This window comes from Tachysurus fulvidraco, chromosome 3 (genome assembly GCF_022655615.1).
Source record: "Tachysurus fulvidraco isolate hzauxx_2018 chromosome 3, HZAU_PFXX_2.0, whole genome shotgun sequence".
Classification (NCBI taxonomy): domain Eukaryota; kingdom Metazoa; phylum Chordata; class Actinopteri; order Siluriformes; family Bagridae; genus Tachysurus; species Tachysurus fulvidraco.
Window position 1 is genome coordinate 19,444,883 of NC_062520.1, and position 72,089 is coordinate 19,516,971.

A 72,089-nucleotide genomic window follows, 5' to 3' on the forward strand; every position below is an offset into this window, starting at 1 on the left:
ACATGCAGTTGGAAATTTTCACACTGATCCAGCACCCTTATTAAAGTTTTTAAGCCATCAAACCCAGCAAACCCAGTGATGCCTGGTCATATTAGATTAGACAACTAAATAGCAAATATCTATCAAAAATACACAGTTATTAGTGTCAGAGCAGATTTCACTGATCACACACACACATACACACGCACACACACACACACACACACACACACACACACACACACACACACACACACACACACACACACACACACACACACACACACACACACACACACACACATACACAAATAGAGCTGCATTCCCATGTCTGTAATGGGCCTGGTTTCTTTTGATATTTCTTTCAAATTCCAAAGATACTAAACTTAATAGGTGTAAAAACTTAGGGTTCTGTCATCTGTCTTTAGTGTAATTTATGTTTTAATTGAATGTGTGTTTAATTACCTAAAAGTACATTTTGTATGTATCTTTAGTTTAGTTCCACTAAAGGTTAATTCTACAGCATGCAAAGACATCTTATACAATTGTGTCCTTCCAACTTTGTTGCAACAGTATGGGAAAGAAAAAACACACATATATCTGTGTGAGGATCAGGAGGTCACATATGTTTGGCCTTCAGTCTTTGTGTTTTTCTTATGACCACTCGTGGTGCTGTTGCAGCTTGGTTTCAAATAATTTAAGTCCCAAATAATCCACTAAAACTTTTATTAGTATTAAATAATTTGATAATATCTGGATGTATATTTGGCAAAAACAATTCTTTATATCGAATTCTTTTTTAATCTTTGAAAGGCTTAGCCCTATTACTATCATTACTACCACTATTACTGCTACAAATATAATTAATAAAATCATAATACGATAAAATGATAAAATCAAATACACAGTACAAGTAAGTTGTATCTCTGGTTTGGTTGAACAGTGGAGGTCTGGACAGCTTCAACAGTCAGGCGGCTCACTATAAAGTCTAATTCCTATGGGGAAGAATGACGGCATTGGCATGATGGTCCTCAGTACAGCACAGCTGTATTAGTCTGCTGATGAGGATGCTTCTCCTTTTAATAATAATAATCTAATAGTTTGATGAGGATCCTTTGTTTACACACACACACACACACACACACACACACACACACACACACACACACACACACACACACACACACACACACACACACACACACACACACACACACACACACACACACATGCAGCATGACTTTTCTAACAGAGCTACAACTGAAACTCAACTTGCTGTGAGGGCATGTTGCTTTCAGAGATCAAACCTTTAAGGTTAGCTGTGTTTTATAAAGCAATTAAACTTAAATCAAATTAAATACAAATGAACGGCGATGACTGCGACAAGATGATGAGAAAATTGTTTAAATACACCTACGCAACTGCTTAATGCAGTAAATAATTCCGCTTAATGGACTTTGCTAATGAAAACTCTGAATGACTTTGAAAGTAAATCAGTGCTTCATCTGTGTACTAAAATGACAGATAAACTGAAAATCATCCTTTTGTGAATGTAATCAGGTTACCAGGGATGAAAATGGTTCAATAAAAATGTCGTTAGGCAACGACAGGAACAGAGAATTTTTAGTGAAGAACACAAGCCTCAGAACATTTTGAGTCAGTGAGTCAGAACTGTCAGTGTCAGTTGGCACTAATGCATTTTTATTAAAGATGTAAGTATCACATATAGTATAAAGCATATAACTGGATATAGATTCAATAATGTAAGGTTTGCACTCTTTTATATTCCTCCATATTTTACCTCATGCTAAGGGTTCCCACGGTAGGCTGATCTACTGCTACTCTGTCCCGGAGAAAGCAGCTAGTGGGGATGAATATTTTAAATAATATAATCTCAGCTGTTGCATTAAATCACATAATTTGAAGTGCCTTAAACATTTTTGCCATAAAGTGAAGCAACAGATAAAATAAATGTAAAAAAAATACAAAATGTGAAATGAAAAGTCTGACTTTTCATAAGATCATCTCTAAATATTAAAATTATGCTGCATTGGAAATGTCAATGCTTCTGCTAATCCTATCAGTATTGTGGATTAATAAGATAAAAGTGGACTGGGAACACATCAGTGTCTTTTTATAGCACATAAGCTGTTTACCCACCAATCAGCACCTCTATTAGTCATTTTTAAAATGGCTGCCAGGCAACGGTGCACTTGAAATGAGATTCTACTCCCCAAGCCCTGCACACATAGAGCTGTGCAATCACCCTATTTTGGTTTTGTGTTTGTGTTTGTAGCAGAACTCAGGGGAAGAATAGTTATGAAGATGCATTGTGTTGTGGATGTGCACATACAGTATTGGCACAACGCTGCTAATGTTCTCCTCTCTGTCCAAACTCTGACAAATTTGGGATATTTTGGCTTTACAAATGGCTCTGTGTTTATGTTTTTCTTTAGTTTCTCTTGCAGGATTTGCATCTGTTGTATTATTTAAAAAAATTGTCAAAATCACTGTTCATTCAGTTTCAGAAAATACACAACATTGCCAAAAGTTTGTGGACAACTGACCACACATATCTTAGTCTCCCTTTGCTGTCTATAGTAGTAGCTGAATGTGGATGTGTGTTGGTCCATTGAGTAACCATAAATGTCCATATTGCACAATTTAAGCAGGTGGGAACAAGCTAATGAGTGGCACCAGGGTGTTCGGTGCTCTGACAGGTTGGGAAAAAAGATGTTGCAGAATCTAGTGTGAGTCCTGATGCTGTAGAACCTCCAGTCTGATAAAAGAGGCTCGAACAGATTAATCAATGATACAGCATACAAAGTACATTTGTGTACTTCCAATTTTGAGGTAACTGTTTGGGAAAAAAACATAAATTTGTAAAAAAAAAACATATTTTTTGTCCAGCATTCTGTCTATTTTTCTTAAGACCATTTAAGACCATTTATGGTGCTAATGCAACTTGGTGACACAAAACCTGCTTCTGGACATTTATTAACAGTAAATATTTTGTGGCAACTGTTCAAGGAAGCCCTACATGTGGGTGATGGTCATATGTCCACATACTTCTGTTCCTGTAGTGTATTATATATACTGTATACATGAATTATATGTATTTTTTTGGATGTAACTGAATATGTTTAAAGCACATTGATTTGGTAGAAGAGTTTCTGTTTATTTAACTGACAATAGAAGAGGCAAAAGATAATACAATATGAATAACAAACCTTGACACTGTCATGTGTAGAGCTGATGAATATATTTGTTCAGCTGTTCCATTATTTATATTTTTCTACAACAAGCGACAAATGAATTATATCATTTATTATCTGGATAAATGTGAGAATGTACTCTCCAACATGGCATCCAGCCCAGATCGAAACTGTTCAGATAGTGCTACAAGGTAAACGTTCTGATTGTGAAATTGCTGAAATAGCCCAGTTGTGTTCACAATGACTCCATACAGTATATGTCATGATTACATAGGGATATTCTCTCTGGAATTGGAACATTTTGTCAGGCGGAAATCTTTTTTATTTTTTTGCTGTGTTCCAGCTTCCCTTACTCTAACATGGTAATATACATTTATTTTAACACTTCAGCAATCTCACATGTTACCTTCATTTTGGTCCTCCGATATTTTATACTTTAATAGTTTCAAATATACCTTGCTTTAGAGATATACTTATTTAAAATAGAGTGTGTAGTTTTCAAAAAAACAGGCAGAAAATTAGGCCTAGGATGGAAGGGGTTAACTAATGTTAATTGCATATAGACTTAAGGCTAATTAAGTGGAACATTCAATGTTAGATTTAATTTGTACTTTAATGATTTCGAAACATTGTCTATTTACCATGACAGAAAGCAAATTTGGGAAATTCAGTTAAAGGCAAGTGCACTAGCTGAAATAAAGGGGTAAATGGTGAGGTAGTTAATAACAGAGAATTAATGTGTTGATCTGTTTTTTATTTTATATATTTGTCTGATTTTTTTTATTCTCTGTCCTCAATATGATTGTTACTTTATTCACTAAAAAGATTAAATCATCAAGACATGCATGATTATTTTTAAGCTTCTGGTACTAGTTTGCTAAGTATACTACAGGTAAGATAAACAAACAATTCAACAAGCTAGAGCTTAATCCTCTGAAATAAATGCACTTGTATTCACTAATGGCTAATTAACTACAGCAGAGAGAAGAAAGAATCTTTCAAAGTAATATCAGAAATAAACACCAGCCTGTCTTGAGGAAGCAGATGTCCTGTCCAGCAGACAGAATAAAAGTAGCTGAAACTTAATGACAGATGTTGCAGATATCAATATTCATTCATTATGATAAATGAATTTATAACAAACGCTTTTGTGTGCTTTTATACATGGGACAATGTTTTCAGAGGAGAGAACCTCTTATTCACATTGTGTTACCACAATTAAAAGTGCCCTGAATGACCTGAGAAGCACTGAACAGTCATTGAGTTAAATAATAAATGCTGAAAAAACATGCATCTGAGAATAATTTTCATATTTTCAGCACTTTAGATAGAAAAGCTATTTTTTCTCTTTATAAGAGTTGAAAAGCTTAAATCAGTACAGAGTTTTAGCTTGTGCATAAGGCGGTATTAAATAAAATTTTGTCGCTTTCCTCTATAGCAGCCCTCTTTAAGCTATGTTCCTCATGATATACAGAGAGAAGCTGAAGATTGAAGTCGGAAATGAAGGAGGTAGTATTTAATCAAGGCCGAAAATAGTGAGGGCAGTAGCATGTAACAAATAGCCTTTCCGTGTCGTGCGGCGGTAAGTCACCCTGTAATGGGCTGAGACAGGGACTTCTGTGGGCCGACTGGTTCGCTTGGCTGCTCTGCCACAGCCCGCCTGTCTTTATCAAGGGCCAGACTTTACACATAATCCCCACCAATCAATTACTCTTCATGGAGAAAGTCAATCAGGTAGCTACCGGAGGCTATTCTAGACCAGCCAGAATGAAGGAGAGGCATTTAAGTGTGACTCGCCCTTAATGCTGTGTGGATTTTTAATGGGGCTTCAAAAGTACAAAGAAAGCTGAGTGCTATGAAGACGACTTGTGCAGAATCAGAATAATATCCAAAGGCTCAAAGAAATGCTGAAAATAGTCTTTACTGAAAGTTAACAGATGTGAAATTGAAAAATGATAAAATGGCAACATTTATGGGAGAATACAACAAAATTTAAATTATTATAATACATACTGATTATAGTGCACAGCGTTGCTGGGGTAGTTTATCCCAGGAGACTCAAGACGGCGTATACTATGGACTGGGTGCCAACTCATCACAGCACAATCATACGCACACTCACAAACTCATTCACGCACTACAGACAATTCAGCGATGGCAATTAGCATAAAGCACATATCTTTCAAAACTAGAGTTATATAAATGATAAATTTATAGAGAGAGACTTCTTCTTAAGTACAAGCTTACATAGGCCTATAGTCTCTTTATGTGTGGTTAAACAAAAATCTGCTGACCTTAGCACACTGTTGAATGCAGAGGTCAGCTAAAGCAGATTTGTCATTCTCAGTAGAATCTTTCTTGACTATAAATATGCAAATTGCCTTTATTTTGCCTTTAGATTAAAGTAATCTTTGGTGGTTTTTAGTGTTAGCATGTGCATCCAGCACAGCTCTTCCCTTAAGCTTTCCCTCACCACTGTCTTTGCTAGATATATGCTGCCTGTGGCTCAATGCATGTCTCCCATGGTTGGCTTAAGACAGGCAGATTAGTTTTAAATTTTTTTTTAGTCTCTCATGCCCACTCCGGAATCCTCCAGGAACTCCACTTCCAAGAACCCATTGCGGTCTACAAACATGGTTATAACGGACAACAATCCTCAAGCACTGGCATGTTCTCACTCCTCTGAATGCTTACTGTCACACCTGTTCCATTCCTTCAGATTATATTTACAATAACATTCACATTGACTCTTGCTGATCACCTGACTTGCCTGTTCCTGTATACAAAATCACTTCATGTTTTGGATTTTTTTAAACAGTTTTTAACTGCACCTGCCTCCGTCTCTAACTTAGAGACATCACACGAAACAGTCATTATTAAACAAAATAAAATGTTTGCACTTCTTTTTGTCAGACCTCTTACTCCCACCATCCTCTTCCTCTGACTCACCTCCCATATTTAAATTTTAAATTAAGTAAGCACATGCGTATTATTAAAGTTTAATTAAAGTTTAGTAAAGAAATTGTTCACAACTAGCCAAAGCATATACTGTAATGAATGAACATTGTAGAGGTAGTTATTAGAAAAGCAACTAAAGACAATATGAAAGTAAGTCCCAAGCTCATGGTCTGCTAGAACACTTCATTGGACCAGTGTTGCCTTTATTGCCATTGGCTACTAGGATTAGACTGCATGTATTAAAGTTATGAAATATTCTAGAAATGTTTAAAATATAGCTTTAAGGGACTATTCTGGGAAAACCGTGATGGTGGCAAACCTAATCAAGTTTCACCACAAACCTCATATGTATAAAGTGAAGAAAAAAAAATCATAAAAATACCACTAGAATTCTTTTCTAGTACATTTCTAAACATTTTGCACTATACAGGGTAATCTGTAATGTCTGAGTCTTTACTGACCAATTCTATGTTTGACTGAAATATCAATGTAACATTCTATTCTTAATTTATTTGTTTAAAAAAACTGCAGGTATTTTTCAGTGTGAACTTTCAAAGTCAGCAGATTATAAAAGTTATCCAAACACAAAAGTTGGGTTATATTACCCACCCACTCCGACCCTCTTTTCTGCTTTTAACCCGGCACAAAACTGTGGAGTTGATCATTGGACCCTCACTGTTGCTGACACCCTTTGGGAAAGGTGCCATATTCATTCTACTGACACTCTAAGTGCTAATCTAATGATGGCAGAGAGGGAAATTGCAGCTTGGTGGTTGTCACAGCAGCTTGAACCTGGAAGAGTTCCACCTTTGTAAAGGAAGTGTGAAAGTCAGAAACTAATTCTTGTTACATGTCATTAGGTAGAGTGAAAATAAGAACCAAGGCACAGAAGGTACAAGGAGATGGAGGCTGAAAGTGAAATGATCTGAGCACATTGCTACACCAAATAACACATTGAGGTTTTATTGTTTGATTGAACATTATGTGCTGCTCTTGAGACCAAAACAAGTCCAGAAATAAACTTTGATCAAGTTTTGTTTAGCATTATTTTAGTATATTGTGAAATAGAGCTACACAGGAGCTGAAGCATACAATTGCATTTCTTACCTTGTGTCACCCCACATACTGTACGTACAGGTACATGAATAATTGAAACGGCTGGAAAAAGGCACGCATTCTTATTTTGGGCTAGATACTAAGTGCTACATATTGGTCAAATAACCTGAAGCTGGTATTTTTCAAGAGTAAAAGAAGTCTATAGTAACTCGATTAGGCACTCTAATCTATCTTTTATTTAAAACAGTAAGCACCTCAGATTGAACAACACTTCCAACCATGAAGTGGATGATCTACAACAGCATCAGCTTCCATTTCTACCAGTCAAAAAAAGGAACCAGAGGCTCTCATGGGCACAACCTCACCCGAAATGAACAGATATTATTTTTCTAGTACTACTATTTTTCTTTAACTATAATTAATTATATACTGATCACTTCGTTTTGCTGAAGACTGACAATAAAGTGTTAAATAGATATTGTATATAACGATAAGTGTTATTGTATAAATTTAAAGTATACTAAGTTAAAGATGATGCATAAGAATGATTAATGACCATCACTTAACCCTTTAAAAACCTTAATCCCTGCTCTTTGTGAAGTATATTTTGCTTTTTTTGTATGGAAAGTAATATTCTCATATGTTAATCATGACTAGTATTAGTTTGTGATTATTCGACTTATTGTAATGTTTTATTAATTCTTAGTATTCTCAGAGTTAAATCATATTTATTGATGTACCTCTATTGATATTTAGGTAATGCTTAATTTGGCAATATAGACGATGTATAGAGTATAAAAATATGTTAGTTATCATTATTATCAATTATTTACTTTTTTTAATAACGCTCACTACTGTTTAGTGATGTTGATTTTTCTCAAGTCCCTTTCATCATTTCATTGTAATAACTGTCAGGAATTGCACTGAGGAGTAATTCTTTATTTAGAGTTAAAATGACCAATTTTAATGAGATTCGGAAGGTTTCAGTCAGGTGATACTTCAGAACTGTTCCTCATCCTGAGAGTTCAAGACAAGCAGTCATCTTTGTTACAGTATACCTTCCATCTCAGCTCTTGCTGGTTTCCCATGGTGCAGCACAATGTCCCTAATAGAAGCAGTGTGTCTCAAACTCAAACTCAGACAGCCATTGTGTGTCTCCTGATGATACGGGTGTCTCCTGATGATATGTCTGTCTCGTTCTAGTCTTTTTTTTTCTCCTCATTCCCTTCTCATTCACTTCTTTGCCCATTTCTCATCTTTCCGTGTGTTTATGTGTCCCTGGCTGCCTCATTTTCAGTCATATGTGTTCATTCTATCTGTCTTTTTCTCTCCTTTTCTCTCTTCTTCTCTCCAGGGTGGTCATATGGTTGACAGGCAGACAGAGGGGGCTGAGATTTCTCTCAAAGGGACCCAGAGACATGATGGACAGTGCACGACTAAAACCCTAGATCACAGCCAAGACAGAGACACACAGAGAATAAAGAAGAAGAGATGGAGAGAATGCAGATAGACAGTGATGGAGTGTGAGGCAAAATATGTGATTTTTTCTTGAGCTGCACTGACATGTTTATTTGTGGGTTCAGATAGTATTCAGTTTTTTCCCCAGTCAGCACTACCTAATGAACCTTGGGTGAAGTTGATCACAACATCCATTGTGAGGTGTGTAAATTAAAAATGGAATATAAGAAAGTCACAAAAATTGTGTGTTTAGTATTGGTACTGTGTGTAGTGCACATTATTTGTACATGATAGGACAGATAAGTTTTCTTTCTTTTCCTATTTAAAACTTAAATCAAATGATTTAAAAAACAGGCTTGCTCAGCTTCCATACCTTAAAACCAAGATCATTAGGTTTACTTCAGTGAAGAGATATTTGACTTGTTCTTACATTAAATATTAAGTTTTACTATTAAACAATTCAACAAATCTTTGTATAGCTTCCACAATGCTCAAACACATAATCATTTTTGTCTTAAAGAGCCTGTAGAGCCTGGTGATTAACATGGTATCTGATTTTATTTTATTTTTTTAAATCTATTTACTAAGACTGACAGTATCTCACGGTATTGAGTACACCCCTCTTATTTTTGCAAATATTTTATTATATCTTTTCAGGTGACAACACTGAAGAAATGACACTTTGCTATAATGTAATGTACAGTAGTGAGTTTACAGCTTGTATAACAGTGTAAATTTGTTTTCCTCTCAAAATAACTCGACACACAGCCATTAATGTCTAAACCACTGGCCACAAGAGTGAGTACACCCAAACACATCCTCTGGATATGACGCTGTCCAGAACTTCTTTGGTCGACCATAGCGCGGCCTGTTCTAAGTGGAATCTGTCCTGTTAAACAACTATATGGTCTTGGCTACCGTACTGCAGCTCAGTTTCATGGTCTTGGCAATCTTCTTATAGCCTACACCATCTTTATGTATAGCAACAATTCTTTTTTCAGATCCTCAGACAGTTCTTTGTCATAAGGTGCCATGTTGAACTTCCAGTGACCAGTATGAGAGAGATAACACCAAATTTAACACATCTGCTCCACACTCACACCTGAGACCTAACACTAACGAATCACATGACACCGGGGAGAGAAAATGGCTAATTGGGACATATTTGGACATTTTCACTTAGGGGTGTATTCACTTTTTTTTGTTTAGTGGCTGTGTGTTGAGTTATTTTGATGGTATAGCAAATTTACACTGTTATACAAGCTGTACACTCACTACTGTACATTACATTGTAGAAAAGTGTCATTTCTTTAGTGTCGTCACATGAAAAGATATAATAAAATATTTACAAAAAATGTGAGGGGTGTACTCACTTCTGTGAGGTACTGTATATGAACAGACTTTATAATGACACCCAGTTGTTGTTCTGATAAAGCTAAAGAATTCAATGTGTGGCAAAGTGGTCTAAAGATTAGTTGATGGATAAACATTAGTTGATGGATACTACATCTCTGGAGTATTTCATCAATTTAATGTTAAGTACTTTATCCTAGTCAGGCTGAACCTTGGGCCAATTTAACCTTATGACATTTTTTTTTGGAGGTGAAAGGAAATGACTCAGTCTAATGGAAAGTCACATGAATATGTGGAGAACATGCAACAAACCTGGAGCCAGGAGCAATGAGGTAGAAATGTTAGCTGCTGCTTTAATGTACAGCCTCAGTCCAATAAATGTATGAACTCCTAGTTTTCCAAACAAGCATATCGTGATGCTTTAGCAAACATAGGATTTTAACCAACACTGTTTGTCCTATAGGTCTGTTTGAGATAGCAACATTTCTAGGACCAGAGTATTGATGACCTGACAACCTTCTTATCCTAACAAATGCCATTCAGTAAAATTTCTGATCTCATAGCAGTTTAAGGTATAATCTGAGCCGTAAATGACCTGAACAAAGTCAAGAGGCTAAGGAGTGATCTGGCAGCTAATGAATGTCAGATTTGATTAAGCACATGACTGTGTCTTGGTTGAAGATTAACATAAATCAGAGCTGAAGCATTGGTAAAAAATCAACAGATTTTTAGAAACATCTGATTGGGCAATCTCTCGTACTGATTATGGGAAGCTCTGATTAACTTTTAGCCCAGAAGCTCAAACTGAGTGAACAAACTTATTTCATCTTTTCCTCTCTCTCTCTCTCTCTCTCTCTCTCTCTCTCTCTCTCTCTCTCTCTCTCTCTCTCTCTCTCTCTCTCTCTCTCTCTCTCTCTCTCTATTTTTCTTTCTTTCTTTCAATTTCAAAGTACTTTATTGGCATGATTGTAAGCATACACTATTAAAGCATCAATATAGAAAGGGAAAATTGAAAAAAAAATTAAATAAATAAAATTGAATTAAATAAAAACAGTGACAAATTTTGAGGTGTCAGGGTGGAGTACAATAAAATAAGGTTATGTGAGATTTTTCTCAAGTCCCAATTGGTCACCATAAATGTACATGAATATCGACAGGCATTCTGTACAAAATTACATTTAAGGCTTTAGTCTTGTCCATCATCTTTCTTTCTCTAATTTTAATTACAACATTTAGTTTGGTTATATTCATCCATCCCCTTTGTCTTCAACCACAGGACTTCAGCATGTAGAAAAAAATCATTTCTGGTAGCTTCATTTACATCAATATGCCTGCAGGCCTGACAAATGAGATGTGCTATTCGGCATTGATGTGCCATTAGTATCAAAGTCTGCTAGCGCCAGAGCTGCAATCATCCCTTCACAGGCTCCTAGATTTAAACATAAACCATAGCATTCAGTCAATATTCTTCTACATTCAACTAGAGATTATTTATGTGTTGGATCTGTTGACTGCAATTAATTTGTTTTGGTAATGATCAGTGAGTAAAATGTCTGTTTAATAATGAGCGGTAAAAGAAGAGCAAAATTATCTTGATTAATTTCGGTGAATAATACACTCAGTAAAAGTAATCACCTTTCTTCTCCGAAGGAGGAGCACGACTGTGAGATTCAGAAAGCTTTTATCACACATTGTCATTTAAATGCATTACGTCCCCGCCACGTCCTACTTAATGGGGAATGTAGAAGGGCCTCCGATTAGCTTCATGCTCCGCTAGCAGCACATTTGGTTTTTATCAAGAGCCAGCTATTTTTCATCTGCACTTTTGGTTTATTCATTATCTCAAACAATAACAAATCATGCAAATGAGAAGGCAAAGCTCAATTCAGCATATTTGGAAAAATTGCTATTCTTATTGGCTCTAAGTTGTTTGAAATGTAAGAAGATGTGTGTCATTTTTTTTCCTAATGAAGTTTGTGGATGTACTTTTCTATGTCAATAATTGGAAAGCACGCTATTCTTATTTAAAGTAAAGGGGGCGTGAAAAATTACTATACTAAGCTAATGACACCACTTTGATCATTTATCTCCTGGTTTAAATTAGCATGAATGTAATTTGTTTTGCATACACACTAAAACTGAATGATGAAAAAGCAAGCCTGCTGCTATACTAACAAGTTATATTAATAGATTTTACTATAATGATTCTTCCATATTTCTATCTACAGTTAATATGTTTCATTCTAGCCTTTGAAATTTTGTTGTCAGGCTATAGATGTTTAAAACAGATGATCTACATTCAACATTTATAAGGAGTGGATTAGAATCCCTATAGATTGGGATTACTGTTGATAAGCAAAGTCAAATAACGGCCCCATACAGTAGTACCGATCATAATGCTGATGTGTATAGTATTTGTTTAAACATCTGAATATTTGGGGAAATTCATAAATTCATATGCTTTTACTAGTTATACCCCATATATTGGTAGTTACAGTAGATAACCAATAACATAGCAGAACAGAATTAGGCTCATTAGCTAAATGCTGTTAATTGAAATCTGACATCACTGGTGTATTTAGAACTGTACAGAAAAAGGTCCTTGTTCTCTTGTTGTCTAAATTCTCAGAGAGTTTTTCTTTGATTATGGGTCCGTCAAAGAGAACAAGTGCTCTTAGAAGTTCTTGGAGCTATGACGTCAATTATTAGTTTCCTCTTAATAAAGAACAAGGTTCTTGTGTTCCTCCTCATCAGCTCATACAGTATGTTACTTCCCCTTTCCTCTATGGTTTAATGTAATATAGTGCATTGCATCCACCAGAACCTTAAGAACCACACAATTATTGAATATAAACAGCTACAGACCAGTTTTACTCACTGTAATAAAATGTTTCAGATGTCTGTCCACAGCGGGATGCCATCTGTTCTTCTGTAAGTCTGGACAAGGAGATGCTGTGCCATGTCTACTCCATTCCACATTTCAGGTCACTTCACTAAGGTTTTCACTGACTATAATTCTTGAAATAATGATCTCCACTTTTTCTACATCACTCTATTAACCATCTGTTACTGTATATCCACAACTTCCTCAGCACCTGTGGCATCTTCCACTATCGATCCCTGTCTGGTTCCCCAAGCATGTGTTGATATTTTCTACTGCCATAAATAATTGCAGCAGCCCTTCTACCACCCTCTCATATCTGAAATAATCTAATAATAACATCTTTCATGCATTAAATCAAGGATGTCATGGTGGAACGTGTCAAGTGTTTTAGACTTAATTGAAAATAAGATCAGTTTAAATCAGGGTTGTCCAGTCTTATCTGCAGAGGGCCGGTGTAGGTGAAGGTTTTCATTTTAACCAAGCACAAGCCTCACCTAAGTCTACTGAAAGCCAAGATCAGCTGATTGAACAGGTGGATCCATGTGTGGCTCCTGCTTTATTGGTATGAAAACCTGCCCCCACTCTGGCACTTTGCGATAATATTGGACACCTCTGGTTTAAATTAAAGCCCTTCTGTCTGGTTGCCAGAGATGGAAAGATTATAAAACATTCTGATTAACAGCACTGCCATTATAGTAATAATTCACGTGCTAAAATGTAAAAGTAGTAATCAGGGAAATTACTCAAGTAAAAGTAACATCTACAACAGACACAACTAAGATGAAATTGTTCTGTTTTCTAGTTTGTTTTGATGTTAACTAACTACAGTAGGTAAGCTACAGTATACTGAGGTGAACGCTAGTATAATTACGAACAGAATATAAAGAAAGGTAACATTAGCTGGCTACCAGACTTCAGTTAGCTTTAGTATTTAGCTATCAATTTACGATGCTTGTAGCCATTATCCTAACAGTTACCTATATATAGGCTTCAACATCTCAGATAAATTCAGTAAGCTAGCTAATGACTTACCTGTGCTAATCTCCATGAATGTGGCTCACATAATTTGGAGATCCTTATCAAGGATACTGTTTACCGGCTTATGCTCTTCATGGCTTAAATGCCGTCTTCTTTTTTCTTCTTCATCTTCTTCTTCTCCTTTTTCTCCTTCTTCTTCTTCTTCCTCTTCTTCTTCTTCTTCTTCTTCTTCTGATTATTACTAACAATAACAACAATAATACTTGTAGTAATTAAAAAAAGGGGTGGCACGGTGGCTTAGTGGTTAGCACATTCGCCTCACACCTCCAGGGTTTGGGGTTTGATTCCCACCTCCGCCTTGTGTGTGTGTGGAGTTTGCATGTTCTCCCCGTGCCTCGGGGGTTTCCTCCGGGTACTCCAGTTTCCTCTCCCGGTCCAAAGACATGCATGGTAGATTGATTGGCATCTCTGGAAAATTGTCCGTAGTGTGTGAGTGTGTGAGTGAATGAGAGTGTGTGTGTGCCCTGCGATAGGTTGGCACTCCATCCAGGGTGTATCCTGCCTTGATGCCCGATGACGCCTCCCCGTGACCAGAGGTAGTTCGGATAAGCAGTAGAAAGTGAGTGAGTGTGAGTGAGTGAGTGAGTGATTAATCAAAAATATATTTAGAGTATATTATTTTTTTGAGGCTTAAGGGAAAGTACTATGATTTAATTAGCCTCAGGCTAATAGCAGGCATATAGTGAACCAAATACTGTTGACTACATTAGTTCAGACCAGTAGTTCATTACCTTCCACTCCTGCTGGACGCTGATACACAACATTAGCATGGACGCAGCTCTTTCCTGTTAAATCTTTTTCCCTCTGCACCAGAACGTTGTCTGTTTACGCATAATCTACATTAGGTGGGTTAATTATGTTTATTTATGTCTATGTTCAGACTTATAGGTACATGTGGCATGCAATTGGTGTAATGTATGTAATAATATGTCCTATATATACCTACCCATATAATAGTGTCGATTCAGTGTGTAACTGAGTGGTGAAGGATTTAAAAAAGGCACAAAAATAACTTTGTGGGATTGTTTCATAAATCATTTATCGGTGTCTTTAAAAAAACCCATTTTACAGTGTACTTCCTTCCTTCTAAATATTTCTGCATTTAGAATGGGCCATTAACTTTTCTTATTATTATTGCTATTTTCTAAATTCATATATTTGGACTGATAGTCTCAATAAAGCCAACATCATTGTTTTTTTTTTTTTACACAGTATTGCAGTCAGAGGCTAGTCAGAAACTAGATCTGGAATGTTTATTATACGGGGATGAAAATGATAGATAGATAGATGTGTCCTGCGATGGGTTGGCACTCCGTCCAGGGTGTATCCTGCCTTGATGCCCAATGATGCCTGAGATAACACAGGCTCCCCGTGACCCGAGAATTTCGGATAAAGCGGTAGAAAATGAATGAATGAATGCTTCAATTTCATTGTGTTCATGTGTATAGAATATATCTATTATAGCTTCACTAGGAATGTACAGGTCCAGTCTTGTAGTATTCAGCCTTTGAATATATGAAGAAAACCTTAAAAATATATTTTAATTAATAAAGTTCATATCCACATATGCACAGGGATTAAATGTAACAGAAACTGCTTAAGGGCAGTAAGGTGGCCCAGCAGGCTACATGGCCTCTTCATAGCTCTGGAGTCCTCAGTTTGATCCAGAGCTTGGGTTACTGTCTGTGAAGAGTTTTAGATGTTCTCCCTGTGTCCATGTGGGTTATTGTGTGTGTGTGTGTGTGTGTGTGTGTGTGTGTGTGTGTGTGTGTGTGTGTGTGTGTGTGTGTGTGTGTGTGTGTGTGTGTGTGTGTGTGTGTGAGTGTGTGTGTGTGAGAGAGAAAGAGAGAGAGAGAGCTGAGAGAGAGAAAGATAGGGAGAGAATCTAGTCCTGATGAATTTGGTACTTAACGGGAATGAATATATGATAGAAATTTGTTTAATGTAAATGATGCGCATTTATTTTCAAATGGTGTTGACAAAGGAAATCACATACATTTCAAATGTCATCTTGTTCTTTTCATGTGATCACTTATTGCCTACATCATGTTAAAAACATGAAAAACACCTGAAGGAGAATTTTATTATATTGCACATTTCTCAAGTAAAGTACATAATTCAAGTAAACACATATGATATCATGTTCATGTGAGTAATATGTAATAAGTATGAAAAATATAAACTCATGCTTTGTAGGTGTCAGGATAACAGACTACTGTAGACTGATACAAATAGAGGTCAGTTTATTAGGAACAGCTAAAAAATGATGTGTAGCAAAAAAAAGGGTTAGAACAGGCAGGTCAGATGAACAGGTCGGTTGATTAGCTTGGTTTAATATGGGCTATGCAAAATCAAGGTCAGAAAGCCAGAAAAGTAAAGAAAAAACAAACGGGAAATTATAGATTAAACAGGAAGGTTCAGAAACAACATGGGCAGAACTGGTTACTTTGCATATTGAATCATAGCTACTCATAAACAGTTATACACTTATAAATAATCAGAAGGATGATCTCTGGGATAAAAAAAAAAATGTTAAAAAAAAAAGAGTCTGTGGATATGACAGTATGTGTAAAAATAACATTTGAAGTTTGTGTTGCTGTTCTGCATTGGCTAGAACTTACACTTTAACCCTTTATGGTGTCAAATATTTATAATGAAATACATCATTCAGTAACTAAAATGAAAAAATACAGTATTTAGTATATACTTTCCTATACTAATAGGAACTATATATGGTAGGGTTAAAGGTAAGAGAGAAGCTCTACTCCTGAGCATGGCTAATAAAAATTGATAGGATTGAGAAGTAATTACTCACAACCATAAAGCACCACAAAGAGAGAAAAGAGGGAATTCTTTGCTAAGAATCATTGCTCTTTCTGGATCCACCAGTCCACTAATCCCTAATCAACAGAAGATTTGAGTTTTTACACATAAATACAGCGCATTCATGTCATACACAAATAAAATACAGCAACCTCTCATGAGTATACACTGGGTAAATCTCACTGCAGGCACACATAAGCTATAAATCCCACACTCCCACTACCTCAGTAATGATTGGTTGGAAGATAGGGTGGTGAATAATGATCAGTCAGATTCGGTTGTTTATCCTCAAGGACAAGACCATAGATTTGTTTGTCCAGATAATATATGGAACTAGGATGGAGATCAAGAACTATGTTGTTGACAGGTGAATGCATTTCACTGTTTTCTGTCCATGAACACTAACAGTGTTTTTCAGATACTAGTCACATGCATGAGCACTCTGGAAACTATTTTTTCATGAATGGCAATTTATTTAGAGGAAGAAATTGAACGATCAAAATCAAACACATGGCTTATCAAAGTAATGCTTCAAAAAATTGAGAAAAAAAATATATTTTTTAAGCTCCCGAAGTCCCTTTTACATGCATCAGATACTGTTATGTGCCAATAACAAATGTATCTGTCTTCCCTGTTCCTAAACTGTACCATTAAATCAATAGAAGCTTTATTAGGCCTCCTAATACTGCAAAATGTAATTAAGCTCCTAATCATTTCTCACTTATTTGCCTTAAAATTATGTAAAGAATTGAGTGTAATGAATTGGGAATGTGTGAGTGTTAATTAAAAGATAAGTGTCGTGGCAGTGAGCTGAGGTTTCTTTGCATGTGCATTGAATGCCAGACTGACTGTTTTCTCCACACATGCTGAAATATGAAGATAAAAGGAATAACAGATAGGGTATATAGTAAACGCAAGGATGCAAAGCAAACAGACAGAAAGCCAAAAGGTATATGAGTGCTGATATTGTATCATAAAACGCGCAGCACAGAAAAAACGATTTCCTCAGTTAAGGAGATTTACTTCACAAGTCAAAGAAATTGCTCTTTTTTGCTCCTGATAAACTCCATGTTTGTTGAAGTAGAGGCTTTCAGATGCAAGGTGAAATCGATTCTTCTGTAAACTCTAAAATTTACCCCGCATCTGTTGTCTGCACTCTAATCATTAATAAAGACACATGAGACAATTCCACTAGCAGACATATCGTACAAGCATATTGTGCCATGCTTCACAGATGAGCTTTAGAGGTTATAGATCACATGAATTGTTTTCATTTCTCTGCTCAGCTCAGGTTTACCTTTGTCTCATTTATCTCACAGAACCATTTTTATTCAGGAAAACATAAACTGATCTGTTTTTTATTTGAATTTATTAAACTGGTCTTTATTAGTTTTGACACACTGAAAGTTCTAATGCTGAACAAAGCAACATATGCAAATAACACATCTGTAACCAGCTTTAGACCTATTGCTTGCACTCTTGTGCACTGATTCAATGAGACACTGTTGACCAAATCCTCTGTAAGATTCATATCTAGTATGCAAAGGACCCATCTGTTACAGAATTCATTGTAAGTGCAAATAAATTTTAATTCTTAGGCATCCAAATAATCGCATAGTATACTAAAGCTCTCTTTAGAACACACTCACTCAGAAAAAACACACACTGATGGATAATGCAAATGTCCTGTCATAAATATTTTTATTTTTTGAATATATGCATGTCAGCAGGTGGATATTTATCTCATTTGTCTCCTGCAGTGGAGAATGACTGGTGCTCAATCTCATAAATGAAATTACAGTGCTGCTTGGATAATGAGAAAACTGACTGTGCTGTGTGATCAAGTACCAACAGAGGTTCATGAGCATCATTGCTCCATCTCTCAAATGTTCCACGGGGATTGGACAAAGAGAAACAGAGAATGCCTGTGGGTGGAAAACCATGCCAGATGTTTGAACATTATGGCTTGGTGTTTTCCTATATTTAAGGCTTCAGCATTCCTCATGCATACACCACTGTATCTATAAAATAAATTCCTTCCTGTTCCAATATCACTCTCTTTCTTAAAGGTCAAAAGTCACAGGCAGCATCAGCAACTCTCACTGGTAATATTCAGGTGAAAAACAGACAACGTAGCACTTTCTTGTAGAAGGAGAGAGAGAGAGAGAGAGAGAGAGAGAGAGAGAGAGAGAGAGAGAGAGAGAGAGAGAGAGAGAGAGAGAGAGAGAAACATGATAAAGAAGAGGAAAATAGAATCAGCAGTTTGGGCCGTAATCTTCTCCGCTTAGTGACATGCTGGGATTTGGCTCGTGCTAGTGAGAGAGAGAGAAACAGTGAGTAATGTGAACAGCATGATCATGTTTCAGCGCATGTCTCTCTGCTGGCATGGAGAACTGAGCTCCATCTGTTGGCAATGACAGTGACAATGAGAGCGAGTGTGCATATCTACCACTCTAATCTTATAACACTTCTTACCAAAGACATCACAGTCTCTCTCTCTCTCTCTCTCTCTCTCTCTCTCTCTCTCTCTCTCTCTCTCTCTCTCTCTCTCTCTCTCTCTCTCTCTCCCTTTCTCTCGTTCTGTCTCGCTGTCTCTCTCACACACACGTACACGTAAGAACAAAAAGTCTCACCCAGCACACCCACACACTGGCATTCTATGTTATACATACCACTCTTTCATAAGGCTAGAAAACCTGCAAAATCTGAGGAATATGTTAAAGTAATGTGAACGATGGCTGGCGCTGCACTCTTGTCATCAGTACTGATTGAATACTAGTAATGACATAGTCACTAAAGATTACTACAAAGAATACATCATTATTATTTTATCCTTCAATGCATTCAAAATATGGCTTTTTGAAAATAATTATTTTCATGTTAAAATTTGCTTGACTTCATTAATGACAATCATTAGTATTATACAAAAAGCTCCATTTCCAAGGAATATGCCTTCAGACATTCAGATATTCATTTTGCTCAAATCATCCATTACAATTGGTTAATAACTTTTATCACTCAATGCTACTCAGAGCTGCAGCATTAGCCTTCTTTTCTCAGACAAATTCACTCTTCACGTTCTCTGCATGAATGTAATTGTTCTTTTCCTTCCATTATATGATGTCCTTAGGCTAGGGTCTGGTGCATTTATCATAAATTGTTTTGAGGATCATTGAGTAAGTCCTTGCCATATGTAAGGAAGGGGTATGTCAGTCTGATCAAGGATTTTCTGGGGTGGGTTATTTTAAAAAAAAATATATATATATATATATATATATAAATAAATATAAACAAATGAATAAAAGAATCAGGCATAGTGGACTGAGAAGGATAATTTATTCACAGACAGTACAAATATTAGACCAAACAATTAGAATCCACATGGCACGTGTTAACACTGAAGACACACCACCCACATTTAAAGGATAGGCCTTCACTAAAAGATGTCCGACCAGATGTCTCGATCTAGGCAGCAAAGCTGTTCCAGGAGGTGACTCTTTCTGACTATCTCCATGTAGAATAAGATAAAAGCGCCCAGATGGCTGTGGATTTCCACATTGCTCTCATTAGTTGTTTTTTCTCTCTCTCTTCATTCCATTGCACTCTACGTGAAAAGTTCAGTGCTGACCAGAAGTTATCAAACACCACTATCTAAACCACTGCCAGGCATGAGACAGGATATTTATTTCGCAGATGAACTTACCATATTTTTTATCATACATTTCTATGATATTTTTGTGGAACATTCTGGAAATTGTGAGGGGCTTTTTGTCATGTACATCCCACAGATAATCGAACGGAGCACTGCTTTTATGAAATAATTTTGACAAAAAGGGGTGTAATGGGTCTGCAACAGTGTTTCGGTAGGTGGTAAGTGTCAGAGTAACATCCACATGAATGAAATCTCCAAGCTTTTTCAGCAGAACATTCCTCATCTCATAGTGCATCTTGGTGCCATCTCTACCCCAAGTAAGCAATACAATGCACCTTGCTGTCCGCATGCCATGATTCATCATATCAGGTCATCCTTTTCCATTACTCTCTGGTCCAAATGTTTACATGCCCATTTAATGTGCTTTTGGCGATCAACAGGGGTCAGCATGGGCACCAGGCTGTGGCTATGTAGCCAGAAAGGCAGCAAGCTGTGAAGCACTATGTGTTCTGACACCTTTGTATCATAGCAAGCATTAACATTTCTCAGCAATTTGCGCTACATAAGCTCTTTTGTGGGATCAGACCAGATGGACTACCATTGTCTCCCAACACACTCCAGTAAACCTTGTGCGCTGATGACCTTTTGCCAGCTCATTGCTTGTCCTTCCTTCAACCACTTTTGTTAGGTATTAACCACTGCATTCTGGGATCATCCCACAAGACCTGCCATGTTAGAGATGCTCTGACCCAGTGGTCTAGGCATCACAATTTGCCCTTGTCAAAGTCTCTTAGATCCTTTCTCATTTTTCCTGCTTCAAACACATCAGCTTGAAGAACTGACTATTCACTTGCTGCCTAAAATATCTCACCCCTTGTCAGGTGCTAATGTCAATATCAAGTAATTCACTTCACCTGTCAGAGGTTGTAATGTTAATGTCATAATAAGTATGATAGTAGTTGTTTAGTTATATCAAGGTATATAGATGTGATTTAAGAAATAATGGATTATGAGGTGTTTGTTTCATGCCACAGGTGAAAATTTCATCAGTATTTCTACTATTATTATATGAATAATATATCCTGTGTTAGGTTTTAGCTTCAAAATTGGGCTGCTGGAAAATAAACATTGCAATGATGTGTGTAATTAATGTCTGTTCATATATTATAAGTGTTACCAGAAATATTTTTTAAACATACACTCATCCACAAGCTAAAATTCTAGATAGGACTCAGAGAAAGTGACAGAGAGTCTTTAGCATGTACTTTCAGTTTTTCTAAATTGCTGATTGGTGCAGTAAGCAGATTGTTGGCGCCTCTGCTGATTTATTAAGAAGTGCAGAGACATCTCTTTCAAAAAGCACCTGTGTTTCATTTGGATGGTGATGCTGTTTCTAGGGAGACAGAGCAAATATACCAAAACCTCACTGTCTACTGAACATATAACAAAGAAAATGAACAATGAAGCACTTACGAGTATTAGAAACTAGAAAACATCAATCAGATATTTAATATACTCATAGCTAGATATTCAATCCACAGCACAGCCACCATTAACCCTCTCTGCTGTTAACCCTCTCTGCCTACTTGGTGCTCTGACCAGCTGAGATATGTGAAGACATAATTGTCCTTTAATGTAAAGTCAATCTATACTTTGTTAGGAACACCTGTACACCTGCACATATCATTGGAACCAAAAAAAGAGATGTGATTTCTGTGGTTTTGATCGACTGTAACATGTATGTTGTTACCAGATGGACTGGTGTAAGTATTTCTGCTGAACTCCTGTGAATTTCACACCCAACAGACACTAGAGTTCACACAGAATGTTGCAAAAAACAATAAACATTGAGTGATCGAGAGTTTTGTGGGTGGAAACATCTTGTTGATAAGCGATGTCAGAGCCAGATTGGTTTGAGATGCCTTGAAGGATATATTGTAGTAACTCAAATAAACACCATCCCAATAAGTGGATGATGGTTGAATATGTGACATATGTAACGACATTCTCCTCTAACATGTTATTGGTGGCCCACCAAAGTCCAATACTGTTTAGATATGACTGAGATCTAAATTTCTTCCAGTGAACAGTATGTTCAGTGTCATTTTAAAACTGAAATCACCAATAAACCAGTCACTGTTCCTGGAACAAACTAGGAACTATGTTCAACTCTATGTTGCCTGTACAGTAGCTCATTGCTGACAGTGTAAGTACTGTGCACTGGAAGAATCACAGATAGGCAAGAAGGGAAAAAAACAGTTTGTTGATTTTGCTTTGTCCGTGAAATTCTTTTGTGAAGTCAGCATTCAAGGTCATATTTTTGTTTAACGATTAAACAAGTCCATCAGTTTTTTCCTCGCTTAATCTCTTCTTTCTTCACATTTTCCATTAGGGCTGTATAACTTTGTATAATGTATGAAAACTGGAGCAGCTCAGTGTCCCTTCAGATCTCTTTATTCATTTATGGGAGGACAGCCATCGAGTTTGGTTGGGCTGAGTCAGCAAACTCAGGTAAATAACTGACTTTCAATATAGTACTGCTATAATAACAACACACACACACACACACACACACACACACACACACACACACACACACACACACACACACACACACACACACACACACACACACAGGGTGTGTGTGAGTACAGGTGTTTCATCTTCCTCGAGGTTCAGCACTCAGGACTTGGCAGAAATTACAAAGCAGAGGACAAGCTGAGGGCAGCTATGAAGGATATGTCCTCCTTATCACTTTAAACCCTTTCTCTTTTTTTTTTTTACACAATATTTGAGTTTAACCACCGTAGCACTAAGGATTTGGTACAGCAGGTTTTGAAGGTTGGAAAGGGGAAGTTAATGTTTTGTTGACAATGAACTTAAAGGATTAAGGTCCAAAAAGCTTTAGATTGGTTGATATCCAATAGTCCATGTCTTGGAAAATCTACTGTGCTCTAAAATTTTACAAGAAAAAAAATTGGTCAAGGTGTACGTTCTAATGTAATACTGATTTGATTTTTTTTTTTAATTTCCTTCTTTAACATCTTTTTTTATTTCACTTAATGGTTAATAGTTTCACTGAATGGTTAATGGTTACCTTCATCACCCAAAATGCTGATAGTGGTGCCAGTGGCATTTAGCCCTTACTTCATCTCTACCTAAAAGCGTGGTGTTTTTTCCTTTCCTCTGTCCAGGTCTCTTACCACCTCATCTGTTCACTATGTTCAAACAGATTAGCTTCCAATGCTTCATGATAATACTGCCTTGAATTCCAGCAGAATGCATCATACAGTTGCATTAGATTCTGGTACTTTGAGCCAAATGTTGTTCTTTACTTAATCTACATTGGATTTTTCATTAATGTAAATAACACTGAAAGTCACTGGAAAATGGAGACTGAGAAAATAAGCTCTTGCTGTTTTTTTAAATTTTTTTTTTTATTTTATTTTATGAGCTAATAGCAACACCTGACTGTTATCCTTTACACTTGAGATGACAGAAATATTTCCTCACCATTAAACATCATGGTAACTGTGCTATCAATGTCCACCTGTGCTGTCACTGCAGCACACAGCCACTATAACTTCTGATGAGGAAAACAAAAGTACAGAATCAGCCACTAAATTAGCTCAAGAATCATTAAGCACGTCAGAAGTATTTCAATATAGACATATATAATGTGTTTTAGGCTAGTGTGTGCCTTTGTGTGCATCATTGTTAGTTCATTGTGGATATTTTATGTCTGCCATGCGTAGAATAGTTTGTTGCAGTCCAGTGTACAAACCCATTCACCTTCCTCACACTTCCAATCTCAAACAGGAGAGCAACAACTGCTGGCCCGAGCTCATTTGCACATTAATATTGTTATTGCTTAACTACCTGACCAACAAACATTCAGAAAAAAAATTCGAGAAATGGGAAAAGGTCAGGGAGCCCAATTATTTACTTTTCCAACAGGAGCTAAGTCTTTAATACTTAGCCATTAAGTTAAAACAGGTCAGCTTACAAAACACCACAGCTCCCAAAATTATTTTTGTGTTCTTCTAAATGAGGGGTTAATGTCTGTCTATTTGCCTGTTATTTCTTCTGTAACTAAGTAACAGGTGAATAGAGTGACACAGAAGGCTGGTGTAGCATTATAATGCATAGTTAATCCCTGCTAATATTTTGAATCCAGGTTAATTACATACATGATTATACTACCCCAAAGTGATTAAAACTTAAGATGTTTTCTGCCACTGACTTCCTTTTGCCCTATAATCCCTTCTCATATAAATAGTTTGTACGGGGTGCTGTAATAAAGCCTAATTTGCTTTTGAGCTGTAAATGAATGACTCAATTACTGGACAAGTGTGAGTAACTCTTGCATGCTTGTTGACAAGTTTGTGGAGCTCTAGGTTGCCAGTTTACATTGTGATGTTTCATCGGTCCTAATGACAGTATGCTCAGGGTTTGCTCTAAAATGTCACTTCTGTAACAGATTCAACTCGAAGGCAACTCGTGCTCTTCAGTGACTGCTATTCTAAAAGGCATACATGTCAGAGGTAAAAAAGTGCTTTGGGCTGTAATCTTCTAGAGAGAGCCATAAATTTAAACATGTGCCCTTTAAAGTGATCAGATGAAAATAATGAATTATGTCTGAAGTCTGTAATTCCAACCTACTTAGCACCCAGATGGCATAGAACTTTCAGACAGACACTTACATCATAGCTTGGTTCAGCCCTTAACAACAGAATCAATATGCATGGAAGAGAGGTTTCTGGTAGATGTAGGCGTAATTGATTATACCCTCAGGAATGGTGCCTGCTGGACAGCCAAAAGCTGTCCCGAGTTCTTGTTTCAGGCTGAATTAATCTATGACAGGAGAATAATGTGTTGTTCATTTGATATCAGGCCTGACAAGAGCATTTCATCCACTACAGCCATGTATCTTTCATCTTTTATTTCCCTTCCTTTATTTGGATGAAAAATGGCTGGTAAACACATTGTTCCAAAACATTAACCTTGATGGAAAACGATATATTTGGCACACGTGTGGACAGCTGTTGTAAATAGTCAGAAATCTGATATAAAGTTTGCTGTAATTCCATTTGCAGGTTCACAAGCACTCAGCAGTATTTCCCCTCCATACTTGAATGGCATTTTGCATGTAGTAATTGAACCGTCCACCTCTCAGTAACTCCGTGGCCATCTATCACAGTTTGCACTGCTACCACATTGTCCTTTTCCCTGACTTTCAGAAGGCACTCCATCTTATTTTGTTTGTACCATGACAAAGCTGTGATGTGCTCATGAAGCACAGGCAGGAAGTGGCACAGCTCCATTAAGAGGTTTAAATAATGCAGATACAACAACATGCCCTGTGCTTCCATATGTGTCAGTGTTCGATAATTACTACTCTCAATCATTGTTCATGACAAATAACACATCGCTAATGAGCTGCAGAGGCAGAAAAGTTTTCTATCATGGAGGCATGTCAATGTCACCCAAGCTCGATAACACCCAGACACAGGCAAATTATCAATTCTTTCTGTAACAATCATACTGTGGACTACCACAATATATTTTCAACTAGCTGTCATCAGGCCCTTTCTTCCACTCTATACACTTATATTCATAACTTGTGCCCAAGGCAGCTCTCATAACAGCTGGCTTTTTGCAAAATTGAACCCGTCAATCACAGCTGGGTGTGATATGGTGTGCACCAGCCTTGTGCTATGTTTTCCTAACACAAATTACAGTCAGAGTGCATTTACAAATTCATGACTAACATTTCTGAATCCAGTAACATTAATGATCCATGATAAAGACAATTTAATGTTAACAACACACACTGTCTCCAGTGATAGTGTAACAAAATATAAAACATATGAACAGACTTCAAACACTAGTAAAATGCAAAATTTCCCCATAGATTAGATTTCCCCACAGAACTTGTACCTTAAACATCTCATTTTACCATCTTCCATTAATTGTGTAATCATCTTCTTGTTCATGTCTTCAAAAATCTACCCATGTATAGCCAGGAGAGGAGGCTGTGGAGGAGCATCACTGCAGGTAGAAAAGGAGTTTGACCTCTGAGTAGATGATGTGACTTTCTGGATATTAGATGACATTTATTGGAATGCACTTCGTGTCATGTGAACATTCAATTAGATGTGAGTCACTCTTCATCCCTATCTAATATGTTTACTTTCCACTCTGCACACAAATCAATTGTCACTCCACTTCAATATACACCCACACACAAACACACACTCACATAGAAATCAAACAACTCAGCTACACTATGTAGGATAAAACTTTCTCACATAAAATAAGGTTTGAACAGAATTCAACATTGCTAAACATTTAAAAACACTCAGTATGTGAAAAGCTTGCTTGCTAGATAGCTAGCTAAGCATCCTTCCCTTGTATAGTGAATATCAGCTGTTTTTAGTTGCTCAGCTAGCTTGCTAGGATTTAACCACATCCACTAGTTGCATCTCACAGATGGTTTGCATTTGCCTAGAAATATCTCTAAAATATAGGAAACAAAACTACACTAATTTGTAGCTGATGACAAAAATATTTTCACCATTTCCTGAAACATTAGACACCCCAGTATTTCACCATTGTGTAAAATAATAAACAGTATTTTGAAATACATGAGATTTAAAAAAAAAAAGCGATGCACACTGGCTGATGGGTAATACAGTCAAGTGCTGATCTCGGTATAACCATGACAGATTTATTTAGCCTTGTTTTTCCCTGTGATAAAATTTCTTTGTGTAAAGTTCATTCCAACTGATATAATATAGAGTGAACAGCAGAAATACAATGAATTCAAATCATCTATAATGGTTATTTGCCCTTTCAAAATCTTATCATTAAGGATATTATTATTACACACAGAATGTGTAAGCTTTATCTGCAGGACACATCAGTCTCAATAATGTTTTATTATACATTAGATTACAGGTAAATAAGCAAACAGACTGACAACAAAACGCTAGGTTTTTTTAAATATATATATATAACTGAAATGAAATCTTTCATCCTCCTTTTTTTTTTTACTTTTAGTTTAAAGCTTTACGATTTTCATCACTGATTTGGAGAATTTGATCTCTTTAAAACTCTGATCTCTGATTTTATTGGTCACAATATTGTCCTATTGGTCATGTCCTAATTCTACATTAGACTACATTAGCATACCAGACTGCTTCTTTTATACCAGATTGGCTGTTCATCTGTTAGATTTTACCACAGGCGGCCTGTCAAAACAGAAAAGAGTATATATTGGACTGTAACCATAATGTTTTCGGTGGTTAAATATAGAAAATCTACAACAGGGTGAACCTATGATTCCTAGAAACATTTTTTGTTAATCCGAAAATCAGAAAGGTAAAATAGATTTTTGTTTATATAAGCACTTTATTACCACATTATTACCTATATTATCTATCTAAAGAGGCTCTAAATTTGTTAGGCAAGTGCTAATGTGCCATAAAACATAAGGTTCTGTGATAATACAATATGCATATACAGGCCATGTAACCGTAACTTATAGATACAACAGGCATGTGTAGGGTTTTTGGATTTTTCCTATTTTACACAGGAATAATCTAATCTTGATTTCTTTAAAAGCAACATCAATGGCTGTTTTGTCCTGTTGCCACACTCATCATTAATGTAGCTTCGTAAACACAACGCTTACTCTGTCAAGCAAATGAACTTAATGTGATGGTGTACATTGTGGTAATGCATGTTTAAAATAAGCTGAGAGTATGTTAACAATTTGCGTGATGTATTTTGTCACCCATAATGAGAAAGCACTGAAATGAAGCTCCACGCTCCAGTGAATGAAAGACTGCTGGTTATGTGAGGCACGGGCAGAGTGAGATGTAAACCTAGAACTGCACAATAAATAAAGATCATTGTTTCATAGTTTAAGATAGCTTGAGATCATGTTTTTTTTTCAGTAATGTAATGGAGCTGCACTTTAATGTGGGTGTAGCCGTGTTTCTATAACAGTTTCTTCTTCTTCTTCTTCTTCTTCTTCTTCTTCTTCTTCTTCTTCTTCTTCTTCTTCTTCTTTTTCTTCTTCTTCTTTTTCTTCTTCCTCTTCTTTCAGCTTTTACCTTCAGGGGTCGCCACAGGGAATCTCTCTCCACCTATCCCTATAGTATTTAATTAGGTTTTTGTGGAATATAAGGAAATTCATTATTTAAAATGGAAAATATGTGGTCTAAAATAAAAGCTGTAGAGGCATTTCTACTGTAACTGTGGTGACCTACAGCCAGTCCTTAGAGCCAAAATGCTTGTTAATTTTGTTCTGTATTTTTAGTATGAGAAAAAATTGCTTATTGGCTACATCATTTAATTATTACAATTTGACACATATCATAATGCTTGTTTGATCTTAAATGTAGATAATCTAGTCCTGAATATACAGTAGCTTACTTTAAGTTTCCAGCCATTTTCTGAAGGGAAGCTATAATGCAAACAAGTTTATTTTTGTTTAGTAAATATATAAGAAATCCATTCTTTTATATATATTCATTCATTTATCATCGGTAACCACTTTGTTCTGGTCAGGATTGCAGGATCACGTACACAGTGCTGACCATATGGTTCTGTGCTGTTCCTCAGCTCAGCCCTGGTGATGAAATGAATTGGTGAATACATGCTGTCATGGTGTGCAGGATGTGCTGAGCTAAGAGGTCAGAGAAAACTAAAGCACATATAAAGAAACAATGCTATCATGAAGTAATAATTGCAAAGAAATTTAATTGAGATTCCATCTTTTTTATTATTTATTGATCTGTAAAGCTGAGAATGACCTGAATCATGCAATGCATCGCAAAGCCTCCAACTTTCAGTGACTGACAACATGACAGGATTACTGTATGTTGTCCTGTGGGCCGACATCCAGTGCTCACGTGTCCATTATGGTACAGTATATCCACCATATGGCTTTGCATCATTAATTCTGAGCTACAGATGACCCTGCTTAGAGAAATATTGTGTATGCATGCATATTGGATAATCTGACGATATACTCTTACACTGCAAAAGCTTTGGATGCTGGACTAATATTATCCAGTGTCAGTATCAATTATATGCCAGTATCATTCGGTTATAAATAAGGGTTGTCACATCACACACAATATTTTTTTAATCTCAGGAGATTTGGGGACCTCAAATAGACAATAATAAATACTGGTAAACAAACATAAGTAATAAAAAAGCATGCATAAATAAGCTGAGTTGAAAGAGCACATAAATACCTAGTGAAGTGTTGGTGTGTCTTTTCAGAGCCTTCACTTTTGTTGTGCTGAATATCTGTAAATTAGTACAGAAGCCTGGGAGCAAACAAAATCAGTCTTCCTTTCTGCAGTTTCAATATTACTTGGAGATTGCATGCATTTTTCACTCTTGTTCTCATTTCCTCTTTCCCTCTTCCACTTACTCCACTGTAGCTGTGAGTGGATGAGGGTGTTTTTCAGTTACTTGGATGTGTTCAGAATGCACATTCCCCTTTCAAAGGTGTTGCAGTGGAGGTTAGCACCACACTGATGAAATCCTCAAACCTGACACCTCTACGCTTCTGTGGTGATTAACTTCTGCATGGTGACCTACATGGCTCAGTTTAGCTCTGCTAAGCCACAGCTACAGAAATCACCACTGTTAGGAAATGTACAGAGGAAAGTCCACAAACCCATTTTTAACTCTTTACAGATCATGAGGGGATGTAAATATAGAGATAGATATTGGGATACTGGAAAAAGAACCTTGTGATCCAGTCTAGTTTAATGTCTTAAATTCATTCATTTTATAAAATAATCACTGTGGAGTTTCTCTATAAAAAATTGACTTGCCAAATGGTCCGCTGATCTATGGTTTCCTGAAAAGAAATCTATAGTATATGCAGCTATGTCCCTGCCAGGATAATTTGCAAACACAGACATACTTCCTGGCAGTGTACGAACCCCCATCTACCCTCATCCCTGCTGCTTGAACAGGTAATCAAACAAGCTGTTACAGATTGAGGATAACCACCATGTTCAGGCCAAAAGAAATGATCAATATCTGGGAGAGAGTTGTTACACCTGTGTCAGTTCCAAAATGAACAACTCAGCAACTTCAATGTCGCAAAGCAGCTTTACAGAAATATATTTTACATTTATAAATGTATCCCAAATGAGCAAACCAGAGGTAATGGTGTGAGAAAACTCTCTCTGAGACCATATAAAGAAAAAACCTTGAGATGAATCAGACTCATATGAGAATCCATCTATACTACTATATGCTCAAAAAGCACTATTATATCATTTCGGTTTTAACATAAAGTCTTTTTGTTGAACTTATCAACAATTCAGTGACAGAGACTGAAACAAAACTGTTGCAGGCAATTGCAGTCTTACAACTACCACAGTAGTTGAATTGAATTGTTTATATCAAATGCAGTCCAAAACCGTCTTCGTGGTTTCTGTGTTAGAAACCTCGGCATCTATATAGCATGTAATAGCAAAAAAGTGCAATTGAAACATTTCTCCATTGTCACTGTTCCAGCAAAAGCTTCACCATTCCTTTCCTTGAATATTTACACTCTAATGTTATTGAAAAAATACTTAATATTTAAAGATATATCTCATCTTCTCAGCTCCTACCCTCTTAAATCCCAGTGTAGTGTTTGTCAATGGAGATGATCTCTGTGCACCAGATTCCATTCAGTGTGACCTTGGAATTGTATAGAAAAAAACGACTATTGCTATCTATGTAATGTGAGATCTGGTTTGTAAAGATGTATCCTTAAGTTATGCTTTCCCTATTATAGTTTTTTCTTGGTGTGTTGTTTAATACACTATAGCTGGCTGATCTTTACAATTGTTTAATTCTTTACTGATGTACACACAGCTACCTCTGCTATTTTATTATCTAATTTAAATAACCGTTTTTCTTTATATGTCAGTTTTCTGTTAGTATCACTTGTGTTCTGATTAAGGGTTTGATATTAGTCTATAACATTTATTCACTTTGATCTTTCTGTGATGATCACTGCAGGGTATTTTTTTTTAATGGACTATCCAATCATTTATTCTTACTATAATTTTATACATTTAAGGTCAACAATAAAAAGTAATGTTATTCTAAAACCTAAAACATTTCAGTTTCTTCAACATGGATCATTATATACATTTTACAAAAAAAAAAGAAAAGAAAATAAATGTAAAAAAAAGAAAACACTTAATACTTTTACTTCTAATGCTTATATTACTATATTACTTCTAATAATATTTATTTATTTATTTATTTATTTATTTATTTATTTATTTATTTATTTATTTATTAAAAGCTCCTGCTTATTGTTTTTTTGTTTGTTTTGTTTTGGGTTTTTTTTTAAATCAACAATATTTCTCAACTTTTTATCATACATCTCCTTCCAGAATTTGCTCAAAATGCTGTTGCACTACCTTACGTATGTTTCGGTTAAAATATTTGCAAACTTTTCAGGATATTGCACCAAGGGCATTAACAAAGATTAGAAAGCTTCAGGGCCAACAATGATACAGAAAGAAGCAGCCCTTATAAAACCGACGTCTATCACATAGAATCACTGACAGCCCAGTATTAATATACCAGCCTCAGGGAATGACACTAGGGGTAGATTTACTTTATTACTTGAAAAATCCGAAGAGATATGTCCACGTCAATCCATCGAAGGTTGGTGTGTCATTGTGATTGAGACCTTGTTATAGATTCATAATGCTGCATATTATCATGTATAATCACAATGAAATGACCTGGTGACTGAGCTTGTTAATTAATTCCATGCATTATATATAAAATTATTATTATTATTATTATTATTATTATTATTATTATTATTATTATTATTATTATTATATTAATATAATATAATATAATATAATATAATATAATATAATATAATATAATATAATATAATATAATATAATATAATATAATATTTTTATATTATATATTAATTCATAATTACTAGTGTAAACATTTTACTTTTATCTATTTTTACCAATTCTGTTACTAGGCATTAGATAAATTTCAATGTACATTTTTATTAGGTTAAAACTCCACAAACATTTTTAAACCTCTTAACATTGTATAATATACCAGCTGAAGCAGAATGTCAAATATGATGTAGTCTGCAATTCCTTAGACAATGTAATAATTTGTGCTGAATATTTTTTATGATTCTGTTGCTGTCATTAAATATATTTATACATCCTACAACATCAACAAAATCTATTAATACATAAATAATGTTTTCCAAAGTAAGGAATAAAGCATGCCAGGGTGTGCCATTACAGGATAATAGCAGTAACTGGGTGGTTTTATACACGTTATACCACAGCAGTTTGCCAAACGCTACACTTTTCACCTACAATATATCAGCTATAAACAGAATCAGGTCATTCACTCACCAGTCACTTATTTTTTTTTTATCACTTTCGTAGTTAATATAACCAATAATTGCTGCTTTAAATTAAAATACTTCTAGAAAAAAAGAAAAACAGTGACATTGGGTGTCATGTATTCAGGTGATGCATTTGTTGATACTGACCTCCACTAATGCATTATTCACATTTCAAGCAATAATAAGTCATCATAAAATGGTGTACAATGTTTTGAACATTGCAGCAGATCCTTTTAAGTTATAATCATGGACCTCCAGTCTTGTTTTTTCAAAAATCTTTTCTATTCCTTATTCTGACTATTCTGCCCTCATCCTAGGCAGATGTTAACACTTGATTAAAAACTTTGTGCTATCTTTTATACTGCACAAGAATGGAGAATTGGCACTGAGCAGGAATCTTAAGTAGAACCTAACATGAGTAGAGCCTTACTTTATGTCTTTGTCTAATGCCTAAATCTTTGTTGTCTATGTAATAAGAAATACCATCTCCCATGATATCAATCCAGCACAATATCCCATCCATAAATAATCCAACAAAGAGCTTCAGAGATGTTAATGATCTCCTGATATTTACATAATAAATGGTTGAAGAAAAAGATACTCTTAAACACAAAACTGGTGGAAAAGAAATCGAATCAGACATTTTCAATAAGTATAAACATTTTTTTTGTAAGCCTGATATAAAATTAATCAGGACAATGTTGACTTTTAATATGAAACGTTTTTTTGTTTTTTTGTTTTTTTTGAAGATAACACCATTACATTTTAGATGTTTATGAATAAGCACTTAGGGCATCTAAGAGAGCAAAAAATGCTCTTATTTACAATGAAGATATAAACATTTGTGTGAACAAAAAGCGAAATTGTTTTATTGGAACCTTTCCATGAAGTTATCGTTCTAGGCTACGGACAGAAATACTTACGAGCCGCTAACCACCAATGTGATGTGTGACTTGATAAAACAGACGAAAATTCCATTCTTTTTTGGGGTCTTTGGTAAAAAGAGTGAAACATTTAGATTCTGCTGTTAATTTCCCATTGCTGCTGCAGTTTAATCATTTTATTACAGAGAGGTGGATGGTAGAAGTGAACTTTTTAAAACTAAAAAAGTGAGAATTTCCTTAGAAAATCCTTGACACTGCTTAATATAACAACTTCTATAACTTCTATAACAAGAATCATAACTTTAGATTAATATGCAAGGCATTTTTTTAAGTTTAGCATTTGTGTTTGACAGCTCTAATGGATTACATCAATGTAGAGAGCTCTTTAATACTCACCAGATTGTGTACTGACTATTTTGTGCTGGTAGGCAAAACTGGACCATCAAAACAGACCTAATCATATGCTTCATATACAGTTAGTGAAAATTATTCTTTATCAGCATCTAACTTTTTTACTTCCATGTGAAATAGTTCTGAATGTGGAGAGAAAGTTTATACGAAATTGAGATTGTAATATATATGGTATAAATTATTAAAAATCAGACCCTTGACATTTCTCTTAGTAGATGTAGAAGTGATTTGACATGTGCTTTGTATAAAAAAAATTGAATCAATAGCGTAGCTGATGCTAGGGAAAAAACTTTGCTTTGTTAATAATGAATGTGCTGGACACTTGCCTGCAATGTCTCCACAGTGGCCTACTTCCAGAGCCTTCTACTAGAACCCAGCTGGCAAAAGGGCTTTTTCTGAGAAATGCTTTCATTCGGATGCAGTTTGTATCTGGCAGTTGGGTGGTCAGTAGGGGATGGGTGACCTTGCTGAAAGGGGAGAACAAACTGAATGGCAGAGTGATTTTATTGCCAGGCTTGTGCTGTGGCCTGCCAGATTCTTATCAATGCAATTGAACATTAGACAGCAGGGGACATGGATCCTGAATAACCCACAAGAGACAGTGGGCGCATGCTGAAGAGGTAGGACTGCAGGTGATGGGATCAGGCTGTGCTCTGTTTGTTGGCTTTCTGCTTGTCATCCACAGTAATGAAGTTAAATGCACAGAGCAAGCCCACCAGGGGTGGAGCAATCATTTCTCCTGGATGAAAAAGGCAAACATGGACATCGCAGTGACAGCAGAAGTGGGAAAACAGGCAGCTTGCCCAATCAATGGCTACTTTTTTTATCTATTTTATAGTTTCTTTCCTGTATGCATCATTACATTGAAAATAAAAGTCACCTTTATATGTGTAATAAGTTTGTTTTTAGCAGTAGAGATTTGAGATGTCAGGAAAATGGCTTCTTTTGTTACAAAGACAAGAGACTCCAACCTGAATGTCAAGGAAGCTATTAGTGAAAGGTTGTAGAAGCAGTTTGGCATGTAGTAGGTGCAGGTAATAAAATGCAAATTGGACACAGCCTTATTAGGGCCCCTCAATGGTCTTTGTCAAAACAAAGACAGACAGGGTTAAGACAGGCAAGAACATAATAATTAACAAGGATTTAGATGGGCTAAGGCACAAAACAGACTAAATATAACAAAAACGTATGTAATTGATGATTATGAGGCTGTGTCAGACAAATGCTGCTTGGATAGAAGCCAAAATTGAACATTTCAATTCAGATTCTCCTAAATTTGTACATAATGTACACAAACATGCAAAGAGAAATATTTTCATTTCCAAGTAATTAATATTCTTCTGCAAGATTGAAAGGTTGTTTGCTTTCATCCACAGGAGTTCATTTATGCCTATATAGTATTTACCGAGTAATACTGAATTTATTTCTACATCTATGTCTATTGTATAGTGATAATGTGTACCTATAAAACTATATATCTCTCTAATTAAATCAGCACAAAGTAAAATATAGCCCTGAGATTATTTAAACCTAATTATGTATTTACAGGATGTGTTTGTTCTTAGTGTTCCAAGTGTTATCATCTACACCAGGCCTCGAAATTCCTCAATCTAATTTACTTGCTTTTTCTTAATAGAAAAGGTTTTAAAATTGCTTTAAGATCAAAATTTAAAAGCTGTACTAAATATCAGCCAATGTTAGAATGAGTTATAAAATATATGTCAGAAGCCTGTTGCATAAATATTGCAGCATTCTATTTGTCACATGTATAACAAGGTGCAGATGTTTTCCAGTGATTGTGACATCTGCTGTGAATTGAATGCTAACTGTATATAATAATCATTTCTCTTGTTTACTTGCTAATTTAACCAGGTGACATGTTTCAGATGAATTCACTGAGTCTCTAGGAAGCTGTAAAATTACCAGTGAAAAATGCACAGCAGGTGAATAGAAATATTTCTTGAATGATACATAGTTAATGATAACTAATTTTGTTTAGTCTCTCTCTCTCTCTCTCTCTCTCTCTCTCTCTCTCTCTCTCTCTCTCTCTCTCTCTCTCTCTCTCTCTCTCTCTCTCTCTCTCTCTCTCTCTCTCTCTCTCTCTCTCTGGGTTTTATATCTTGTGTATGTGACAAATTGAAGAGATAAAACGTTCCGCAAATGCTACACTGAAAAAAAATGACTATTTTAATTGAATTCAATAATTTTTTGTTAAGTGGCTGCATAATTGTAATTAGTCTACATGCAGATACATGTTTATAGCAACCCTAACCCTAACCCGAACCCTAACCCTTTTCGGTAGGCATAAGAGCTGGGGCGGTTCTAGGATTTCATCTTTAGGGGGTTTTAGCCCTCAGTGAGAATTTAAAACAAGAAGAGTTTTATATTATATATTATATGACTACATAGTAAGTCAAAATTTATGGTATTATTTAAAATGGCAAAAGTGGACACCAACATTTTATGCATGATGTAATGAGGCCAGTCTTGAATCAAATCAGTTCATGTATGTGTGCATTCTCTACAGTGTGTCCAATGAATGCAGTCATTAATAAAATAAATATTCACAAGACAAAGACCAAAGCAATAAATGTTATTTTTATTTAGTATTGATATTGCATTAATATTTTGTTTGTGCTATCAACTCTGGTAATAAGAATAGTGACATTTCACTGCGTTTGGTTGCTTTTGGTTGCCGCGGTTATAGATAAATGCCTCCAGCTCTGACTGCGCGTGCACGCTGCGCGTACCTGTGCTTCTCCGTAGAGCAGTGACACTCTATAGGAGCAGTGATTCGCCAAACCTCCCTTATTGCAGTCGCACACATTTCTTCTGATTTTAGTTTGTAATAACGAGTAACAAAGATGCTTAGTGGAAATATAACGGAGTAAAAGTATACATTTTATCTAGGAAATGTAGTGGAGTAAAAGTGAAAGTCGACATAAATTTAAATAGCGAAGTAAAGTACAGATACGTGAAATTTTTACTTAAGTACAGTAACGAAGTATTTTTACTTTGTTACATTACAACACTGGATATACTTAATGCTGCAAAATCCTGAAAGCAGGTTTACTTACATGAGCACATAAGCACAGCTATAAACAGATCTCTCATCAAGAATGGACCTCTTTCTGTTTAAGATTGTCTAAGTGCTTAGATTAATTGACTTAAATGATGTGAAAGTCCTGTTTAAAAAAAACCAACAACCCTGTTTTGTTATATTAGTTGTTAATGTTACTTAATAGAATATTAATAGAATTTACTATAGAAATGATACCAGATTATAAGGAGATTTGGCATTCACATGAGTACAGTATTTGTGAGAGCTGCGAAGCTATAATCTAAACTAAATAACACCTTCGGGCCAATAAAAAAAAAACAAGAACTGTCCTAATTGTTGTGTTGTTGCATTTATTGATTTTGTAGATTTGTAAATCCCTAACTCACTGTACTGTGCAACAGAAACACCAGATTTAACACACTAATCCAGCCCGAAACACCCCTTGGACTTGACTCTTCCAAGGGAGGAGGAACTAGATCAGCTCTGCATCCATCCTATGGACCTTTTTTCCTGAAGTAAGGGGTACTAGGTGGAGCTGCTGATTAATATTCTGCAGTTTGATGCATTGTGTTACACCTGCAGCTGAAACCAATTATTCAGCCAGAACACTGATTCTGTTTCAGTCAATAATGGCAGACTTCAAAAGCAAAAATACCGCTGTTTTTTTCCTGTTTTACTTTAACATAGTCTAGACTATGTTTTATAAAGTAGTAGAAAAAGAAAGGAAAGCAAAACACAAGACACTGCCAAGGGACATGTTGCTCCAGTTTCAGAAAAAAGCTATTTGACTTTGTTGGAATGATTAAACAAATGTGCAGCATCTGTGCATATAGATACTTATATACTTGTCAAAAACAGACAATTAAAAATCAGGAAATCAAGTGAACCTGCCAGTCTGTAAGCATTAATTTGCAGTTCTTATGTAGCATTTATATATTTACTGCATTTTGGCAGATGCCCTTATCCAGAGAGACTTACATTTAATCTTATTTTATGGAGGGTTAAGGGCCTTGATCAGGGGCCCAGCAGTAGCAGCTTGGTTAGCACGTTTGGCTCACACCTCCCGGGTTGGGGGTTTGATTCCTGCCTCCGCCTTGTGTGTGTGGAGTTTGCATGTTCTCCCCATGCTTTGGAGGTTTCCTCCGGGTACTCCGGTTTCCTCCCCCGGTCCAAAGACATGCATGGTAGGTTGATTGGAATCTCTGGAAAATTGTCCGTAGTGTGTGATTGCGAGAGTGAATGAGAGTGTGTGTGCCCTGCAATGGGTTGGCACTCCGTCCAGGGTGTATCCTGCCTTGATGCCCGATGACGCCTGAGATAGGCACAGGCTCCTCGTGACCCAAGGTAGTTCGGATAAGCGGTAGAAAATGAATGAATGAATGAATGAATGAAGACCTTAAGCACTAGACTACCACATCCCAATTTATATATATTGTTTACTGCAATCATATTCTACAGAAATTACACAGGCACATTTGTGTACGCTGTAAACAATTACAGAAATAAAGATACTGTATAAGCAATCAGTGGTTTTGGTTGTTTTTGTTTAGTTGGTTGGTTGTCCAAAATCTTATTTCAGAAAATACTTCGAAAGTGTACAGAACACAGTTCCACAGTACTGAAAACAATGCTCTAACTCACTTATGGATGTGTTCGTCTGTAAGCTACACCACACTGTAGCTAACAACTGTCCAACAAACAAAGGATTGGCTAACTGTATTACAGGGATATTTAATTCATTATCACCTTGTTGCTATTATCTAAGAAGGATTTTATATTATCTAGTAATCCAGGTTTATAAAAAAGAGTATTGCTTGCAACGTTTTTATCAGGAAACAAACCAATGTTAGAATAGAGCACGTGCCAAGGATTATTTGCATCTTGTTTTCAAAATTCACATAATTTTTTTTTCTCAAAATTAGTTATGTTCTGAAGCATCGAAATAATTAATGTGTAATTCAGGTATGGATATATAAAATTTACATGTTCTTTGCGATAGAGAAAGTATTAAAATACCACACAGCCATGGAAATGTGCACTTTCCTGTGTGAACCTGATAGCGTGAAATCTTAGCGACAGATTTTTAAAATAAAATAATTTAACACATTTGACCAGAGTCTGATTCGGCCAGGTCTGAAATTTAATGTGAACACTCCTTTTAGTGGAGCAAACCAAGTACTGTAAATCAGAAATAATAGATTGGTTTCTGATTTCATCAGAAAATTAGATGAACTCATGTCTTCCCAATTTCTGTAGACTGTGTGTGCTGTAACTTGAATGAAAGCATGTGTATGTAATGAATTCGTGCTAGAATAGAGTAAGATGAACTGTAATGAGGTAGCTTCTTATAAATGTGTAAACTGATTTTGTTTACCTAGATAATGCAGCTAACAGATATACCAAGAAACCAGGTAGGAGACTTGTGTTAAAAGTATTCTTTCCACATACTTTTGAGTAAAATACAAATTAATAATTTGGTCCTACAGTTTTCCTTCAGATTTCATTTGAAGCCATCGTATACTGTCAAAAACTGCCCAAGCTGTTTAGGAAATAAAATCAATCTATTATAACATAAATTGTATCTGTCACATTACAAAGGTCAATATAAAATGGTTCTGTTTACTGTTCTGTGACCTGATTGGTCTGTCATTAACAAAATACTGAACAGAATATTTCAGTTAAGCTTTAAAACTATTCCTCTAAGTCTTATTATAAGAATAATTCTTATGTTTCCTGTATAAATGTCCTCACATTGTTATACACAATTATATTATGTGAATGTGATACATAATATAATTGTGTATAACATTCACATAATATAATTGTGTATATTATATTATGTGAATGTTATACACAATTATATTGTGTATCACATTCACATAATATAATTGTGTATAACAATTATATTATGTGAATGTGATACACAATATAATTGTGTATAACATTCACATAATATAATATACACAATTATATTATGTGAATGTGATACAGCAAATATAATATAATATAATGATTATATACATAATTATTGTGAAGTGGGCTTTAATACTCAGGACTGGATGTAAAGCCAGTCACCTGAAACAGTTGCACAGCAAATAATGAATATTTGTGTGATTTGTTTTTTCCTCATGTTGGTGCTATAGGTTGCACAATCATCATATCTTTATAGATTATATTTTTAAAATTCACAATGTATGGATTTGTATGCTTGTGTGATTGCAGTTTAGGTATCACTCATCCACAAGAAAAAACAAAATTACATTTACAGTATAAACCAAGTTCAGTGTTCACGATCTAGTCTCCGACTCACACCTAACATTCTGCTGATGCAGCTGAACTAAAAGGGTGTTTAAAATGGTGCTGAAGGTCACCACTGAAGGTCTTGATGCAACACATGACATGACATGCATGCTGTGAATTGACCTTATGTGAGAGAGCAGTTATGTATTAGTAATAGCAAAAGGAACACTGGCACCTGCTGTTTACCAAGAATAAAGTCAGGGGGAAAAAAACAAAACGATTCCACCTTAGTACTCAACCCTCACTGAATTTTCTTTCATGAGTATTAGCTACAGTTCGAAAGTGTGTTTATGTTTATCACTGCTCTCAGTGATTAGTGGAATTGACAGCTGTAAAGCTCATACAGGAGGCTATCTGTTCATTGTGTGGACGATATGACTGGCAGCATGACACTGTTTTTCTACCCTGTAGCACATTTTATAACATCTCCCTCTTCCTCGCTTCCTCTCTCTTCCTCTCTCTTCCTCTCTCTCTCTCTCTCTCTCTCTCTCTCTCTCTCTCTCTCTCTCTCTCTCTCTCTCTCTCTCTCTCTCTCTCTTTCTCTCTTTCTGCCTCTAAAACACACATACACACAGACACACACACACCTCTATGCGTTTTTTGTCTCTATGTGTTCTCTTAGCAACTTTAGGTTAAAGCATCTAGACAACTCAAATAGATGTCTGTATTTGTATGCATAAGTGTATAGACATGTTAATTTGTATTCAGCAGAAAATCTCTGTCCCTTTTAAACCTTAACCGTCCATTTGGCAATAAAAAGTGGGCAATAAATAAGTCCCACAGTCCCTTCTCTGTTAAGTTCAGAGTATATACAGTAAGCTCAAGAATTATTGGCATTTTTGATAGAGAACGATTTTCGAAGTTATATAAAAATGTAGTTATGGTTTATTAGCATAATGTCACATTGAAAAATATGTTCAATGGTTTAGATTAAACCATTTTTGTTGGTATTTAGTATACATGTTATCTCCATTTCAAATTTACATACATTTTAGAAGATATTAGATTTCTTGATGAAACATCCTCTTAGTTTGCAGATTTAGTTTCTGGCTGATGAGACTAGATTCTTCATTCATTCTGATTGCAGAGAAGCAGCCCCACAACATGACGCTCCCACCTCCATAGCTGTAGTGTTCTTTGGGTCATTTACCCAAACCCTGATTTCACTAAACATGACAAGGTGAATAATTCCCCAAGGGTTCTATTTTAGTTTTATCTTACCAGAATATTTTGTTCCAAATGATTTCTGTTTTTAACTGCTTTTTGGTGAGCTTTTTTTCAGTGGAGGAGTTTTGTATTCAGTGTTTTGTACAGTACTTGCTGCTTGTGATGAAGTTCATTGTTCTCAGTATGTACTTATTGATCTTGCAGCTTTTATGTCATCCTGCAACTTTTATTTGTGCTTGACTGCTTGTTCACTTTCACCTTCCTTATCATTAGTTTGAGAGAACATGCATGGTGCACATGTCCGGAGAACTCCATGAACTTTCATTTATACTCACAGGGGTGGGATATTTAAGGTCTTACCTATGACTTTGTGTTACTTATTAATGTTATTAATGTTCGTAGAGAATGTTGTAATCTAGGAAGCTACTGCACTTTCACTATAAACACACCAACACACGTATGCATAAATGTTATTTTTGTTCATAATTAGAAAGATAACTCTATTATGTTTTTAAATGCCAAGCGGATATATGCACAGCAAATATATTAGATACAATAGCAAAACAAACATCTTTATTTGTTATATTAATTGGCTAATTGGCAAGCTTTTTAGCACGTTGTGTAATATAATGTTGGCAGTGCTTTAGCAGTGCTCCTGCAGTGCTTTAACAGAAAGAATCACGACATATAAGGATACTCTCTTCTAGACTTATGGTAAGAAGACTGGGATCTTCATGTTAAAATCATAATGCTGTTATCATTAAGCCATTTTTGTTCAGATTTGGATGTATGTTTTGGTTTCTAGTTGTAATGTCTTGTGAGGGATCATTCATTTTAAAACAGTTCATTTTGTCTACAATTTACACTTTAAACAATAATATATCCATAATCATTTTACATCATATCAGTCTTTGTATTCACATGCATATATTCTTCTCTTTTTTCTTTACCTATGCATTTTGCACACAACTAAACAAAGCCTGCAGGCATGCAAGTAAAACACATTTATTTACTTATTATTCCTTCCTATTATTTCCTTCTTATTTTATTTTAGTTTTAAACTTTACTTGAAATACTTGCTTTCAAATAAATTACAAAATTTAAAATGAATACATCATGGAGTCCATGTCTTTGTATATTCCTAAAATTGTTTCAGGGCCTTTGTTCCTCTAGCATTCTTAACATTTGGATCTTGGCTTGAGCACTTCTTCTTTTTATGCCAAATCCATCTTGAGATTAGTTTGGCAAAAAAAGTGCGCTATCTTTGTCTCGTTTGACCAACAAGGCAAACTTCTCATGGTGTTTAGTGAACTTTAGATGTGTATATTTATGTTGAGATAAAAGATGTTTTTCTTAAGCAAACAGTTTAAAGAGTTTGTTGGCATGGTGCAGATGCCTAATTGTAGATTTGGAGACAGTGAACCCGAAATGCAACCATGAACGTTGGAGAAGGAATTTTTACCTCACTGTGAGTAGGATGTACTTACACATGCATCCATTTCCAGGCCTGATCATTACAGCTCTATTTATTTTAATCTACTTAACTAGCAATAAAAAGTAGATCCATTTTATACCTTCCTAAATATGTAGTATAATCATATATAACGTTTCTTGATATATTTGTTGCTGTGTGTGTGTGTGTGTGTGTGTGTGTGTGTGTGTGTGTGTGTGTGTGTGTGTGTGTGTGCGCGCGCGCGCGCGCGTGCATGCGTGTGTGTGTGTGTGTGTGAAATAAAACAAAGGTAAGATATTTCTCATAATACACTGGATGTTCATTTATTTCCTGAAGCTCATCATCCTTCTTATTCAGATCACAAGGCCTGACCCCATTAATTTAATTGCCATTAATATTTAATTTGATTATAGATATTATCAACCATACTTGCAAACTGTTTATGATGGCTCGAGTCTAAATTGGTTAATTAATTGAAAGAATGGTGTAGCCATTATACAAATAGGGACAAAATTAGACCAGAGTCATTTAATGTCACCTCGTCTCAGCAGGACAAATAATTACAAAAGCACCTCGGCTAATAATAAGGACTACTAGATATGGTAAGAGACAGAGACATGGTGAGTGAATAGTGTTTGTACCCTGAAGAGACATCAGCGTAAACAAGTGTGCTGTCTGTGACTAAAGAAATGTAGTTCAAAGGATAGTTTTTTGAGCCAAAGGTATCTCTGTACTGTATGCCACAGTAGCATTATCTAGAGATGCCTGGTTACATTTCTTTAGCCGGACAGCGTGGACATTCTTCACATGGCTCTCTTTGATGCTAGAGTCCTTTGGTACTGAGCTCCAGTGTCAGCAAAGAGTATGTCTATTCCTGTCTCATCCTGTGAAGAAGAGTTTAACAGACATGATAGGAGAACAGCAGGAAAAGGCTGGCTTTACTTTTAATGAGGGAAAAAATAGGTTTCTCGAATCAGATTCCCTCCATTTGGAGTGGAGAGGAAGAGCAGGAGAAGGAGGAGGCCTGTCCTAGACGATAGCAGCAGAAAAAAGACAAGGCTTCTTACTGTGGAAGAGAAAGTTGGAGCTCAGGTGAAGATGGAGCGGTAGGAAATAGCACAGACTTGATCATGCACTCAGAGACAAATGGAGCTCTTTTTATGTTGGTTCTGCATTATTTCTCAATTTCGGAGAATTCTCGTTTCATTCCTTGCATTCGGATCTTTTTTCCTTTACCATCCATCTCTAATCTCACTCTACTTGTTTTGCTCTACAACATGCTGTCACATATATATGACACTTATCCTCTGCTACAGCTATTGACATAGACTGCTATAATCAATAATTCATAGGTGAGTGAGTTATTTATTCTGGGTATTTGTGGTAAATTCTGTGAACGTGGAATTCTGGGAAACTGGCATAGCAAAATGAAAAGCTCTAAAAGTGGAAACATGCAAGACTACACTTAAACATGAACAGATAATAGATGAGGCAAATTCTGTAAACATGCTGTGCTTTGTTCATCATTCTCTGATTATCTGCAGGAAGACAAACAGCAGTATCTCATTCCATACCTGACTCTGTCCACTAAATGGTTTGACATCCACAGTAGGATAGATTGTCCATTTCAGACAATTATGATTTACAAAATACAGAGAGGTGCTTTCATTAGACTTCTGAGGAGCATAGCGGTAAATTACAGCCTATTTGAATCCAATCATTACTGCATCACACTGTCCTGTTTCTGGTCAGCTGTTCCTGGAATTAGTGTTTGATAAGAAACACAAGCTGAAAATTGAAGCAAAGAGAGACATGAATCAGCATATCATTATTCTCAACAAAGCACCACTAGGCTTTTAACATGAAATAATAGAACATGTGAATAATGCTTGAGTAGTCTGGCAAAATTTGGTTTCCTGTATTGCTTGAAGAATTAAAACCCTGGGCCCTGTCATTTCTCCTAATTTGTCAGAAACACCCCTTCTAATATAAATGATTAATGCCATTTAAGCCATTGTACATTGAAGTTCAGAGTTAAATGACATTCTGTATTTTGCACCTTCTTGGGTCATCTGCAGTCTTCTTCGCCTATGAGTATTAGGCTAGTTTCAGTAATGCACACGTCTCTGTTTCTACTCAGAATGTGCTTAACAGGACACTATTCAACAAACATGTTTATAATTATTTTATTTATATGTTGTATTGTGCTGTGTGTACATAACAAAAATAGCTGTGTTTAATAGGCTTACCGGTGCCTGCCGATAGTGTTTGGTGTTTTTCTTTCTTTCTTTCTTTCTTTCTTTCTTTCTTTCTTTCTTTCTTTCTTTCTTTCTTTCTTTCTTTCTTAAAACTGCACATTACCTTCAGATTTCAAATTGATAACTATTTTAAACCTTAAGACTGGTTTTGGGAAGCCAACAACAACCTTTACCTATGGAGTTAAAGTATGTTTTGAAAATGATGTATGAACGATGTATGAAACTCCCATATGATATCAAAAAGAGAAAGCGATTTTGAGCACAGTTGATGAATCCTCACACACTGTACACGAAACATTGATGAAGGTGTTATGAAAGTAAGCCAGAAAACTGAACCAGTGTCCACCTTCACCTGCAGGTAGTTATATAAACTCTATTATATTTAACTGGATTTTATTCCTTTAGAATTCAAATTGATCATACTTAACCAAAGTCAGATTCAAATAAAAGTTTTTTACAATAATATTTTTTAATAAATATAAACTGCACAGACAAATCCTGAGATACAAGTCGAAAAGAAAGGCTGAAAAACATCCACATCTTTGTGAACTCAGTCATTACCTACATTTTAGTGTAAATTTCCATGAGCGCAATTGCAATTTTCAATGTTCTACACTATTGTTATGTTAGTACTTATATGACTCTGCATATTACATTTAGTAAAATTATTAACAACTAAAAGTTTGACTATTTAATCACAGAACAAAAATTTTGGTTGTTCACGTGCTGTGCTTAAATGTACTTTTGAGTTATGAATAATTTGAGAAATAAACAATAAGCATCAGTGGAATTTGAATTTACATACATTGATAAGGAAGAGTCATTGTATTGTAATCAGGATGTAATTTCTTCCTGGTTCTCTGACTTTGCTATTATTCATTTGAGAAAACTCATAAAATGGGAAGTAAATGAAACAAAAATTGTAAGAAAGGGCGATTAGATCTTTAGGCCTTTGTTGGAAAAAATCTTAGTAGAAATAATTAAAATATTATTCCTTACTCACACTTGAAACAGCTAAAAGGAGCCCTGTGTTTTCTTGTTTCACTTATCACACTGCTCCTACTTTACCCAAGATCATTTAATCATGGTTATTTATAATGTGCTGTTTCACACTGTACATTAAAAAAGAAAAAAAAGGTTAGTTCTTTTGTTCTGTGTCTGAGCAGTCATTGTTATCTTTAACAGCTTTCTAATCTTTTTGGCCTTACACCTTCGTTAATATCCAAAAGTGTATCAAAGTTACAGTAAATTCCCCCACACTATTTTGGTTCATTTCTGATATGTCCTGGTTTTGACGTAATATGTGACATGCACTGTTAAGTTACTAACCAGATGTCTGTTGCCAAACATGTAGCCGTAATGTTCAAATGTAACGTTCTAACACGGCATTGTTACACGTTTAGCACAGCAAAGCAAGGCTAGCAAAACACTAAAACTCATGTCATAACCCAGAGTAGAAAGCAATGTTAAACCCGTTTGTAAATTACAGGTGTAAAATGTTCCCCTACCTGCGGTTAAAAGCAGGGTTTAGGATGATAATAACCTGGACTTTTTAAACACAGTGTAAAAATCCCCTTTTGTTTCATTCAATATAAGGCAGGCTGAAATAACGGATGCAGAACCATCTCGAAATTTGCCCTAAAAAAGATGAGAGAATAATATTTTGCGATAATATTAATCTCACAGTGCTTCTCTGTATAAACAGGCAATATTCAGCAGACTAGATTACAGAATCTCCTTTTTCCATCATTCTTTATATGAGCACTAGTCCCTGACCAATTCACTGCTGTCTCTGATAAAACAGCAGCTGTGTTTCCTAAAACACTCTTTGGGACACCCTAGCTACTGTATGTCAATTTATTTAGTACTATAATAATAGTAGGTACAAGCATAAAGTTGTTTTCTATTTAATGTTTTATATACACTGTTAAAAATACTGATCAGACAGCAAAAATAGCACATAAATAGTCAAAGATATTTATATATAATAGACAGGGGAGAAAAAAGAAAAAACTGAAACAGTGGGTTGAAATAACAAAGAAATTTTTTTGAATCTGGATAAGTCTAAATCTGACTGTTTAAGGCAGATAATCTAAAGGCAATCTGCTTGTTTAGAATCTGGCAGAGTCGAAGTACACACTAAAGCCAAAGTACACACTTAAACTGTGAGCAGCAGTCAGCCAAAAATGATTTAGGAGGCAAGTGTTGACTCTAAGACACCAGTTTCAACAGGATGGCAAGTCAGAAGAGATTTTAGTAGGCTAATAACCCTACAGCATGGCATGACATGCAGTGGCAGAAGGTCTTATCGAGTCACAGTCCAAATATGGATTAGTCCAGATTTTTGGTTCACAAATGCACCAGAATGTCAGTCGAAGATCTGGCAAGATGTAAGACTGCATGTCTTCAGGGTTGGAAAAGATTTCAGCCATGACGCAGAGGATCTGGAGAAAATCAATGGAATAATAAATGCTGAGAAATCGAAACAGAATTTATGTATGCTCTTTCTTTGTTTTATACTGTACAATATAAAAGCATCTTCTTTTGTGGGGGTTTTCATGAAAATAGGTCCAAAATCTACAGAAAGTAAAACACAACAGTAAATATTTATTTTCTCTAAAATAATTAGAAGTGACTTCACTGTGTTGTACAAATGTGTAGTAATATCCATAAGCATTTTGGTACCTTTTTACATCAGCATGGAGTTAGGAGGATCTTTCCCAATTTAAGAATATGCCTAAGATACTCAAGCTGAAGACAGGTTAAAAGATTTCTTCTTTTGAGGGTGATTTATATACACCTAAGTATATTTTTGGCAGGCCATGAAGGCTAATTTTATTCATCTTGCTTTGGGCACAGTGTCAGTTTAATAACATCTTAACAAGGGGCTCAGAGGACAAACCGATCTTCTCTAACAGCAAATATGCTGAGGACATAAAAAAAATTAATTAAGCATGGTGCATTTCAAGAGACTTCTCAGCTATTACATTTTTAATTGTTGCCACATGTTTACTCAGGTATGATATTAAACCTAATTAAACTAATTTCTTAAATCACATCCTTGGGTTACTATGTAATTTTGACATTCATTTATTTGATTTGATTTTGTTTGTTCTGGTTTGCAATACAATGAAAACTTTAATTAAAAAAAGCAGATTGCACAGCTGTCTCACTTGCTATACACATGAGAAGAGCTTCTTCATTTTTCTGCATAAACACACTCACATACTTAACACTAAGATTAGTATCAACTGTTAATTTTTATTCCTTGTGATTAGATGGATGTAGCCATGGGCATATATTCGGTATGAACACTGAAGTTTTGAAGTGAAGTGTAAATAAGTATGCTTCCTGATATTTTTTTAATTACATTTTTAAAAATAAATAAACAAATCTGGAGGAAAAAAAACAGCTTAGTTATATCTGCAGTATCATTGCATACTTTCCTATTGCTTATCTATTTTTATTTTCTGTAGAAGCTTCATGTCCCCTCACGTTATTCAGATACACGACAACAGAGTAATCTAACACAGCACTGCTTCATCTGTCATCAGAAGATGGCTTGACCTCGACGTCCAGTATGAACAACATTGTTTTTCGTAATAATGGGAACTATTAAAATAAACTTTATTTAAGCATAACACAAGGCTGTTTAATGCTAGCTTTCTGCATCAAAAATCATGGCTAAGTTGCAATGAATTGCAATAAACTAGCTAGTATGCATGTTGAGTGTTGATAGCTAGAGTTCATGAGATTATTTTACCTCCTTCTGTGTATGTTTTAAATTTTTATTGTCCCAAACAACCTGCAATGTGAAATGGTCTGCTGGATAATAGCACTTTTCTACATCTTCAGTCAGTCCACAGTAATCTAGCGCTTTGCTCCTAGGCAAAAGTCAGGCGTTTACTAACTTGTGCAATGGAGGTTTGCTTTTAGTATCTGATTTATGATGAAAAGCTTCCAGTTGATTCAGAGAACCGATAATGTTGCAAAACGAATTAGATCTACACATTTCTCAGTTGATCATGCTATAAATATTGGGGGGTTGTAATGGCTAATTTTGATTATTATGGGGGTTTCCTGCCTTCCCCCTGCCCCTCAGAAACTACATTCATAGCTAAGATTGAGTAAAAAAATAGAAAGCACAATACACTAGATGGAAACCTTTGGCTTTCACAATATTTTAATGTGTGTTGAAGAGGGATGAGTTAAACCCCTGAAGTGTTTGAAACTGGTTACTCTGCTTTGGCTGGATTTTGTCAGCTACGTAGTAGAAAAACAACTTTCTCTGGAGGCTTAGTTATAGCCGCATGCTGTGAGTCTCACAGAAACAGAATAAAATAAGAACTATACATGTTTGATGTTTTTCAGTGTTTGTGAGAAATATATGCAGTATATTAATTGGGCCTTAGCAATAAAACTGCTTATTAAGCTCCATGACTGCCATCTATATGAAGATATGGAGGCCATGTGAGCCATTAGAAGAGGAGTTGGACATTTTTTTTCACTGTGTATTCTTTATAATTTATATATTTATCTGTTTCACACAGTAATAAAAGTGCAAAAATTATGCTTTTTTTTTTTTGTTAAAGGAAAGCAGTGATTTATGGTAGGGATTGTTCACTTCACTTAGCGATATATATAAAGTTATGGCTGATGTATTAATCTGAAAATTGCCTGTAACTGTGGCATAGGTTTACCTGCACCATTTGTTGCTACTGTGTGTTTATCAAGATGCTTATGCAACAAATAAGGAAGCAATCATAGATCATTTAAGTTAATATTGTAATGTTAGCATTGAATTTTATCCAGTTACAATATCAACTAGATTTGTAAAGTTCGTCGCAACAAACTTTGATGTTGGCTTTGACGATGCAAGTATTGAAAGTATGCTTTTTGGAGGCGAGTGGACATAAGGGACAGTGTTACTTTTGGAAGCAAGAAGACAGAAAGCTAGGGTGCCAAAACATTTGGAGGTAAGTGGAGACGAGCATGTGATGTCATCTGAATACTCTTGAGGAAGTTCTTCACATTGGGCTGAGTGTTTTGATATGTTACATGTCCATGTTGTGCTAATTATTTTTTTCATGTGACATCACATGACGTGACCAGAATACATGTGAGACAGTTCTCCTCATTGTGCTGAGTGTTTTGATATGTCACAAGTCCATGTTGTGCCAATTATTAATTTTCACGTGACATCACATGACATCATGTGACATAATCAGGCTACCCGTGAGGGAGTTCCCCTCATTGTTCTGAGTGTTTTGATATGTCACATGTCCATGTTGTAAAAAGTTTTTGATTTGGCATATTTGGGGGCAGGACAACCGAAAGGCCAGTTGGTACACCAATTTCAGAGTTCAAAGTATCACCCTAAAGGAGCTGGTGTAGAGTTTGGTGTAGATAGTTTGAAAGCTTGCCGAGTTATAAACCTCCAAATTTCATAATGGGAGTCTATGGGAAAAACGGCCACTTTGAGACTCGGTACCGGAAGTACCGTTACTCGGATCGCTCAGATAAGTAAAAGCAACAAACTTCAGACCAGGGTCTCCAACATATCCGAATATCGGTGCATGTGGCTCGAAAGCCCTATGATTTATAACTGTTACTACACTATAACTTTGTTGTTAATCATTTAAAAATGATGTAAGATGGAATCCGGACTGTTTGCTACAAGAAAATTTTTTGCCATATAAAACTACATGGATATAACATTTTTGAAAACTAAACAAACCTGTAAATGTATATTTAAATGTCTTTCTTGTTGGAACATACAATAAACTAGAAAAAAAATAGAAAGGTATCCATACATTGATGTAACTGGTGCTTTATAAAATGTTGCTGAGAAAGGTAAATGCGTTGTCCTTGTAGTCTGACAGCACAGGAGACAGAGGAGAAGGAAAAGGTTGATACAGATAAATTCTGCCTAGGTTTAAGGTTAACAGCCTGTCACTGCCACATTCTTATCAGATCACCTGCGATCGATAGTAGCGTCAGCCTTAAACACAAATGCATTCATCTCCTTTCCTAGCAGCACTCAGATCTTTACACCGCAGGTTATCTGCTCGTGGCATGAGGGTGATGTATCATTTCATTTTTTGCTTGATAACATCAGCAGGCTTGATAATAGAAAATTGTAAAATGGTTATCTTGTGGTTTGGATTACAAGAAGACATAAAAACATAAGCCTATCTAAACATTTTGTGCACAAAATTGTTTAAAATGCATTGTTTACTTTTATATTCCTGATATACTATTCACATATAGTTTTTTCAATAATTTTTTTCTATCTATCTATCTATCTATCTATCTATCTATCTATCTATCTATCTATCTATCTATCTATCTATCTATCTATCTATCTATCTATCTATCTATCTATCTATCATTGCACACAGGATATCAATACTGTAGCTGTACACAATAGATAAATAAATGAAAGATATATGTACACGGTAACTAGAAAACTCAATTCATTTATAGATGCAATATAAACGCTGTTACTAAATGTCATTTTTCCTACCGTATTATTTTAGATTTCACTGATTTTATGCCACACAGGACACATTTCTAGTACATTTAATGACATCCTCTCTACTGTCTGGAAAAGGTCACCATCATGAAGGTTTCGGTCAGCTCAGCTCTTACCTTTCCATGGTGTGTGATCATCTGTCCATTCATTGATATACTGCAGATTAATGGAAAGGTTAAAGGAAAATAGCACAGAGGAAACTAAAGCATTTATAGTTGCTGCTGAAAATTGGCATTTGATGGCTATGTATTGTCTTCATGCTGCTCCTGAGCATCAATAACTTAGAATTAGATATAGTGTCAGGAAATGCTGCATAGATATAGTCTTTTCTTTTGCATTTTCTGGATATGGTGTCTTTTTTTGCATATGATATTAAAAAGTACTAAACAAATCATCCAACCTTTTATTGCTGCCTGGAGCATTTTAATATTACAATTCTCTCAGATAAAGTGAACGCCAAGAAGCTCTAGATAGTTTTTTTTTACCCTCATGTAGGAGTTTTATGTAAATCCACAGTTTTCTTACAGTTGGCTTGCAAAATAAGGTGTAATGAAAGCTACCAATAAAGTATTACTGTAATGTGTCCCTCTCCACCCCGCTAGAACCTTACGTAAGCAAACAAATTACAATCTCAGCAGTCATTGTCAAATATGAAAGAGTAATATTACTCTAAAGCAGCATTTAGTTGGATAAGGCAGCAGCTAATCTGTGTTTCTGGAGGGTAATTTTGCAAAGTGCAAACAGTCAAATGATATATAATGCTGTCACCTGAGCAAATGCAATGATGATTTGCCTCTTTTAAGCAATCAATAAAACAAATGACATGGTCCCCAAATACACATTTAGCTTTTATTATTTAGTGAAAGTTAATTGTAAAAATCTTTAGTTCTACTTACAATTAATACATAAATAAATAATTGAATTAACAAACAAACAAACAAAATGAATCAATAAATCAATAAATAGTACATTATCTTCTCTAAGTCTTCATTATTTAGTGAAAACTGAATTGTTAAAATGGAGGGATGAAAGGTGGTATAGAGTCTAAATCCAAGCTCTTTTCAGAATGACAGTAAATTAATTCTGTTTAATATTCTATATTCTATTTTATCATCTAGGATAAAACACGTAATGTGTGTACGCTAAAAAACTCAAATTAAATACTCATGCACATTTGTTGTCAAAATGTCGAATTCACTACAAAGCTGCCTGTTAGCAAAAGACACTTAGGTGTCCCTGAAGTGATAACAGCAGATGTTATAAGGAAAATGCTGGATCTAAAGGGAGCTGTAGAAGAAAGCATGAAGTATTGATATGTAAGTTAAACTGGGTTTGCAGTTAGGGTTGAAGGCTACATCTGTTTATTCCCATATCGATTCATTCACAACTCACACTGGTGGGTCACTTTGACAGAAAAGAAAAAAAAGAAAGTAAGGGAAGAAAAGACAGAGAGATTCCATTAACAGAAAACTCACATCACAAGCAGTGTCTATTGTGAATTGAATTTTTCATTTAGTGCTGAATAATGGATGCATATTGATTAGAGATGTCTGTCTTTAAGAGGCATGTCCTGAGAGTGCTGTTTAATATGACAGTTTCTGTGTTAAAAATTTTAAGGTCAAACAGTGATATGATTTTTGCCTCAGGATATTCCTTTGGTTAATTTTTTTCTGTGGTATAAGCAAAGTGTGTATCATCAAATAATTACACTGATGGGTGACTTTTATAGCATTAAGCTGAAATATAATTAATGTGTCAAATGTGGTTCAATTATAGACTGAATATTGCTGTCATTTAAAAAATCAAGGCAGCAGTTTTGTTTTGAGCCAGGGCTGTTCCCAAGTAAGTAATGTCAGCTCTATCTCATCTAATGACTGAGAGCTGTGAATGAAAATGTAATCATTTTCTCCTGGGGCAGCTTATTTTTAATAAAAGCCTCACCGTTAAAGAATACCTAATGCAGTATGTATTGACAATACAGCAAAAGGCAACTTTAATTATTCATAGCTTGTAGGGTTATCTATGTGAATTGTACCTCACAATAGCAAACAATTTGATTTGTTATAGTACTGAAGTAATGCCAGAACTTTCATCATTAACCAGAAAATTGGAAACGATTTAATGGCATTGTCTGAAATTTATGCTATTTGTTAAATGGGGTCAGACTTTAGGTTTAGGTGTGGATCCATTTGCTCGAGTTTATTTGCAAAAGCCAGATTTTCATAAATGGAATTGAAATCAACAGGTTAGAAACACTTTTCTGCAATTAGAGTTCATAGACAACAACATATAAAACAGACAGACAGACAGACAGACAGACAGACAGACAGACAGACAGACAGACAGATAGATAGATAGATAGATAGATAGATAGATAGATAGATAGATAGATAGATAGATAGACAGACAGACAGACAGACAGATAGACAGATAGACAGATAGATAGATAAATCACACCAGGAAAAAACAATCTCAGGTAGAAAAATATACACCCACAGAATGCAAGATCTAGGCTAAATGTTGGCTGCTTCTTAATTATATTTGCTTTGTAGAATGCACCAAATTCGGATGCTTGATGATCTGAAACATTAAAGTATGACAAACGTCAGGAAGGGGGCCAACACTTTTTCACACCACTGAATGTGTGTATGTGTGAATTCAATCCGGACTTATTAGACCACCATATTGGCCTTCAACAATTCACTCAGGTGTTGTTAAACAAGCATGGTTTAACCACAAGGAACAACAATTAATACCGTTTGCACTCAGCTATTCTGCTCCAGTTCTGTTGCCTTATGGGATAGTGCACCGTGGATTGTTTTCATACTGCAAAATCCCTTGAGAATTTGGTTTGGTGCATTCATGAAATGGTGTATTTGGTGTATTGAATTTTACCTAATGAATAGTAGGGATAATAGGTATAATCAGACTAAATTCAAGATCTGTGGCTGGGAGTTATACTGGCTTGAGCTGGTGTGACACTATTTTGATCCATCTATACATCTCAGCATTTCCTTGTATTAACTTTGTGTACCTTTGAAATTAACATAGATTTTGTTTCATCTTAAGAGGCAGTATAGTTCTGTAGTATGGTTGTTAGACAGAGGATTACTGTAAACTGCTACTGTACTTTGGCCCTAGTCTTAAAAAATATGTCGTAGATGTGGGATGTATTGTCTATAGTGGGCAGTGGGGGAAAGCATGTGTTTGTGTGTTACTGTGTTAGACTACAGACTGGGCCATTGTTTGTTGGGGTATATATGTGATATAAATATATGAATAGATTTGTGAACTGAAAACCTAGTGCAAAGTATCTCCACAGACGCAATGAGTATAACTTCAGTTGTCTGAAATCTAGAAAAATTGGTCCTGTGAGGGCTTTTTATTGGAATAGAAATCACCACATAACCCTTTAACTAAGACAAAATGTCTGTGCTGATTAAGAAGAATAGAGCTCCTTCTATCTCAAGAAACATTACAAGGACACTTACATTTATGAAGTATAGAATAATGATGCTGTTTCTCTTAAATACCACAATGAGGAAACTAGTTTCTAGAAGGCTGAAGTGGAGAGTTGAAAAGAAGAAGCCTATCAAATGTGTAATTTACTTACTGTAAGAACCTATACTGTATATGCTGTATTGTATGAGGTTTGTGAGCAATGTTTATATTTCTGTTTTTTTCCAGAAGAGGGTAATGTGGATTATTCTGCAGAGTGTTAACAACTAGATTAGTGACAGTATGTTTAACATATGCTTCAGCTGATGCTTTGAGCTGAAGACAGGTGTTAGAGGGAATATGGGGAAGACTAAAAAACAGGGTTTTAACCTTGTCAGGTGATGCAGACAGCAGGCTATTCTCAGAACATTTTCCAAACACACAATTATAGAAACGCCTACACATACACAATTGGTGAGTGTCAGCATGAACATCCAGAAGTGGAATTCAACCAGACTGAGAACAAAAACCTCTTGCTGTGAACTGAGAAATATATGATGCTCCATGCTGTTCAGGTTTGGTGCCAGCACATGAAGGATTAGCAGTAATATCCCAGCTTTTAAACGGATGAGAGAAGTGCAGACGTTTTGAAGAAAGCCTCAATGTACATGGGAGTCCAAACAGAAAACTGACATCACTGACACAATGCAGCTCAAAAACAGAGGTAATATTCCCAGTACCCAGATTCATCTCAATAAATTCTTCACTCTGGTTAATGGAAAAAAAATTAAATGAAATGAAAACAAAAGTAAAAAGTTAAAGATGTCTGCTTCACACACTGATTTCAGTTTCTGTTGGAAAAATAAGTGCCCCTTTCATCAAGAACCATGGGAAAATGTCTACTGACAGCTTTAATTCTAATAATTCTAATGTAGTGAACATGACAATTATGATGATAAATATTACAACGATGCAAACTAGCTCAACACTATTAGTCAAGAGTCAAAGTCCTTACTTAGATAAACATGAAGTGTACATAAGAAACACAGTAGATAACAGTGGCAGATATCAAACCATATTTCTGATGTAGTTTAGATTTGGTAGGATTTGGTAAGAATTTATTATAGATTTGGTAGGATATATTGTATTAAGCTATAAAATCTCCGTGATTTTAACAGTAACTGCTGAAATAAATTGATGGTTAAAAGAGCAGTGCTTCTGCAAGACAACTATCCCTTATTCAATCATCTCTCTGTTTTTGCAAACTTCTTTTTCTTGCAGTTTATTTCTATTTATATTTACTGTGTGTTTCTTCTGAGCAGGAGCCCTCTCTCTCTCAGCAGTAGAAGTGTTGCTACATCAGAGGATGCCTGGATGCCAAAAATTACAAGCAAAGGAGAAGAAATTTTCTGTGTAAAATAAAGGGAAACACAACAGATAGATGACTTCACAGCAGAAACTGCTTTAAAGCAACAATGTTCTACACTACATCACAGCAGGCAACATGCAACTTTACAGCTGCGAAAAAGAAAAATACATTAAGGTCTTGCAGCTAACCTTGGATTGGAAAACTTCCATCCCTGGGGTGCTGCTAGCCTTTTGGCAAAAGTCAATACCTGTACATCACAATCATGCTAGAGGTACTGGTGTGCAATTGCTTCCTTGTGCAATTGTTTACTTTTTGTCTAACATTTGCTATAACATGCTGCCATGTCTATTGGGAAAGTGAGAATATAATAAATTTGAGTTTCTTAAGCTGTACCTTGTGCCTTTGCTTGTCATCAATCAAGTCAGTCTCACATTTATTTTGGCTTACCAGGGGACATGACTGGGCAATTCTATACAAATTGACAAAAACACAACAAGGTTAAGTGCAAAATGATGCCCAGATCAGTTTGGACAATTAGATCTCAGGATGGCAGGAAGGCACAGTTTAATGTGGGTACTATTACCGCTTTACAGCTCCAGGGTCTCTGGTTCAACCCTACACTTGGGTTACTGTCTCTGTGGATTTTCTGGAGTTCTGTGCACATTCCTCCCTGTTAATCTGGGTTTCTTCCAGGTCCTCAGATTTCCTCCCACGTTATAAAAACAACCACTAGATGTAAAGGATTGTGTGAGAATGTGTTTGTGTGTGTATGGTCCCCTGAAAAAGGATTTAGTGTCCAATTCAGCATGTGTCCACATTTCATGCCTGTTCCCATCATAGGCTCTGGATCCCAATATATGAATCACCATGATCCTAAAACAGGATAAAGCAGTTACTGAAAATGGATGGATAAATAGATAATTGAATAAGATAGTAGTCTTTCCAAAAAAAAAAAAAAAAAAAAAAAAAAAAAAAAAAAAAATATCCAAAACATGGTCACAAGGTAAGGCACAGTCAAAAATACCAAAGCTCAGAAGTTGTATCAAAACCTAGGCTAAGCAGACAGACAATGAAAGTCCATCTGTCCATAAAGCACAGCTCAAAACAGCAAAGCTTTGAACAGAAGTCAAAGTCTATGTGCATTTTATTTCATTTAAACAGGAAATGATCAAGACATGTACAGACATGTGCCCTCTAGCGGTCTGGAAGAGGAGGATCAGTGCTAGTAACTGTTCTCAAGAAACCTACTATAGCTTCTAGTTGTTTGTATGCAATTATATGCGATAACAGAAATTACATTTTAGAATTAGTTAGTAATTACACAGTATTAGTTCATTTTTCATTTTTTTTTACAGCAACAGATGACCGCACATTCATTATTTTTCACAGACAACCAAGTTGTCGTGATGAGTTAAAGGTGAATGAGGATCCAAATGCAGTAAAGAGATTTAATGACCAAAACAAGGAAACAGGTACACAGACAGGCAGGCAAAATGAGACCATGGAACATGGAAGTGAACAGACAACATACTACACCAAATAACGACTAACACCAGGGAAGTGGACAAACAGTAGATATAATGAACAAGAACCAATCACAGGCCGGCCGCCCGAACCGACCTCATCGGGGTATCCGCCTTTTTGGAGACCAGCCGGTTCGCACGGGCCTCAGCCGAGCTTGCTGGTATAGTTGCCATGTGTACCGGTTCGGTCACAGGTGTGCACGGGATTGGGCTGGACGGAGGTACAGTAGGGCATTCGGCGTCCGTGGCTGGTTCGGCTCTGTAGCCCACGGACCCCGATGCTTGCTGCCCCCCCAAAAAATATTTAAGGCCGGCTTCTGTCTCTCCACTGCCCATGGTTACCGAGGACCCGCCCAGGAGCAACACCAAGTTGACGAGATCCGACAACGATCCTATCTCTCGGCTAGTCGGCATTAAGTAGCGCAGGTTGTTCAGTCCATACCTAAAGATGTCCTTTAGAGCCTTCTCTCCAAAGTTGACCTGGTTACACAGGTCCACGAATACCTCGGCATATTCCTCGACTGGGGAATCCTCCGGTCATAGGCAAAGCAAGATTTCTGCTGGATCCATTTGTGGTTAGTCGTTCTGTCGTGAGGAGTCAAAGGTGAATGAGGATCCAAATGCAGTAAAGAGATATAATGACCAAAACAAGGAAACAGGTACACAGACAGGCAGGCAAAACAAGACCGAACACAGAGCTGACAGGAAACAGGAACAGAGACATAAACAGACAACATACTACACCAAATAACAACTAACACCAGGGAAGTGGACAAACAGAGTAGATATAGTGAACAAGAACCAATCACAAGGTGGAGACAATCAAAGACTAGGACAAACCACCTGGGGAAGAGATTGAGTGCAATTAATATCCATGGTAACCAATAGGTGGGCAGGGCCAACAATTAACAGGAGGGAATGACAGCATACAGAAACAAAGGAAAACACAGACAGACTCATTACACAAGTATGTTATCTTAAAATTATCCTTAGAATGTCTTTAATTCACTCATGCTCATGAATCACTGAATTTGTGAAACAATTTGTTTCTGTTGCTGCAGCAGATGGTGGTTTCAGAATAGCTTTGACAGCTAACACAACAGTTCAGTGTGTCACTACCTCAGCTTCAGTTACATCCTCCAGACACCATCACTGTCTGCTTATATTTATTCCTAGTTTGTCCTTTATGACTTGCCTTGTTATTTGCTGCTATGTTGCTTGTAAAGATATGTCTTTTTATATTATTCACATTTTCTTCCAACTCTTTTATTACAGTATTTGATTAAATATTATTATTGTATTTGTTAATGTATAATTGCTTTTGCCAGCTCTTATTTTTTGATGTATGTATGCATAATCCACAAATCACAGTCAGGTGTATTTTAAAATAGATTTACTTAAAATGTAAAATGTACATTACTGATTAATCATTCATCAGCCTTTTTTTCCAGCAAAAAGATAAATTAATTGAACAATAATTTTCAGTATTAACTCTCAGCTTTTCTGATGTAATATTCTACATCACTACTACATTAATGTAGTCAATGTTAGTGATTTAAGCACTTATGTACGTCGCTCTGGATAAGGGCATCTGCCAAATGCTGTAAATGTAAACTACTGCTACTAAAAGCTATAATTGATTTAATTGAACTTAGCTAATGGTAGGTAATTTCTTTCATGTGATTTTTGGCGGAAATCTCCAGGATGATGATAGCCTTTCTCAAAGATATAAAAATAATAAATATTAAGGTTGCAATGCTTTGATATGTGTTGATTATTCATAGAATTATTGATTTTTGATTATACTTCAGATTGCTGTATGTTGTCTAGTGAAGGCTGACAGTTTGTAGTAGTGTATGTTTTTCTGCAGTGACTTAAAATACTGTACCTGACAAAGTGATGGAAAGTCTAAAGTGTGGAGAAAGAAAGGATTTGTTCATGATCCATGACATACAAGCTCATCAGTCAAGCACAGTGGTAGTTTGATGGCTTGCATGGTTGCTTCTGGAACTAGATCACTTATATTTATTGATGCTTGAACTACTGATAGTAGCAGCAGAACGGCTTCAGAAGAGCATGTTAGATTGGTTAACCCAGTTGAGCAACATTTTGTCTCTTGAAGATGGGAGTGAAGGGATGAAAAAAAAAAAATTTTAAATAAAAAAACACGAGCTGTGGTACAAGCCTGGAAAAGCATCACATAAGAAGAATGAAACAGTTTGATGATGTCAGTGGGTCTCCAGCTAGATGTAGTTACTGCAAGCAAGGGATAAGCATCCAAATACTAAGTGTTATTTACTTTCATTTACTTTATTAATATAGTTTTCTTTCTTTATGCATCTGTGTGTGTGTGTGTGTGTGTGTGTGTGTGTGTGTGTGTGTGTGTGTGTGTGTGTGTGTGTGTGTGTGTGTGTGTGTGTGTGAGAGAGAGAGAGAGAGAGAGAGAGAGAGAGAGAGAGAGAGAGAGAGAAATATAAAGAAAATAGATAGAAACTTTACAGTGACCTGTTATTGCATTCATTATTTCTAGTGCTGTTGTGTAGCACCATGTGTTATATATATCCTTATAGATTAATGTTAGTTAATTTCTTTATTCCTGTCTTGACTAAGAGTCAGAGAAAGCTATTAAACTTTGCACTTAGCTTCAAAATATCTTATTGGCTTTGTCCTTGGTTATATAATCAATGCTCTTTTTTTATCCTGCTTCCTGTGAACTTCCTCTCACTCTCCAAAGGCATGTCTGTATTCCCTTTAGCTCTCTAATAGCCTCTGCATTACTGCCTACTGAAACCTCCACACGTCCTGGCCTGTTTGCCATGGGTTCCCGAACCACTGCCATTACACAAAGACATTTTCAATAACAACTTAGAAGTGCTCTCTTTTTACTGAAGTTCACACCACACCAGTGGTCAATACACAGTTTCCTGAGTCCTTATATACATCAAAGAGCAACAGAGGTTTCTTTGATGTCTGGTTAGAGGTAAAGGTAAAGTATAATAAAGCCATTTCTTTCCTTCTCTCTTCCTCTGCCTGAGGGCTAGAGACAAGGATGACAGTTCAACCCATATTGTGTTCCAATTACAGTAAGCCGTCGTGTCTCACACACTGAAGAGTCCTACTTTTCATCAGGTTCAGGCAAGTAAGTGACACAGCAGTATGACCAAAAATTGCACATAAAGTATGTATATGCACAGAAATGTATCTGCATTGAAATGTTCTCTCCTCATTTGCATGTTAAAGGATACCATCCGATGTGGCTATTGTGTCTTTGTTTCTGTTGACATGTTCGACAGAGAGGTGACTTTGGTCAAGCATGAAAGAGACAGCTTGAAGATGAACCCTTATTTTGCTCAGTTACATCAGTGTTTCATCATACTTACATGATTCTGTTTCTGAAAATTGTCAATGTCACCTTTGTGTGCTAATTAATCGTGCAAGTCCTTTTACTGATACAGTATATTGTGCCTCATTTAGTGTTTGTGGTGCAGCAGGTGGCAGGACTTTGTAGATATAGTTTACACACTATTCATAGCATTAATGTGTGTATTAAACATGTGTAGCAAATTAAAATGTTTGTTTTGTGATGCTAACAACCTGAATATGTAGTATGATTTTCCTAGACATGAATTTCAAATTTGTCCACTCCTGTCATTAAAAAAATTAAACAAATATTGAAGCCTAGATTTCTAAGAGACTTTTTTTGTGGAGAATCAGATCTTTGATGCTGGCATTAAAACAAAACAAAGGATGGTGTTCATTAAAAATGAGTAATGTGAAAGCTGTCATGCAGAGCAGGACGTCCACTGCAGCACTGAACTGGAGACTACCTGTAGGAGCGGTGTTGAACCTGTAGTTCAGCTGGACTGTAATTGTGTGGCGATTCCCATGAATGTGTACACAACTTATTCTTATGTATGCACTTGTTCAGGAAGAAAAGTAACTTGTGCATGTGTTTCAGCCGATGATATGGCAGGGACACAGAAGAGGTGAGATGCCTTACTGCACATAACTGAGTTGTGTTGTGTTCTCCATATGTTTTAATGTAAGATGATCACAGATGCAACAGGGTTTGATAGAACCAGGTGTGTCTAAAACCAAACCAGTGCTGCAGTGGGGCACCGGGAACCATCACACTTGGATTCGGACCACAGCACACCACCTAAATGTCAGTCAATGTCTTTTTTTTATTACAGACTAGATTATCTCCTCTCAACTTGTGAACTGAAGACAGCTACAACTGAGCCTGTTATTGACAGCATAAAGATTACTTTTGATGTGTATATGCAAATGCTGTGTCTGTGTAGATGCACAATGGGATTGACACACATGAATCCAGGTTTCAGCAATGGGGTGTAATTGCTCTGCTTATCCCAGTATGTGCACACACCTTTGATTTATCAGGAGGTTTTGTGTGCCGTGATCTGCTGGCTCCCTTTCCCTCAAATATTTCTGCAAGGACTATCTGACCTTCATGAAAATTACTATACACTGAAACAAACACAGACACACACACACACACACACACACACACACACACACACACACACACACACACACACACACACACACACACACACACACTCCTTTCTCTCTGTCTCACACAAATGCACACTCAGTGTAGGGAAATAATGAGCTTGTGCTCTGAGAGAGCCTCCTCTGGCACACTGAAGGCTGAGACACCTTACCATATACCTAATTACTGCTGTACTCAACTCAATTCACCTCTTTAAAGCAAAACTAGTAATGGGCTATTAGAGCTAACAAAAGGACACAGCAACAGGACTGAGATTATAATGGTACAACGTTCCAGGCAGTTGCCATCATCAACATTGCAGAAATAGCAAAAGCCTATTTAATATGCAGCCTCTATTTAACCAAAAATGTGGTGCAGAAAACATCTAATTCAAAATGACAGCTGCTCCAGTTTTTTTTATTTTTTTTAACCGTTTACTAAAAATTGCAACATAAATGAATTGAGAAACTCATTGCTGTATACTTCATTATTGCATCCTGCAAATCTGTTCTCTCATGCATGCGGATTATGAGATCTTCATTAGCACATACCTGCACGTGCTATTTCATGTAGGATGTTAATAGTCATATATGAATTTACTACTTTCGTTTCATGATGAGACAGCATATCACACATAGTGCAGTGCTGTGAGGCTGTGAATACTTCAACAAGCAGCAGCAGCTTATTTCATGCCTATGAAAACTCACACAGCACATCATCACATTAAAATTCACACATCACATAACTTTAACGTCAAAGGTCTACCATCCCTTTTTTTGCTGCCTGAGGCTTCCCTTGGCATCTCCACATAAGTGAGCATGGAGATGCAGTTTCCTGAATAATCTCATCATATTAGTAACACCTCTAACACTCTGACTTGTGGATTGTGAGGCTATACATCACATGCCAAGAACAGGCAGTAGAAGAGACATTTGCAATTTTACACTTATTGCTTTGTTATTCAATTAATTACAGCTGGTGCGGTTGTGTAGGACCATGTATCTGTATATAGCCTAATATACAGCAAGAGGAAAAAGTTTACACTTTCTTCTGTAAAAAAGTCTACAGTGTTCATATAGAGGGGAAATGAACACATTTTATTTAAATATAACATTTTTGTTTGTTTTTACAAAAAATCAGAATTACAATTGCATTATAAACACTTGCTCCCACTTTCCTAATAATGTTGTGTGAGATGTTCTTACTGTGTTTCCATTGCAACCTTACAACCTATAACATTTGCCTGATCCTGTTATGAGAAAATATAAATATGAACTAAGATATATATATATATATATATATATGTGTGAACTAAGTATAAAGAAAATTCACATTTGCCAAATGTCCAAATGCCCATTTTGCCAAAAAAGAGACTTTTGGGACACACTATCATCCCAGGACATGTACACCACAGAATATTTCAGAACATAACAGAAAAAGCCAACACTCACTCTCAAAGTGTTGCAGTGTGACCTGGAAGCAGCAGGAACACATGGCAAACCCAGAGAACAATAAGCAATGAATCGCACTACAATAATCTCTATTCCCAGAACTAAAAAAGAAGCACAAAGATTCGTGCTTAGAAACATTTAGACAGATCTTTTGGTACTAAATATTCAGATGAAACAAAAATAGTCTGTAAAACACTTTGGCAATAAAAATAAGTTTGTCATGTTTGAAGAAAGAAAGGTTATATAGATATATGATCCCAAGAAGTCCATACCTACAGAGAAAAATTTGGGTGGGAGAATCGTGATAGGGTTCTCTGCAAACAGCCCTGGGCCATTACACTTCAATGAAGAAAACACAAATGGAGCAATGTACTGGGATGGAGGAAAATTTAATCTCATCAGCCAAGTAGCAGAATCTAGGAGAAGATGACCGTTTCATCAAAACAGTGACTCCAAACGTACAGCCAAAATAACTCCTAGAGGTCTTGCATGACCTAATCTTGAATCCTGAATCATCTGTCTTGAATCCTATTTAAACTGGAAGTCTGTCAGAGAGACTCCTCATAACCTACAGTAGGGGAATTGAAGTCCACCAGCTAAAAAAAAATGGGTTAAAATTGAACCACAATACTGCAAAATGTCTTTGCAACAAAATCCAAGGTTGATAAATTGTCAATATATTTTTAATGCTTATGAATTTTTACAACTACAATGTCAAAAGCTATTATGTGTGTAAATTTGAAGTGGATATATGCATTGGAACGATAGCCACAAATAAAATAATATGTATCTGCATTCTTATTTCACCTCAATGTATAAATCAATCCAGTGGGAGATGGTGTGTATACTAGTTTGCTGGTGTTGTTGTGTATAGCACTGAAGATTATACATTGATGATAGGTGGCGTTCGAATCCTGATAATGTGTATGCAAGATACAGTTGCAGAGGTTATGATTGAATGTAAAAGTGTCAAGTCACACTCTGCTCTTTTTTATGTATCTTTCCTGCAGTGTATCGTATTGCACTGCCACTTGTCATGTGCTGTCTAGGTTAATTTTACTTTTAAGCCCTTAGTTATGTGTTTTATGTTGTTCTGTGTTCCTATGTAGAATGGTAACAGCTGCTTTGCATCAAATTCCTAAGGTTGGTAAATTGTCACTGAATACTTTTTAAAACATATTTTTTTATTTTTATGAATACATCGTTTTTCATATTTACAACTACAATGTCAAAAGCTATTATGTCTGTCAGTTTGAAGTGGATATATGAAATGGAACCCAAATACTGGAGAGATGTTTGGGTGTGTTACTCACTCAAATATTCTGTGTTTTTGGTCTTCTGTGTGTAGGAATATTCAGTAATAAAATCAAAGGACATCTTTTGCTGAGTAAAAATCCAAATTTAGACCAATTTTCTTAACTCACAATTTTATATGAATAATCCGCATAAGAATATGACTAAATTCAGCGAATATATAATTAATATAATTACAGTGGAGCTGTCACTGGCAGAAATCGCATGTAAAGATATATAAGTATTTGAGACTAGTATACATAACCACATATCTCCATATCTCCAGCAGGGCTGTAATGGGAAAAGTGTCAACTTTGATACAGTGAAGGACAGAAAAAAGGGAAGAATTAGAATTCAATTCAATTTCAAACACCTACCTGATTGTATGAATGGATTGTCAGTAGAAAATTTATACTATGATTGTTTCCTTGTCTCTGCTCTGCTGTCTAATTTTAAATTTGTGTTGACTGCAGTGAGGTGCTTTATTATATTAACATGCAAAGCTAAACTGAACGAGGCCTGGTACCAAAAACTGCACAGATAGTTCACAAGTATTGATGACACTGTCACTATACATTTGTCAGACCAAACTACAGATTACCCAATCAAATATTTAATAAAATGTATAAGGCAATGGTTTTAATACTTGTGTATTGTACTTGGTGACAGTCTAATTGGTATGTTTGCCATTCTGATTAAAAGTTGATAATATGTTTGATTTAGATGATATGTATGCTAAGTGTATATGGTGTGTATAGTGTTTGCTGGAATGTTGGTGTTTATAGAACTGTTGATTATATATTGATGACAGGTGTTGTATGAATCCTTATAGTGTGTATGGGAGACGCAGATACAGATGGTATGTTTGAATGTAGAAGTGTCAAGCTCTTTTTTATGTATCTGTCCTGCAGTGTTTTGTATTACACCGTCTCTTGTATTGTGCTGTCTAGGTTAAATTTACTTTTCAGCCCTTAGTTTTGTGTTGTTTTATGTAGCCCTGTGTCTCAATGTAGCACCAGTGTCCTGGAGGATTATTCTTTTATTTCACTATGTACTGCATCATGGTCGAAAGGATAATAAAAGCCTCTTGACTTGACTTGCTTGGGTTTTAAAAAGGTCTAGTGCTGCACTTGAAGAAATTGGTTCCAATTTATCAATCTATATCTATCTATAATTTAGTCATTTTTCACTCTTGCTAGGACATAGATGCATTTTAATTAAGAAAGAATGTGAGAGTGTTTATATTCTAGGAAAAAAGAGAGAGGGAGGACAGAAAGAAAGAAAGAAAGAAAGAAAGAAAGAAAGAAAGAAAGAAAGAAAGAAAGAAAGAAAGAAAGAAAGAAAGAAAAAGAAAGAAAGAAAGAAAGAAAGAAAGAAAGAAAGAAAGAAAGAAAGAAAGAAAGAAAGAAAGAAAGAATAGTTGGGAGGATCTCTATCCTGGGTGCATGCTGTTAGGATTCAGGTCATGTCCCGACTCTGTGTGCAGGGTAAAGCCAATAAGAAAGAAGTATCATGGGATTCTACAATAAAAATGTTGCACATTGTGAAGAGAGAGAGAGAGAGAGAGAGAGAGAGAGAGAGAGAGAGAGAGAGAGAGAGAGAGAGAGAGAGAGAGAGAGAGAGAGAGAGTGAGAGATGGAGAAATGGCAGAGGATACACACTGGTATTAAGTATTCACTGCCAGCATACAATAGTTCCAGCTATAGCTTGTTCAGAAGATTTCCATTTCCACATCATTTGAATCATCTGTGCTGGCATTGTGCAGTCACATTCCTATTAAACAACTTGCTCTGTGAACCCTCGTGAGATTGGGACTTACAGGAACCCTGATCTGGCAAATATTGAATTTATATTAGAAAGGCAGAAATATTCTCAGAACTCATATGTCTCTTAAAAGGATGCTGTCATTGAAAATGAACATTCATAAGTGACTAGTAATCAGACAGAGGACAGACATGTGCATGCTCCCTGGATTAATAGTCAGCTATTAGGTTAGTTAGTAAGGTAGAGATATGTACTGTACATAGAGCATAATCTGCATTTACAATTTCACTGAGCCTATGTATTGTTTATTTTTGTTACAGTTATCATACAAAGTTACATATGTTAAATAGGTGTCTTTACTGATAGGAGTAATAAGATGAATCCGACACTTGCAATTTTGCGCATTTACAGTTACCTCATTTTTCCTCGTTCAATTTTCCACAAATAAAATCAAAACCAAATAAAAGCAACAACAAAAAAAAACACTTCAATTTTTTGGCAAAACAATTTTTTGTTCATTATAAAAATGCAGTGTTGTAGAAGGCACATATCTGTTTTTGGTGCTATTGTACATACAATGCTACGTTCTACTCCGTTGATGGATCAGTTTATATATGTAGAAGTAGTATTTTGCAATTCATAGCTCATTTCCATGCAGATTGATTCTATATTGTAAACTCTAAATAGCCTTGACAGATAAACTTGATATTTTTGGTAACCAGTAGTTCATATGTCTAATTAATAAGCTAGTAACAATTCATAGACGAACAACCTATCTGACCTATCAGGCACCAGTTTGTCAGACTGGATAGCAGTCTGTCTGAACTGGTTGTTAGTAGCACAGGAGCACTGCAAAAATCTGTTCTGTCTCCATTCCTGTTAACACCTGTATACACCTCAGACTTTTGATACAACATGCCACTTGCAGAAGTTCTATGATGACTCTGCAGTGGATGCTCAGAAGGTGGAATACAGGATGGTAGTGGACAACAACAAAATGCTACTCAACATGTTCAAGACCAGTATGTTGATGGTTTTGTACAGGAGGATGAAGACTGTGAGCCGGGCCCTACCTCCTGAGGAAATATTAAACCTTCAATGTATGTACTAAATTGCTGGAGACTTTTAACCAGTCTGTGGTTGCAACCAAAGTATTCTATTCTGTAATCATTTGGGGGAGCAGCATTGGAGCTGGAGATGCAGAGAGGTTGAATAAGCTAATAAGGAAAGGTGGCTCCGTTCTAGGCTGCAAACTGGATCTCCTGGTGGTTTTGGTGGTGGTTGTGGTTGTTGTAGGATGGAGGATGAACAAACCTGTAGACTACAACAGCTTCACTAGAGAAAGGTATCGCAAGTCATTCTTGCTTAATGCCATCAGACTATATAGAGACTAGTCAACACTGAGGATGGGAAACAATGTTGTAACTGGAGGCAATGGGCATGAATTTTGAATTAATATGCCAAATAATACTTTACATTATCACAAAATTCTTACACAGTGTCACTGCACATTTTTACCCATGAACTGGTCACTTTATTTCTGGTTTAATGATGACCAATCTATATAGAGATGTCAGTTTTAGTCTGTATATTACTTGAATGCTAACATGATTTGTTTATCTACTGTATATTATATGTATATTTATTCTTTCTTTCATTATGACATTGTATTTCATCAATAAGCAGTAAGTTCTCTGTGGTGACACTGGACTGCTATGGTTTAACTCCTTCAATTCATCTTCCTTTTTGTAATAATACCAGACAATTATATTTTACTTTCATACAAACACTTTATTCAGACTATTGAACATGTTTCACCCTGGTTAAAATAAATTACACCTATTTTAGCCTTGCTCACCTTGGCTTAATTATCCTATTAATCTCACAGGGAAATCTATGTCAGATCATCACCATTACGTGACTATAAGTGAGCTACAGAGGCAAGGAACCTGCCGTTCTAACATAAAATGACCCAGAAAGACACAATCTTATGTCAACAAGGATCTGTCATACAAATTATGTTAACTTGACATCAAAATTGATTGAACCTTATGTTTTCTGCCCAAAGTAAGGTTAATGGGCCTATTTATTGTAATATGTTTGCTTCAAATTGACAACAAGTCTGACTAAGATGAAGACTAAAGATGAATGAATAAATATTAAGTCTGTTGTATCTTTTACTAAGATAAAAACAGATCATTTAATACCTTTCTATTTAGTTTTCGATGACAAGTAAAAGATTGGACTACTTCATTTCAATATAAATATAACTTGTTTTCAAAAGCAACACAAGCAGTTGGTGTCAAAAATATAATTTCTCTGACTCTGATAACCTAACATTCATTCTTGCCACTTTATACACTATATCACTTTTTGAGATCCCAATATGAACAGTTTTGCTCTGAGCAACAAATCTATTTGGCATCATTGCACTAGAAAATTGTAGTGCAAATGTCAAAAGGTTCAACTTCCTACTTATTCCCCAAAGATCGTTTGGATCTCAGATATGCAGTATATAGAGTGAAAATGATTTGCATTTCATGGTAAACATCTAGATCAATGCTAACATTCTCACACTAACCGAAGATTTTATCCATGGGCCGAATACATTATCGAAGCTGGTATTAAATCTTGCTTTCTTTAGTTTGGCAGCAACTAGTGACAAGCTTAAAGGAAGATCTTTATGAAAACTGCACAGACAAAATGACAACATTTAGCTCAGCAGCAAGCCCTGGAGCAGACAGACATTATAGCATCAAAATGCTTCATAATTTTCTTCTTTCCCAAGTAAAAAAGGGACTAAAGTATAATTTAAAGGCAATCTTTGTTCAAAAGTTATTATTTATAACAAAACATATAATAAAAAATAAATATAATAACAAATCAGTATCATTTATCATATCATAAAAATAATGCATGACTTCAATAAAACATTTGAGGGCACTGACTTTAGACTTATAAACATTTTCTCCACCCACACACAGAAAGCAAGCAGTCTGTACACACATATCCACTCACACACATTGCATCTAGTTTCCCAAGTGTTCAGGATTTGCCTCACAAATAGAGTCACAGAGGATTTTTAGCACAAAAGCAGAGACTGTAATGAAGGATTAGTAGAGAGGACTGAAATTGAACCTAGGCATGCATAAATCATGTGCATACATTTCCAGAGCAAAAGCAAGTTGTGAAGATCAATTCACTGAGCTGCTGTAACAGAGGCAGAAGAAAAGTTATGGGTGAAAACCACTAGTCATTCAGAGCTGAATGTATCACTGCGACTGCTGAGGAGCCATGACTGCACTTGTCCTCTAACCGTGCCTTAGAGAAATTAGAGGACAGAAGAGAAGAGCCAATGCATGGGAAAGAAAGGAAAGAAACACACTGCAATTAACAGAGCAGCATTCAGAGAGAAAATAAGCACAAACAAGCACGACTCACACCTCTCTCATCTGTTTTTTCAGAAGACTGCTAATTGCATTGTCAAGCTCTTTAGGTTCTCGATAAGACAAAAGCACAGGTCTGGTGTTTCACAGCATAAAAGCCTATAAACCTACATACATACACTACATAACACAGACAGTACAGGAGGAGAGTGTCATGTAATCTTCTAGAGAACAGATATGTGCCGTATTATTTAATTACAAAAGAAAAAATGCATGTGTCATCTTGTAAAGTGGATTGAGTGTTTTATTTATTCCTTTTTAGTTATGGTTTCAATGTAGCAATAGTGCCCCCTATACCATATTTATGGAATTACATATAGAGAAACATAGCAAAATCTGAACATCAGGTGGATTAAGCTTTATTTTCAGTATTGAGGTTTTTTTTTTAACTGGAATCTTTTCCAAACATATTAAATGCTTAACTGGCATTTCTTTTTTTGCTACTACAACAAATCAGGTACAACTGTAATAATGTTTAACTGAAAGCAGGTGGTGAAGCAGAGATACCATTGCTGGGATATTGTGTGTGTATGTGATGTGCATGTTGTCCTTGTGAGTGTTTAGGTTCTCCTGTTCCCTCCCACTGTCTATAAACAACTCAGTAGGTGGACTGGATAAAATAAATTACCCATTGCTGTGAATGAGTGTGTGAAAGTGTGTATGCCTCCATGCCCTATGATGGACTGGTGTTCCATTCAGGGTGTGTTCCACCTTTAATGCCAATGTCCCTTAGAAAGACTATGGAGTCACCATAACTCGGGTTAAAACAATTACGAAAGAAAAAAAATGCACTAATCTATTCTAAGCAATTGTTTTCATTTTATTAAAAAAATAATAATAATTTAAAAAAATGTCTTTGAATATCCATTTCTTTGAGTGACTTAAACCAGAGTATTAGTGTTAGTACAGAATTGCCCAATTTAAAAAAAAAAAAAGAAAAAGGTTCAAACAAATGCTTTCAATACTAGTTATTATGCCAATCTGTACAATCATCATTCCTCTTCTGTTTATTAAGATAAGAATTTGATTACAAGAAGTGTGAAATATCAACTTTCCATATCTTTATATAATGAGGTCTGGTGGTGTAATGCTTTTATCTACCTGCCACAAACACACCTTAGCTCTCCTGTGTTGGCCTGTTTTAGCCCACCATGTCTATTGTCCTGACAGAGGAGTGTGTGAAGTGCTTCAAGTGCCAGGAACAGGTGTTGAGCAGAGAGAGAGGGAGGCCAGTGTGCTTTAGCCTGGGCCAGTCGCAACCTCCCAGTGCACTGAATTGAGGAACTGCAGGTAGGCAACACCTACACACTATACTCATTTGGTTGTATGATTTAGTAATATAGTACATTTTACTACCATCTTAGCACTCAT

General features: G+C 35.9%; 1 protein-coding gene and 1 long non-coding RNA gene across 2 annotated transcripts in view; both read left to right on the forward strand.

Annotated features, from left to right (window-relative positions):
• Positions 1-22,840: 22,840 nt before the first annotated feature.
• Positions 22,841-56,810, forward strand: LOC125140903. The gene is made up of 3 exons (XR_007140224.1): positions 22,841-22,927; positions 55,935-56,083; positions 56,682-56,810. It is a non-coding gene; the product is annotated as an uncharacterized LOC125140903 (long non-coding RNA).
• A 14,754-nt stretch (positions 56,811-71,564) lies between these two features.
• LOC113644383 (soluble guanylate cyclase 88E-like) overlaps positions 71,565-72,089 on the forward strand; it is an 8,259-nt gene continuing 7,734 nt past the window's right edge. Inside the window, exon 1 of the mRNA XM_047811708.1 lies at positions 71,565-72,089. This exon is cut by the window's right edge and continues 249 nt beyond it. The gene's annotated coding sequence lies outside the window, so the exon portion shown is untranslated.